The sequence below is a fragment of the Ipomoea nil genome, unplaced genomic scaffold (genome assembly GCF_001879475.1).
Source record: "Ipomoea nil cultivar Tokyo-kokei standard unplaced genomic scaffold, Asagao_1.1 scaffold2694, whole genome shotgun sequence".
Classification (NCBI taxonomy): domain Eukaryota; kingdom Viridiplantae; phylum Streptophyta; class Magnoliopsida; order Solanales; family Convolvulaceae; genus Ipomoea; species Ipomoea nil.
The window spans coordinates 2,535,312-2,607,400 of record NW_017619122.1 but is presented as its reverse complement, the minus strand read 5'-3'; the positions used below and the strand labels follow the sequence as shown (position 1 = coordinate 2,607,400).

At 41.9% G+C, this 72,089-nt stretch overlaps 3 protein-coding genes across 3 annotated transcripts; 2 read left to right on the top strand and 1 right to left on the bottom strand.

The window, feature by feature from the left end:
* The first annotated feature begins 25,155 nt into the window (after positions 1–25,155).
* LOC109155201 lies at positions 25,156–39,548 on the top strand. The gene is made up of 5 exons (XM_019302918.1): positions 25,156–25,287; positions 28,599–28,755; positions 38,603–38,649; positions 38,764–38,846; positions 39,457–39,548. The coding sequence occupies exons 1-5, from the start codon at positions 25,156–25,158 to the stop codon at positions 39,527–39,529; spliced, it is 492 nt and encodes a 163-aa protein (XP_019158463.1). The 3' UTR covers positions 39,530–39,548.
* A 2,835-nt stretch (positions 39,549–42,383) lies between these two features.
* LOC109155200 lies at positions 42,384–43,580 on the top strand. The gene has a single exon (XM_019302917.1). It carries the CDS (start codon positions 42,384–42,386, stop codon positions 43,578–43,580), a length of 1,197 nt encoding a protein of 398 aa, XP_019158462.1.
* Positions 43,581–62,714: 19,134 nt separating this feature from the next.
* Positions 62,715–63,563, bottom strand: LOC109155199. Its single transcript, XM_019302915.1, has one exon. It carries the CDS (start codon positions 63,561–63,563, stop codon positions 62,715–62,717), a length of 849 nt encoding a protein of 282 aa, XP_019158460.1.
* Between the last annotated feature and the right edge of the window lie 8,526 nt (positions 63,564–72,089).

Below are 72,089 nucleotides of genomic sequence, written 5' to 3'. Positions count from 1 at the left end.
ACCATAAGATATCCAAAAATCCCTTCCTGATTCATCTTTTAGCTTGTGGAATTACCCCTTTGCCCTCAACCAATCATTTTGAATCATCCTAGGGTTTTGAACCCTTATAAATATAATAGTGTTGGCCTCATTTTCTCCTGATCTCTTCCTTGGCTGCCAACACCATAGTAGTAAGCTTCTTCTCCATTCATTTCCTCCTTCTCTAAGTTTCTCTGCATATCATCTCTTCTTAAGGTTTAAAACTTAGGCCTTGTGTGGTTGTTTGAGATGTTTAGGTGGTGAAAGAAGTAGAGATCCTTGAGTGAAGTGGGGCTGAGATCCAAACAAGAAGATTAGACTACAAGAGGTATAACCCCATGGATTCCTCTTTAAAATATGGCTCTGTGAAGCCTCTATATTGAGTAGAAATGAGTAGAAACTATGAGATTTTGTTGTGTTATGCTTAGAAGTGATATAGTATTTGTTTGTGAGTTATTGAGATTGTTTTGGACTTGTTTGGTTGAGTTTTGCAGATGAGAAAACCTTTCTGGTGCACACATAGAGTGCACCAGATCAGACTCACGGCCCATCAGAGGGCCGCCGGCTAGAGCGGTAGAAGCACGGGACTAGGGCATGACCCTAGAGGAGGGCCGCCGCCTAGTCCCGGTGGAGTAGCGGGGTACATGGGGCGGACCATGAGGAGTCCCGCCCCAGGTCCCTAACTTTGATTGTGAGGAGAATCTGTGCAGTGGCCGGGCCCTTGTGGCTCAGCTACGTGTTGTTTCGGGCCGAGTGTTACGGGTCCTTGTGGCTCGGCTCTTCGGGACCGTCTCGACACACTTTTGACTTTGGTTTCGTTGAATTTGGATTAAAAACGAGTATGTTATGAAGGGATTAGTGAAGATTTGCTACACAGAGTATATATTTGCTAAGCTTACTGTGTATGAAGAATTATTTGACTATGTGATCTGATGATGTTCTTATTGAGTTTAGAAGCATGATCATTTGAGAATATGATTTATTATGAAAGCATGATTTAATTGTGTTATTTGATCAATGAGAATAGAAGCATAATTGTAGAATGAAATGTGTAGAAATTGCTATGTTGCAAACCAAGCATGATATTATATTCTTGAGTACTTCATGTTATTTTATACATGATTTAGAAGCACGTTATAGAGAATTTTGACATTTCACATGTGTCATATTTCAAAAATGCATAAGGGGCCAACGTGAGCCCAAGAATACTTTCAAAAACCACAAGCATGTGTTATATCATTCTTTGATGCATTGAGGAGTAGTAGAATTGTTACATGCATGAGATTGATGCATGAGAGATATATTTATGTATTATCTATATTGGTGAGGTTTTGGAGGATACCGTTTGGACTATGTCCTCTCGGGAGATATTTATGGACATTACGGTCCTAGTATATGTAACACGGCGTATTCCCAAGTTACGAGGTGGGAAACTTCCCGCCAAGCTTGGAATCCTAGTTAGGGGGTGTGCACGCTAATAGTTGGATACCTGATTCCACAGAGTTTGAACCACGAGATTGGTTCCGTAGACGGTAGGAGATATTTGGTCGAAATTATGTCGTTCCTGATGGGGTAATTCACACTTATGTGAAACCCTAAGCCGTCTACGAGTATAAGATAAAGAAAGAGAGTCAACAGAGACTCAAGAAAGAGAGTCAATAAAGACTCGAGAGAAAGAAAGAGAGTCAATAGAGACTCGAGAAAGTAACAAAGAGACCTCCACAGAAAGTACTCTAATTTATAAAAAAGTTTATGAGTATATTATTGCATGAGATTGCATATGAGTATGAGTATATTATTGCATGAGATTGCATATGAGTATGAGTATATTATTGCACTAGATTGCATATGAGTATGAGTATATTACGTACTGCATGAGATTGCATACGAGTATGAGTATATTATTGCACTAGATTGTATATGAGTATGAGTATATTATTGCATGAGATTGTATATGAGTATGAGTATATTATTGCACTAGATTGCATATGAGTATGAGAATATAATCGCACGAGATTGCATATGAGTATGAATATATTATTGCACTAGATTGCATAAGAAGTATGATCATAATGTTATACGTGATTGTATGCGAATAGAGCATCGTAAGAGATTGTATTACGAGAAGTTTGACTTAAGATATTCTTTTGAGCATGATTATCTTGTTGTATTAGAAGCTCTACTTATCAAGTTAGGTGATAAGAATGTGAAAGCATGTGAACACCTGTTTTAAGGTCTTTTAGCATGAACTTATCTATAAGCATGAATTGCTTGATGAGCTATTTGAGAAGTCTATATGTTGATGAATCTTCGTAATCAGTCTTATACATATATGAGCATGCCAGCTGATATTATAGGGTGCAAACATCTAGAAAGAATGTGATAAATCGAAAGATGATTTGAGATTAGCTTATTGCTATAAAGAAATCAAATGTTTTCAAAGTATATGCTAGAATGCTTTACAGGCTTGAGTGTGGTTATACTTAGCTTCGTGCTAACGGGTGTTTTCCTATTTGTCTATGTGTTGCTTGCAAAACCCCTTTCAGGTGGGCCCAGCAGTGTGAAGAAGTCGAGTTAGATTAGTCTCGTAGATAGAGATATCTAAACTCTAGTTTGACTGATGTTATGTATGGATTTTAGACTTTTGACTTTAAGTTTGAGGATGATGTAGAGTTATGGGGTGACGTATTTCCCCTCATGTTTTTAGTTTTATGATGGATGCCAGACTTTTACTTTATTTCTAGTTTTACCCCCTTTAGCCCGTGCAATCACCACGGAGCGGTGGTTGTGGCGGTGACACTCCCACTATTTATCTTTTAGTTTTCCGCTGCTTTGTGATGTTAATGACTGTTTAGAGTTGTAATTAAGAGTTAGAAAAGTGGGGTGTGTTTATTTGATAATCTTGATGTTGTGTTTGATTATATGTGTGATCTTGTATTTAATTATGTCTAGAGCTTGTCCCTAGGGTTTATATCGTGAATCCCGTGTTGTGATGTTTTTGGTATATTTGGGGTGGGTTTATGCATGATCGGGTGTTGAGTCTAGCCTAGGGCTTGCCTTTAGGACTTTGCATATAGATTTCTTGATGTTCTTAAGGTTCCGGGTGCTCCTGAACAGTTATGTGATTGGTGCCGGGTCTTGACATGTTTAGGAATCGTGTTAGAACTTATTTGGAATGATTGTTGGCTTAGTCTTCATTAATTGAATCCGTGATATTGTTGTTACGTGTTGGAACGTGTTTGGACATGGTTTTGAGTTCCACGGGCAAACCCCAAAAATGGATTTCTACCTTAGTACCAGTGGGGGGTAGATGGGGGGGACGAATCCCCACCACCTATCCGCTGCCCCGTTGCCTTTCCAATCACCACCTCACCAGAGATCCAATCTACCCAAGCAAAGACAACACGTGGAGCCACACTTCCTAACCAGGAGGCCAAAATACGTGACGTCCAGGGGGTGAAAGAATGGACCCACGCACCGGCTTTGGGGACGAAGCCTCTTGTAAGGGGGGAGAGTGTAACACCCCGTGTTACGACCTTTAACCCAAACAAATTATTTAATTACTTACCCTTAAAAGAGAATTAAAATCAATTAATTAACTAAGAAGTGTCCAGCATAGTCTGTAACACCCCATATTTTCGAAACTTTTAAAGCTTATATAATAAATGTAATTTCTCATAAAATCCCAAACAGAGTAATACTAATCACAAGTGTACGGGGTGCTATGCCACATCTGAGCTGGAGAACTCAGATGCACAGGATAAACTAACTAATATCCTCAATACATCATTATGGCACGCAGGCCGAAAGGAAAGACTATCTATCTAATCCACGATCTTCTAGCACGCTCTGGGATCTACTCGTTTGTGCCTGAAAGCCAAATACATCTGTTTAGCGAGAGATGCTGGTAACCCACTCCAACGCGTTGAAATACATTATAGATAGATATATATAGATATAAGAAAAGTCATTTTGAAGCAGGAAGATATATCTAGGAAACTCTAGTTTTAAAACCAGAATAGACCCAACAAATAGGGATAAGCACATTCAACAATTATAACCAAGTATGTAAAGATACTAGCATATATCCTATGAGATAAGCACATTCAATAGTTGTAACCAAACATGTAGAGATACTAGCATATATCCTATAGTCACGGATTCAATTCATCTCATTTATATTATCATTCAACTCATCACACAAGCACACTTTGTTGGCGCCACAGGACCAATCGCATGCCCATACATGAGGGTCAGCGCATATAGCTCTGACACGGCCCCGCAGCACCCTGCCTCGTATCGCAACACGAAGGGGTCGATCGCAACCGACCGATGAACCGCAGCTCATCATAATGTTTGATCGCAACCAAACAGTGGACCGCAGCCCAAGAGTAGTCATCTGACCGCAGCCAGGAATATGAACCGCAGCTCATGTAAAACGTTTGATCGCAACCAAACGGTGGACCGCAGCCCGAGAGCGTAATTCTGACCGCAGCCAGCTTCTGAATCGCAGCTCAGGAATAACCAATTTGATCGCAACCAAATTGGGGTATCATGCACACATAACACATAGCAAGCACATTCAACCCACATTAACACATTTGGAAGGGGGAGAAATCGTATAACGAAACCTATGCGTGGTCATCCACATACTAGGAATAATCCTAAGGGGTTCATGCTTCTTTCACCTAGGCCAACGGGATACCAATTCCACTAGCATGCAACATATGTATATATATAAGACTCGTTTATCGTACGAATGGTACCCGCAACATCAAACTAGACTTTAGGCACAATAGACGGAGTCCGTTGGGACGCCACGGGGGTCGGAGGAACATCAAACGGGGTAGCCGGGATCCCGAGGTGGGATAATTTCCAGCGGGTAGCCGGTGGGTGAAGGGTCACCCTCCGGCGACAAATCTCCGGGCAGTCGCCTGCCCGCTGCCAGTGGCGTTTTTTCCGGCCGCGGGTAGGTGGCGGGTCCCCTACCCCCCACTGACTCTTTTTCACAATAAACGCCCCAGGATGCTTTGTGGAACCCGAAACCATGCTTAGACACCTTTAAACGTAATTGATGACAACACGTAGACAATTAACGGATCAAAAGCAAGAATCATACGACACGTATCCTATCATAATTTCTAACCAAAACAACACCCGAGCATGCGAATTCCCACCTAATACAACAAGAATAACACCATACGAATTTCACGATACATCCTAGGGCTCTAATCATATTTAAATTAACAAGAACATAACTCATCTTTTAATATCAAGAAACATCAAGATTCATCAAGAATATCACACCATCATCAAGAATCCCTTATCATCATCAAGATTATCAAGATTACACATAAAATCATAACACCAATTATCAAGATCACATCATCAATATCATAAACGATTCATCAAGACACAAGAATATAGAGGGAGGCCTAAGAGGGAGATCATAGCTAAGAAAATAGGTTTTGTTGAGACATGGGTTACCTCTTAGCCTTAATTAGATCCCTTAGCTATTAAGGCTCTTTTCTCTACGATCTCTTTTTCTTGATTTCTCCTACGTTTGGTAGTGGGGAATTCTTGGGAATTCTTGTGTGGTGCTATTTATTATGGTGTGGGTTCCAATTGCTTTCTAATCCCCTATTTATAGAATCAGGAATCCTAATCATACTCTGAATAATAAAGGCCTACTTTTTTTTTATTCCTAATAGGTATATAGTTCTAGGATTCCTAATTAGAATCTGATTAGTAAAAGGTTTACCCTCTTTATTCCTAATAGGCTTAAAACTCTAGTTTAGGCAAGGGTCCAAAGCCCATGGTGGACCACATTAATTAATTAAAGGGAATCCTAACCAAATTAAATCCTTTTTATTTATTATTAACGTAATTAATTAAATAATTAATTCGGGATTGAAGGCCGTAACACGGGGTGTTACACCCTCCCCCCCTTACGAGAAGCTTCATCCCCGAAGCTTAGAAATCGTCACGGGGATAACGAGTCAACATTAGTACGGTGGTCATAAAGAGAAGGTATTTTACGGGGGAGACTATATGATTGTATATCTATGTGTATCGGGTTTTTGGGAATGATTGGGTTAAAAGGGTAAAGAGAGCGGACGGTTCGGGCTTCAAGCTCGAGGACAAAGTGAATTTAGGAATGAGGATCAAAGTTTTCAAAGTTGCAACTTAGGAAGTGGGGTTGCTACCTTGTATGGAATCGTTTAGAATGGGGAATCAAGAATGAGGTTCGGAGGGTAGCAAGGGTTTTGCAATAAGACGGGGTTCGATTGTCAAAGAGAAGGAAATGAATTCGTCTAGGATGGGTTAAGGGTTCTCGATCTCAAGTGACTACTCTGATTTGATGCTTTGATCACGACGTATTGACGAACCGATGATTCTTTTTCTTTGGTGTTGGCACTGTTTGACTTTAAGATCTTTTCAGACTTGCTTCCCCGGCTAAAGTCTCATCCTTCTTTTCTATCTTTGAGGGAATCTCTCGTGATGATTCAACACTAAGTTCTCTAATGCACCCAAGGTCTTGGCTAAGTTTGGTCAACGAAGTCAATCTTTTAGGGCGCACCTTCCAAATCCTTCCCAAAGTTTCTTGGGAGTCAATTAAACTTCGGGTTAACTTTCTCTTCCTATTGAATCTCATTTCTTCTTTGGTGAATGAAATCCCTAGTAAGGCTTCATGTCTTTCCTGGATTTTGGCTTGCTGTGCCTTTTGTGTTACCTGTTTAGTGATGAAGGTGCCTTTGCATGCTCCTCTTCTTCTTGAGGTGCAGTTGGTTACCTGATCTTGTCGCTGAATGGCTTGGTGATTTTACGAGTTATCCTATTTCCTTGTTGGTCCTTAAAAACCCTTGAGGTCTTGGCGCCTATGTGCTCGTTACCCCTTTTCCTTAGCACCACGAGCGACGTCACTCTTGATTTTACATAATTTGTAAGGAGCCATCTGATTTTACTCGTACGATGTCCATGGATTGAAGGAGTCATGGTCCATCCTTAGCGTTTTGACTTTGAGGCCCTTGTGAGTCCTTAGCACAAGTCCCCAACTCGATTCCTTGGTTCGCATAATCCTTCTTGCCAATCATCCTTCGTTGGTTGCATTGTAGAGTCCAACTACAACTTCATGTGTAATGCAATTGGTTGCGTTCTTCTGAAGGTGTCTCGCGGGTCAAGGTCTTTTACCGAGGTCATCATGTTTAGGCAACCCATGATTCCTTACTCAAGACTCGCATTCATCAATCGAGGTACGCAAGTGCGTCATGAATCAATAAAACGAAGAGTTAGGAAATCAACACATTGCACCAGTGGGCACAAGGTGGGAGGTCGTCCGCCTGCCAAGCTCCTGTCAGGGTCCCGTCAAGGTCCCGTTAGGGTCCCATCAAGGTCACGTTGGGGACCCGCGGGAAGGTGACTAGGAAGGGGAAATTTCTTCGCGAAAAACCCCGAGAATGCACAGGTTCAAGTCTCGGCAAGCCCTATGTCCGTGTGATCAACAAAAGGGATTTGAATACATAGAGTGACTCATCGTACTGTGTCATTGATCCTTGAGTACGAGTTCTAGATGAGTTAGGGGTTCTCGTATGTCCTTCCTGCTCCGTAGTTCGGTCCGGTTTCTAATTAGCAACCCCGTCACCTTCACAGGTAGTTGGTTATAAGCCAACTTTGCCTTTTCTTGTCTTGATTAATGGCAAGCCTTTTCGGCTTTTCTTGAAGTTTGATTTGTCGTCCGGTCCCTGTTTAATCCTTTAGTGACCAAATGATTAGTGATGCCTTTCTCTTCCTTGGAATGCATTTGATTGGATGCTATTGATGTCGCCTAGCGTTTGGCGATTTTGCGTGTTTCATGTACTTCTTACGGTGCCTTAAAACCATCAAGTTCCTCATTGCAGGGTGAGATATTTATTGCAGGGAAGCCTTAGTTGTACGACACTCTTCATGCGTCTGTTGCTTCTTCCTGTGATGCCGAGTCATTTTCGACAATTTGCACCAAAGATTAAGAAAATACTACTTCATTTCCTTGCATCTAATTGGTGACCTAGTTTTCCTTACAGGTAGTTTCCCAATCCCGTTACTCCTTCTTCCGGGTCTTGTTCCTGAATTCCCCATTGTAGAAGTTGGATTCGGTGAAGACCAACGGTGCTAGTGTAAGCCGTTACGGTTTAAGTCTTTCGAGTTTCGAAGTCGAGACCACTGTAGTTATCCATGATTTAGGTGGAGGGATTCCGCGTACATGGTTGTCCTTTCATGTGCGGGGTAGAGACGTCCCTGTGACCAAGCCTTCAGGGTTTCCCAGTTGAATCCCGGTTCTCGCCTATAGGTAGGTCCTTCATGGATCTACCAAGGATCGGCCTCATGTCTGAAGTAGAATGAGGCTATCTCTATGCGGCGTTCCCCGGGGCATTCCACTAACCCGAGGATTTTGTTGAAGGTTCGGATTTATTCTTCGAGGATCGCGGGGTACTCCTCCCCTGAGAAGGTGGGTGGCCGATGATTTGAAATTGTCGAGTGAAATCTGAGTTCCCGCTTGGTGGTGGTGGTCGGTTGTTGTTACGGATGATTGCGTTGCTTTGGTGCTTGGGCGGCCTGAGTTTAGTCGTTGTAGATTCTGAGATAGAGATTTGTGAGAAGAGGGATCAGGGGTCCTTGACTGACTTCTTGTTGGCGCCATGCTGATGGTTTTCCGGGCCAATGTTTATAGTAATGACGAGTTAGAGTGTTGTACCCTTACCTTGATGCGGTAAGCGAAGGGGAGAGTTCTTTAAATTAAATGAAGGATAGAGTGAGGGGAAGTTATGTGGTGATAGGTAGGCCCACAATCTCACCGCGCGTCCTAAGATTCCTGAATCCTATGTTCCTAAATACCTAGAGTTCAAGCCTAATTGTAACACCCCGTGTTACGGCCCCTAAAACCAATTAGTTAATAAATCAATAGCCCAAGAGAAAGAATAAATTATAATGATTAATTAGGGAAAAAGGTCCACCATAGTCCGTGGGCCCTCATATCTAAACCCAACCCCTAATCCCAATAGGATTAGACTCTAAATAAGATCCCTAGATCTATAAATAGGGAACTTAGGAGGCACCTAGAATCCCCACCACAATAATCTCTCACCACCCAAAGAGCTCCAAGAATTCCCCTAGGAGAAATCAAGAAATCAAGAAAGCTTAAAGAAAGATCCTTCATAGCCAAGGAATTAATTAAGGCTAAGAGGTAACCCATGTCTCAACAAAACCTATTTTCATAGCTATGATTCTCCCTTAGGGTTTCCCCCATATTATTGTGATTGGCGAGATATGATGATGATTATTGATGTTTGATGTGATGATCCCATGAGGGATCTTGATAATCTTGATATTGGGAGATTCTTGATAATTATGGAGTTCTTGATGATTATATGGAGTTCTTGATGATTATGTGTTGTTCTTGATAATTGTGTGATGCTCTTGATGGTTATGTGTTATTCTTACCGAATCTTGCAATTAGAAGACGAATCGTATCCTTGCTGATATAAAAGTGATTAGAACCCTAGGTTGTATCGTATGTTATGATTCTTGGATTGTGGGGTGGGGAAATCGCATGTTTGGGTGTTGATTATGTCTAGAAAAGCATGATAGTTTATGTGCCGTTCGTTTCTCGTATTTGATCCGTTAATTGTCTACGTGTTGTCGTTAATTGCGTTTAAAGGTGTCTAAGCATGGTCCCCACTGACTCTTTTTCACAATAAACGCCACTGGATCCTTTGTGGAACCCGAAACCATGCTTAGACACCTTTAAACGTAATTGATGACAACACGTAGACAATTAATGGATCAAAAGCAAGAATCATACGGCACGTATCCTATCATAATTTCTAACCAAAAAAACACCCGAGCATGCGAATTCACACCCAATACAACAAGAATAACACCATACGAATTTCACGATACATCCTAGGGCTCTAATCATATTTAAATTAACAAGAACATAACTCATCTTTTAATATCAAGAAATATCAAGATTCATCAAGAATATCACACCATCATCAAGAATCCCTTATCATCATCAAGATTATCAAGATTACACATAAAATCATAACACCAATTATCAAGATCACATCATCAATATCATAAACGATTCATCAAGACACGAGAATATAGAGGGAGGCCTAAGAGGGAGATCATAGCTAAGAAAATAGGTTTTGTTGAGACATGGGTTGCCTCTTAGCCTTAATTAGATCCCTTGGCTATTAAGGCTCTTTTCTCTACGATCTCTTTTTCTTGATTTCTCCTACGTTTGGTGGTGGGGAATTCTTGGGAATTCTTGTGTGGTGCTATTTATTATGGTGTGGGTTCCAATTGCTTTCGAATCCTCTATTTAGAGAATCAGGAATCCTAATTATACTCTGAATAATAAAGGCCTATTTTTTTTTTTTATTCCTAATAGGTATATAGTTCTAGGATTCCTAATTAGAATCTGATTAGTAAAAGGTTTACCCTCTTTATTCCTAATAGGCTTAAAACTCTAGTTTAGGCAAGGGTCCACAGCCCATGGTGGACCACATTAATTAATTAAAGGGAATCCTAACCAAATTAAATCATTTTTATTTATTATTAACGTAATTAATTAAATAATTAATTCGGGATTGAAGGCCGTAACACGGGGTGTTACATAGTCCATGGACCCTTATCCCTAAAACCAACCCATTAGTCCTGTAAGGAATAGAATTAGCAAGCCCATACCATTTAGACCCTAATTGGGACTCTGAGATATATAAATAGGGGCATAGGAGGCACCTAGAATCCACACCACAATAACTTTCACCACACAAGAATTCCCATAAGAGAAATCAAGAAAGAAGAGATCTTAAAGAAAGACCCTTCATAGCCAAGGAATTTAATTAAGGCCAAGAGGTAACCCATTTCTCAACAAAACCTATTTTCCTTGCTATAATCTTCTTCTTTGGCTCCTTCTATATGCTTGTGTCTTGATGAAATCTCCTATGATAATTATGATATGATCTTGATGATTGATGGGATGATTTTATGTGTGATCTTGATGATCTTGATGATTGTGTGATGTTCTTGATAAATCTTGATGTTTCTTGATGTTAAAGATGAACTATGATCTTGATGATTTAAATATGATTAGAGCCCTAGGTTAAATTGGGAATTTCATATTGTGATGTTCTTGGTGTATATTTGAGTGGGCATTCATGTTCGGGTGTTGATTATGTTTTGAAGTCATGATAGGATGTTCCTATGTGATTCTTGCTTTCGATCAGTTAATTGTCTACGTGGTGTCGTCATTTGCGTTTAAAAGTGTCTAAGCATGGTTTCGGGTTCCACGGAGGATCCTGGGACTTATATTTTGGAAAAGAGTCAGTGGGGGGTAGGTGGGGGTAGGGGGACCCGCCACCTACCCGCTGCCCGAAGTACGCCGCCGGCAGCGGGTTGCCGGCGGGTAAACGACTACCCGCCGGGCACCCGCTGCCCGGAGGTTCATCGCCGGCGGGCACCCGTTGGAATTTTCCCACTTTGGGACTTCGGCTTCCCCGTTTGATGTTCCCCAATTCCCCGTGAGGTCCCAACGGACTCCGTTTGTCGTGCATAAGTCTAGTTTGATGTTTCGGGTATCGTTCGTAGGATAAAAGAGTCTTGTATATAGCATGCTAGTTGAATCGGTAACCCGTTGGCCTAGGAGGAAGATGTATGATCCCCTTAGCATAAGTTTATTTATATGCTTTCTGTAACACCCTGTGTTACGACCCCTAAAACCAATTAATCATTTAATCATAAGCCCAAAAGAAAGAATTAAATTCCAGTAATTAATTAGGAAAAGACCTACTAAAGTCCATGGACCCTTATCCCTAAAACCAATCCCCTAGTCCTATAGGGAATAGAATTAGCAAGCCCATAGTATTTGGACCCTAATTGGGACTCTTAGGTATATAAATAGGGGGCATAGGGGGGGGGGGGGCACCTAGAACCCACACCACAATAATCTCTCACCACACAAGAAGTTCCAAGAATTCCCCTAGGAGAAATCAAGAAAGGAGGAATCTTAAATAAAGACCCTTCGTAGCCAAGGAAATTAATTAAGGCTAAGAGGTAACCCATGTCTCAACAAAACCTATTTTCTTCGCTATAATCTCCTTCCTTGGCCTCTTCTATATGCGTGTGTCTTGTTTAAATTCCTCTATGTTAATTGTGACATATTCTTGATGTTTGATAAGATGATTTGTGTGTATTTTTGATAATCTTGATGATCTTGATGATGAAAAGAGGTTCTTGATGTTGATGTAATGATTCTTGACAAATCTGGATATTTCTTGATGTTAAAGATAAATTGTGATTTTGATGATTTGGGAGGGATTAGAACCCTAGGATGAATTGGAATTTGTGTTGTAATGTTCTTGATTTATATTTGGGTGGGAATTCACATGTTCGGGTGTTGTTTATATTTAGAAGGCGTGATAGGACGAGTTATATGTGATTCTTGCTTTTGATCCGTTAATTGACTACGTGGTGTCGTTAATTGTGTTTAAAAGTGTCTAAGCGTGGTTTCGGGTTCCACGAAAGATCCCGGGGTGAAATATTGATGAATAAGTCAGTGGGGGGGTAGGTGGGGGTAGGGGTACCCGCCATCTACCCGCTGCCCGAAGATTACCGCCGGGCAACGGGCAGGAGCCGGGCATGCGTCCGCCCTCCGGCAACCCGCTGCCGGGCAGTGATCTCCGGCGGGCAGCCGGTGGGTGAGGGAGCCGCTGGTTCATGACCCCTCCCGGGTCCTCGGCTTCCCCGTTTGATGTCCCCCATTCCCCGTGGCGTCCCAACGGACCTCGTTTGTCGTTCCTAAGTCTAGTTTGATGTTTCGGGCACCATTCGTAGGATAGATGAATCTTAGGAATTGCATGCTAGTTGAATTGGTAGCCCGTTGACCTAGGTGGATGTCGTATGAACCCTTTAGGACGATTCTTAGTATGTGAATGATCACACGTAAGTTTAATTATATGCCTCCCCTTCCCAATGTGCTATTATGTGCTATAACGTGTTATGTGATGCATGATTCCCCAATTTGGTTGCGATCAAATTGGCTATACGGGCAATTGGATGGGTTGAGAACCATACCAACTGTTAACCAGGCCGGTTGCGATCGGTCAGGTATATAAATATTATATAGGGCTGCGGTCCACTGTTTGGCTACTTATGAGCAGCGGTTCATTTTCCTAGCTGCGGTAAGCGATTCACTTCTTGGGCTGCGGTCCACATGGGCCTTGGTGCTATGACCCACCGGACCTGAACGCGCCAGGACGGTGTGTAGGGCCAATAAGCCGAGGAAGGCTGTAGTCCACCGATCCGAATAATCGGGGCGGTGTGTAGGGCTACGGCTGGCTGCGACCCACCGAGTGATGGGATGACGGTGTGTAGGGCTATAGTCTCCGAGGATCTTCGCCCACCGACTGAGTATAGCTCTGCGGTGTGTCGGGCTTGATCCGCTATGGTCCACCGGCGTACCCATCGGCGGTGTGTAGGGTCGTAAGTCCCCGGGATCGCGATCCACCAACTGGGTGCATCAGCGGTGTGTAGGATCGTGGTCCGACGTTGAGTTCGTCAGCGGTTCTCAAAGGGTTGGTTGCGATCAACTCCCCTCATACCGCAGTACTGAGGTAGGGTGCTGCGGGGCCGGGTTAATGCTATCAGCATTAACCCTCATGTTCGGGGCATGCAATTGGTCCCGTGGCGCCATCAACGATTATGTGATATGAATGGTGATTGAATGATGATGTGTTTTGGGATTGAAAAGTGATCTGTGACCTTAGATGCGTATTCCTTACGATGTTATCTCTACTTAACCGTTTATTATTGTTTGATGTGCTTATCCCTATCTGCTGAGTCTATTCTTGGTTTTAAAACTAGAGTCTCTTAAGTATATATATCTTCCTGCTTCGAAATGATTTTCGTATATCTATATATATCTATCTATAATGTATTTCAATGCGTTGGAGTGGGTTACCAGCATCTCTCGCTGAACCGATATATTTGGCCTTTAGACACAGATGAGTAGACACTGGAGCGCGCTAGAGATTTGGAGCGTAGAGTAGATAGTTTCCCTTTCGGCCTGCATGCCATGCTTATGTATTGACATTATTAAGGATTTTAGTTAGTTAGCCTGTGCACCCGAGTTCTCTAGCTCAGGTGTAGCATAGCACCCCATACTCTTATGCTATATTTTTTGGATTTAATGAGAATTTACCTTTATTATAAAAGTCTTAAAAGTTGATAAATTTCGGGGTGTTACAGTTGGTATCAGAGCCTAAGTTTGACCCTAGAATAAGACTCTTAAGACCAAGACCTTAGGACATTAGGCTTAAAACACTAGGAGTTCAGAAAAGATAGGATTTAGGCATCTAAGAACACTGGAATTAGGAATATTAGGACACGCGGTGAGATTGTGAGCCTGCCCATCATCACGTAACCTCCACCTCATCCCTCATTAATTTAAAGAACTCCCATTCGCTTATCACACCAAGGTAAGGGTACGACACTCTAACTCAAACGTTGCTATAAACATTGGCTCTATAGATCCACATCATGGCACCAACCAGAAGACAATCAAGGACCCCGGAACTCGCTGCACAAGACCCCCTGGCTCAAACCCTACAACAACTAACTCAAGTCGCCCAAACATTAAGCGACATAGCCCTCCGCAACAACCGACCACCACCAAACACAAACTCAGAAGTCGCCCGACAAGTCTCGAACCATAGGTCACCCACTTTCTCGGGAGAAGAAGATCCCGCCATCCTCGAGGAATGGATAGGGACCTTCGACAAAATCCTGGGATTGGTAGAATGCCCAAAAGAGCGTCGTGTAGAGATAGCCTCGTTCTACTTCGGACACGAAGCAGACCTTTGGTGGATCCACGAAAGACCCACTTACAGGCAAGAACCAGGATTCAACTGGGAAAGTCTGAAAACACGTCTGCGAGAACGATTCTACCCAACACACATAAAAGCTTCTATGCACGAAGAGTTCCTCCACCTAAAACAAGGAACGGCTACCATCACAGAATACCATAAACTATTCCTTGAACTGGCACGATTCGCACCAGAGTTAGTCTCCACAGAATCAACTAAAATAGAAAGGTTTGTATCGAGCCTCAACTTCGAAGCCCGGAAAGCACTAGTAGTAAGCGGGCCGCGAACCCTCAACGAGGCTTACTCCAGTGCTGCCAACCTCTACCGAATCCAACTACTACAACGTGGGGTTCAAGATCAGATTCGAAAAAGTAACACAGGAGGAGGAGCGCCACCAGTGAAGAGGACGAGAATTGACACCAACACAAGGCCAAACAACCCAACTGGACAAAGACCACACCCAAGAAACAACGAAGCCAATACAGGAGGCTTCCCTTGCCCAAAATGCAACCAAAGCCATAGAGGCAGGGATTGCGTGGGGAACCCCTTGCGGTGCTTCAACTGTGGAAAAGATGGACACAAGGCCTTCCAGTGTTTACAACCCTCGAGCTCACGTCCCATGAACATGGGCCAGCACAGAGGCACAAGCAACCAAGGGAATCATGGTGCCCCCGGAAAAGTATTCATCATGAGCCGCACACAAGCCGAACTTGGGGATGAGGACAACCTCAACGAAGAAAACATGACCCTGGAAGACGAGGAGCACACGAATCCACCAGAGGAAAACCAAGAAGGTGAATTCTGTTTAGGATAAACCAAGAAACCCCTTGTAACCACCCTTGTAGTAAAAGTACTTGTTTAGCTTAGCCACTTCGGAATCATTTTTAAATAAAAATCGAAATATTCTAGCGTAAGTAGAGGAAACTAGACAACAACAAACCACAAGGAGGACTAATCAAATTCCCCACCACTAGAAGACAAAAGAAGGAAAAATACAAGTAACACACAACAAGTAAGACTAGTTTTGCCAATGAAAATGGAACCTTGGACCTCCGACTTACAAATCAAGGCCTTAACGACTAAGCTATAAATATTTCTTGAAACCTCAAGGGAACACTCCCTTCTTAAGCCCCCACAAACCCCTAAAAACCCCAAAACCCCCAAATCAAAAACCCTTCTTCTTCCTCACACCCCCTCTCTCTCACCCTCACTCTCTCTCTTCCTCCGCACCCCCTACCCCAAAACCGACAACACCCCCACGAACCCGCCGGCCACACGCCGTCGCCACCCGCCGGTCGCCGCCCGTCAACCCCCACACCGTCGACGACCACCCAGCCAACACCGCCCCGAGACACCGCCGTCGACACCCGGAGGTCGCCCACGTCGTGCCCGGCTGCGACCCGCTGCCAAGCAACATCAACAACGCAATCGACCGCCACCACAGTGCGCCACCCTCCCCTTCGCCGTCCGAACCCAACAGAAACACCGCACCACCACCGGACTCATCGCCGGAGTCTCGCCGGAACCCCGCCGGAAATTCGCCGGAAAACCGTCGCCACCAAGGAAACTTCGCAATGCCAAAGAAGCCCCTCGGAGTCCGCACCCCGGAATGGAGCAACGCCGACTACACCGTGAGCGAAGGTAAAGCCCTCGAACCCGATCAATTCTCTCCGGAATTGGTCGATATGCTTAATCACCAAGGGCTTTTGGATACATATCTCACCATTAAAGGGGATACGTACCGCGAATTGGTGAAGGAATTCTATCAACATTTGGTAGCCATCAAACGAGGTGATAAACTAGAAATCACCACTAAGGTCTGAGGCAAAGAAATCATACTTTCCGAAGGCCGCTTGGCCAAACTCTTGAAATTGACCACCACGGGTGTGTCAAACTATGACCGGAAAGGGTGGATTGATACCCAAAATACGGGGTACAAGGGCTACCTTGGGTACCTACTCGGAAAAGAGGAATGTTTCCCCTCGGCTACATGGCCAAATAGGAAGTGGCTAACCGTGGAGCAAAAGATATTGGTTATGATTGTGACTGAAAGCCTTTTGCCCACAAATAATAAAAGCAAGGACGTGGGGAGTTTAGAGTGCACTTTCGCCTATCTCTTGAAACACAAAATCAAGTTCAACCTACCGGCCCTCATGTTGAAACACATGGAATTTTGCAAAACTAGCAACCGGCATAGCCTACCCTACGGGATGATCCTAACTTGGATCATGGAGAAAAAGGGGGTGGATCTGAGCCACACTTAGAACAAGACCGCAAATGGCATGGTTTTTAATGCCCAGAACCTCCGTCGCAATGATATCTACTACACCGAAGGGGGACAGTACATCACCCTCGAAGAGATTTGCCTTAAACCCGAGGAGGAGCGAAGAGAATTGGTTGACCGATTGGACATCTCAAACAAAAAGCTTAAACGGGCAATGCAAGATTGTGGGGGACTAGAGGGAAGTGAGGAACAGGAAGAGGATAGCGAGCCTAACCCACCGGCACCCGCACGAACAGGAAGAAACCCAAGGGGACAAAATGAAGAATCTGTCGATGAGCGCATCCTCGCACAACTCACCCGACAAAACCAAATCATGGACGAAGGGTTCTCGTCCTTAATCCACGCGACGCGCGCTTTAGACCAGAGGGTGGTAGCGATCGAGACCATCCTGGGCACTCGCGGGGCATCCAGTTCAGGAGCAGGAAACCAAGGTAGACCCGAACTTTCCAATCACCACGTCACCAGAAATCTAGTCTACCCCAGCAAGGAAAACGTGTGGGCCGCGTTCCTAACCAGGAGGCCAAAATACGAGATGTCCAGGGGTGAAAGAATGGATTAACACACCGGCTTCGGGGACAAAGCCTCCTGTAAGGGGGGTAGAGTGTAACACACTGTGTTACGACCCCTAAAACCAATAAATCATTTAATCATTCGCCCAAAAGAAAGAATTAAATTCCAGTAATTAATTAGGAAAAGGCCCACCATAGTCCATGGACCCTTATCCCTAAAACCAATCCCCTAGTCCTATAGGGAATATTAGCAAGCCCATAGTATTTGGACCCTAATTGGGACTCTTAGGTATATAAATAGGGGGCATAGGGGGGGGGGGGGGGCGCACCTAGAACCCACACCACAATAATCTCTCACCACACAAGAAGTTCCATGAATTCCCCTAGGAGAAATCAAGAAAGGAGGAATCTTAAAAAAAGACCCTTCATAGCCAAGTAAATTAATTAAGGCTAAGAGGTAACCCTTGTCTCAACAAAACCTATTTTCTTCACTATAATCTCCTTCCTTGGCCTCTTCTATATGCGTGTGTCTTGTTTAAATTCCTCTATGTTAATTGTGACATATTCTTGATGTTTGATAAGATGATTTGTGTGTATTCTTGATAATCTTGATGATCTTGATGATGAAAAGTGGTTCTTGATGTCGATGTAATGATTCTTGACAAATCTGGATATTTCTTGAGGTTAAAGATAAATTGTGATTTTGATGATTTGGGAGGGATTAGAGCCCTAGGATGAATTGGGAATTTGTGTTGTAATGTTCTTGATTTATATTTGGGTGGGAATTCACATATTCGAGTGTTGTTTATATTTAGAATTCGTGATAGGACGAGTTATATGTGATTCTTGCTTTTGATCCGTTAATTTACTACGTGGAGTTGTTAATTGTGTTTAAAAGTGTCTAAGCATGGTTTCGGGTTCCACATAGGATCCCGGGGCAAAATATTGTTGAATGAGTCAGTGGGGGGTAGGGGTACCCGCCACCTACCTGCTGCACGAAGATCACCGCCGGGCAGCGGGCAGGCGCCGGGCAGGCGTCCGCCCGCCGGCAACCCGCTGCCAGGCAGTGATCTCCGACGGGCAGCCGGCGGGTGATCCCTCACCCACCAGCTACCCGCTGGTTCGTGACCCCTCCCGGGTCCTCGGCTTCCCCGTTTGATGTCCCCCATTTCCCGTGGCGTCCCAACGGACCCCGATTGTCGTACCTAAGCCTAGTTTGATGTTTCGGGCACCATTCGTAGGATAGGTGAATCTTAGGAATTGCATGCTAGTTGAATTGGTAGCTCGTTGACCTAGGTGGAAGTCGTATGAACCCCTTAGGACGATTCTTAGTATGTGAATGATCACACGTAAGTTTAATTATAGGCCTCCCCTTCCCAGTGTGCTCTTATGTGCTATAACGTGTTATGTGATGCATGATTCCCCAATTTGGTTGCGATCAAATTGGCTATACGGTTAGTTGGATGGGTTGAGAACCATACCAACTGTTAAACAGGCCGGTTGTGATCGGTCAGGTATATAAATATTATATAGGGTTGCGGTCCACTGTTTGGCTACTTATGAGCTGCGGTTCATTCTCCTGGCTGCGGTCAGTGATTCACTTCTTGGGCTGCGGTCCACATGAGCCTCGGTGCTATGACCCATGGGACCTGAACGCGCTAGGACGTTGTGTAGGGCCAATAAGCCGAGGAAGGCTGTAGTCTACCGATCCGAGTAATCGGGGCGGTGTGTAGGGCTACGGCTGGCTGCGACCCACCGAGTGATGGGACAACGGTGTGTAGGGCCATAGTCTCTGAGGATCTTCGCCCACCGACTGAGTATAGCTCCGCGGTGTGTTGGGCTTGATCCGCTATGGTCCACCGGCTTACCCATCGACGGTGTGTAGCGTCGTAAGTGTGGTGTGGGTTCTAGGTGCCCCCCCCCCCTATGCCCCCTATTTATATACCTAAGAGTCCCAATTAGGGTCCAAATACTAAGGACTTTCTAATTCTATTCCCTATAGGACTAGGGGATTGGTTTTAGGGATAAGGGTCCATGGACTATGGTGGGCCTTTTCCTAATTAATTACTGGAATTTAATTCTTTCTTTTGGGCGAATGATTAAATGATTAATTGGTTTTAGGGGTCGTAACACGGGGTGTTACAAACCTCTTCCTCATCCTCTGTTTATTCCAATTTAACCTCCTCTTCCTCGGGTTCTTGACTCGTGCTCGCAATGTCTGCATGCATCCTCTTCTTTGCACGCTCTTTGTACCTCGGCGTGATTCCTATAATTTCTCAAATAAAGAATATATTTTTCCATAATTGCACACATAAAACAAAGTGGTATACTATATTCTCAAACAAAGCTCATGCAACCACATATCCCACAAAATTATATTTTACTATGTATTTCGAATTTTCAAAGAATTTTTAAAATTTTGGAATGGTTTCCCCTATATTTTTGAACAATTCCCTCCAAAAATCTTGACAAATTAGACCAACATTATAACAAATTCATCAAATCAACACAATGCAAGTTCTAGCCTAAAACTCAACTTCATCTTCTTCAACTCAACAATCGAGGTTCAACATGTGGGTGTGTGCAATATCGTGACACAAGAGTGGCATACAAAGAATTTCATCATAAAACATCATGTAGCACAAGTAACATTGCAATTCCATCATCAATTTTGCATTATCAAAGAGAAGTTAACAAACCCATTCAAAAATTCCCAAATTGAAAACTAGGGTTCATGCAAGAAATTCATACTCTCAAATCAATGCTTTAATCCACAAATTTCCACAAACATAATGTTCTCTCATGCTAATCTAGTCATTATTCATCAATTTCAAGCATCAATATGTATAGAACAATGTAGCCTAGACTTCAACATTTAGGAGAGAGAAAGCTTGAAAAACACATTCATGGAGTATTGTAGTTTGGAGTGTTTACCTCTTTGAGGATGAGTCTCGGAAGAGATTTTGATGTTGGAAGCTCTCAACTATAGAAGAAATAGCAAGATAGAGTGTACCTTTGGTCTCGTTGATATCAAATGAGTATAAAATGCCACCTTAAAGACCCAAAAAGATGTGTGTCTTTGGCACTTCTCAGTCCACTCATCTCAGCAAGAGTGTTCCTTGAATGGTTTGGAGTGCTCGTGCTTCTAGATTGGTCCTGATGTTTGTGGACCATTGGATGAGGGCATTCAGCTTTGAAGTGTCCTGGTTTCCGAGAATTATAGCACAACATTTACGTCTCCTCTGTTTCACGCCTTTTGGGGCCATTTGATCTTTCAGAATGCCTTTAGTTTGATGGGCTCGGTGTGGATGGCGAGTCTTGAAAGTTATTCTTTCTCATGAACCTTTTAAATTTCCAAACAAACAAAGGAAACTGCTCGTCAGTTAAAAAATCTGAGGGGTTAGAGTTTGGCCTTGTAGATGTGGATGGCTGCTGGCCAGCAACGAGAGCCACATGCTTCGGCTTGGGTTCCTCATCTCGCTTCGGCTCATACTTGAACTCGTAAGCTTTCAAGTCATTGAAGATCTATGAGTTTAGAACCGTCTTAAGGTGTCGGTGATCTCGCATCGTTATCACCTTCATGTCCCATGCCTTGGGCAGTCCTCAGAGTATCTTTAGATTGATCTCCTTCTGGCTCGGCTCCTTACCGAGATCAATGATCTCGCTGAGAAGCTTCATGAAACGAGTTTCTATCTTGCTGATGGTCTCGTTGGCGCCCCTTTGGAAGTCCTCTAACTTTTTCAGGGCAACTGTGAGCTTGTTCTCCTTCTCTTGCTCATATGTTCTCCTATGAGAATCAATGTATCCCAAATATCTTTGGCGGTCTGACACTTCCTCACTCATGGGAACAATGACTCGTCTAGAGTCTTATACAGAATGTCTCGTGCAATATTATCCAGATTGCTACAAGTGTGTTCCTCTGGGGCATAGGAAGTTTTTGGCTTGGGAATCATCTCGGCTAAATTTGGTCCTTCAGCAGCTCTATTTGTATTTACCATCATGATTTGTATGGGTCCGTTAGTGTGACACCTTAAAATATTTTCCTTCAAATTCCTTTTTATAAAGTTTCAAAATAGAATTTATTTTATTATAACGATGATTTAGCCAAAATGTGTATAAATAAAATATTTTAAACACTTATTTCAAAATGATTTCCTAGAACTATTTATATAATTATTATTAGTTATGGTTTTAGAAATCCTATTTAAAGGATATTTTTATTTCCTAAAATCTCAACCCAAAAGTCTATTTGAGACAAACTTGAGAAGCCATTTTATTTGTACCAATTCCCTTAACCCAAATGATTTTTAATTCCTAATCTAAATGATTTTATTTGAAATAAAAAATATTTATGACCCAATTTCCTAACCCAATCTTTGGCCAAATTACACATTTTACATAATCCCCAAATATGATTTGTGTGACCTAAAACCCTAGCTATAAATAGAACATTTTGCTAATGTTCATTCCTTCCCTAGTATCCATTCATCAAATCTCTCTCTCTCTCTTCCTCTCTATGAATCTCGTCTCCCTCCCTCACGGCTACAGATCGACAGCAACACCCACCACCGTCCTCAACCTTTGTCTCTCTTTTGGTCGATTGCGGAGGCGAGTCAGCGGCGATGCTCTGTCCGACGAGTGCCGCCTTCTTCTCCTCCGGTGACCCTTGTTCTTTCCCGGCGAACGTCAGAAGCATGGTAGCAGCAGCTGTAACACCCCGAAATCCAAATTCGACTAAGGGATTAATTAAGTAATTAATCCTATTTCAATTGGTAATTTAATTCCTAAAATCCTGAAAATTCAATAGTCGGGGACTAGTAATTGACTAGTCAACCCCAAAGTCAAGGTTGTGCGTTAAGCTTTTTAAGGATTTCCCTTGTTTCTTACACCTCTTCATGTTAGTAAGGGTATTCATGACTTTTCACCTTTTGTTAGTATTGTAAGCTAACCTATTAGAACACCCTCATTTCTCTCCTTACACTTTCCAAATTCTAACTCCACCTTCTCTCTAAAAAGGTAGATAGCTTTTCTTCCAAGCCAAGTTGAAGCTTTGTCAAATCTTCAAGAGTTGTCTCCAAGATTCTACCTTTCATACATTTGGGCATCTAGGAGGGTAAGATCTATATTCATCTTGTGTTTTTAGTGTTTTCTAAGGTGTTTTTTCTTAAAGATAGAATCTTTATGATCTTTTGGTGTGTTCTTGAAGTGGGTTTGGAAGGTGAGCTTTGTTAGGAGCTTGGTGAGGTGTTAAGAGAAGTTTTTTGTCTTCAAGAGGTAACCCATGCTCTACAAAATCTATTTTGCTTACCTATATGATGATTTCTTGGATTCTACATGATTTTGCTATGAAATGTGAGTGTTTATGCATTGTCTTGTGAAAATGCATATCTAGAGCTTGTGTTTAAGGTTCTTTTATGCCATTGCTTGGCTATTCCTTTGATTCAAGTCATTTTGTTGTATTTGGTGAGATTTGGCATGTTTTGGACTTGAATTTGAGCTTGGAGTTGAAAATCCCCGAAGGGATTAATTTTGGTACAGGTGTGCACCCGCGGGCGGAACGACGGGTAAGGGTCCACCCGTCGCCCACTCGCGGGGTACAAGAGCCTCGAGGGTATGCACCCACGGGCTAAACCGCGGGTAGGGGCCTACCCGTGGGTCCACCCGCGGGGTACAATGTATGGTTGTGTGGGGATTTGTTCCCCGTGATTCTTTTGACTCGGTATTTGGTCTTTTGACTTCCCGATGTTCTTTCGTGGAACTATTTGAGTGTCTTCTTGATGTTTCGTATGTATAGAACTATATGTTAGGAATCCATGTAGGTTTTGGTGTATTGAATCGTGTTAAGTGTTCAACATTGTGTTTCGTTGAATCGTGATGAGTCTTGTTTGTTCTTCGGAACTACGTTTGGTTTACCCGTTTGATAAGCATGCTAGTTCGATGTTTAAATGCTAGCATGTGTGTTGTTTGTACCTTCCTATTGGTTGATGATGACTTGTGTTATTCATCGTAGTTGTTGGACTGTGATCCATTCCTTGATTGAGTATGGTTTCATATCTTCTTTGTGATCCGTTGATTGATTCCTGTTGAGGTGTGATGTGTGTGTGGCTTTACCTGGATTGCACGATTAGTGGTATGGGACACTAGTCACCAAGGTATTGCTGTGGTCCTCGTGGTGGCCATGACGTGATTATGGAGTTGTGACATTTGTGTAAGATTCACGTATTTCTTGGGTGGCATGTGTTGCCGTGTGTGTGATCGGTACCCTCGTGTACTATGAAATCGGTGGTTCTTTTGGAGATCTGTTGGAGAGGGAGCGACGGTCCTCAGAGGAAAAAGGTTGGACTTGGTGTACAGGGGTCCTGGCGGTAAAGGTTGGAACTTGACATAAGGTTGGGGGTAGCCATAAGGTTGGAACCGGGCATAAGGAAGGCATATCAACTCGTGATGGGTGATGTCACGAGGGCTTGTGTAGCCGTTGTTGTGAGTTCTCTTCTTGTGACGTGTGTAGTCACAAAGGCATGTGTTTCCTTGGCATCTGTTGCCATTGGGTGTATTCTTAATCTCTTGTATCATGCATGTCGGGTGTTAATCTATTGTGTGATGATAGATTATGCCTTGAGACTTCTTGTGAGTCGTTGTTATTCCTTGTAGTCTTAGGATGTGTTCCCGTGTTCTTGTTGAGAGTGTTTGAGTCTTGTGTTGACTATTACTCTTGGTTTTGGACTCATATATATGTATTCCGTTTCGAAAATGGCTTTACAAACTTATATCTTATATATGTATGATATTTCACATGTATTGGTGGGTTACCAACATTATTCGCTGACCAGGCGTCGTCCCATGTTTTATGTGTTTCTTTCAGGTGATGTTTAGACGAGTGCACGGTTTAGTGCCAGCTAGTGTAACTCCTCCCTTATGTTTTATGGCCTGTGAGCCAATTTAGACTTAGTACTTTGTGATGTTGGTTTTTAGATGTTGAACAATGCAGATGTTAGCCTTTGCGTTCACCCCTGGGTGAGTGTGGCATAGCACCCCTTCACTTCCAGTTTATATATTTCCTCTTTCAGTCTTCCGCTGTGTTTGATGTTTTGGTTTAGATATCTGCATGTTTAAGGCTTTAAATAGCATGGAAATTAGGGGGTGTTACAGTTGGTATCAGAGCCTAGGTTTGAGCCTAGGAGGGTTAAGTCTAGACTTTCTAAGTGGTTAAGTATGGTTTGAGACCTTTAAGCGACCTTAAGACTCTAAGTGTTAGGCTTAGGGCTCTAGGTTGCCGGTGAGCTGAGTGTTGCTTTCAGTTATTTGCTTGCTTGTTGTCTTTTTGGTAATCGTGTTGTTGTTGTAGAAGTTTGCGATGCCTCCTCGTCCACGAGCGCGCACCCCGGAGACCCCGACGAATGAGCAGCTTGCTACGAACCTCCAACAGTTGACACAGACGATGCAGACACTTAGCGAGGCTTTGTTGAACAACAACCACCCCGTGCCACCTCCTCAACCTGCTGGGCACATGGATATTGGTCGTTTGGTGTCGGGTCACAGACCGCCGACCTTCACGGGTGAAGAAGACCCGGTGGTTTTGGAAGAATGGATGAGAGTGTTCGACAAGATCTTCGCGGTTGTGGGTTGTCCCGAGGAGAGAAGGGTAGAACTGGCAACGTTCTACTTCAGTCATGAGGCTGATCTGTGGTGGATTCATGAGGGTCCGACCTTCCTTGAGGAACCTGAGTTCGGTTGGTCTACGCTTAAGGATAGGATGTGCGAGAGGTTTTACCCGGCACACGTGCGAGCCGCCATGTACGAGGAGTTCCTCCACCTGCAGCAAGGATCTCTGTCTGTGGTCGATTACCACAAGAAGTTTTTGGAGTTGGCGCGCTTCGCTCGGATGCTCGTGCCCACGGAGCTCGCTAAGGTCGAGAAATTCGTTGCCGGCTTGAATTATGAGGCACGAAAAGCTTTGACTGTGAGCAGGTCGAGTTCTCTTAAGGATGCTTATCTGAGTGCCGCGGATCTGTACCGTGTTGAGCAGCTTCAGCGGGGATCTTTTGAGCTAGCAAGGAAGAGGACCGAGGGCGGAGGTTCTACCACCTTCAAGAAGCCACGACCGAGTTTTCAAGCTAAGAATGTGTCATCTTCGACCCAAGGACCCAATCGGATGGAGCAAGGGAATCAAGCCTAGACATCTCCTTGTCATAGATGTGGGAAGGTGCATGCTGGTCAGAACTGCAACGGCTTCGCGTTGCGATGCTATCGTTGTGGTGATAGAGGTCACAAGGTCGCTGAGTGTCCCCAGCAAGACAACCAAAGGGCGTTGCCACCACCCCCAAGAGCCGGAGGAGCAGCGGGAGGTAGCTCGAGCCGTGGAGCAGCTGGAGCCAGACCATCAGGGAGAGTCTTCGTGATGGGGCGTTCGCAAGCAGAGTCCGAGGGTTTGGTGGAGGAGGAGCTAGCAGGTAATCCTTTCCTAGCCTACCCTTGTCTTTCCTAGCAGCTGGAGCCAGGCCATCAGGGAGAGTCTTCGTGATGGGGCGTTCGCAAGCAGAGTCCGAGGGTTTGGTGGAGGAGGAGCTAGCAGGTAATCCTTTCCTAGCCTACCTTTGTCTTTTGTGCGCAGCTTGTTCCTTGTTGCCTTGAGTGTTGTCTTGTGTTTCTTCATTGTCTACTTGAGTTACTTGGCTATCCTTGTCATGTTTTTCTTTGATAACGATTCTTTTGGAGTTAAATGTAAGCTCTTGTCGATAGATGACTTCCTTAGTTTTTGCGGGTAAGTTTCGTTGTGAAGTTAGTTATTTGACTTCGGAATGAGTCATGTTTGGGTTAATTCTATAATCTTTTCACTTGGATATTCTTGCAACCCTTCCTTTTGAGAACCATCTAAATTTCCCAAGTATTCCTTGAAATTGAGAATAGAAAACCCATGTACAAATCCTATCTTGTCTAGCCAAAAAGTCAAGCAAAAGGTTTATTTGCAATCTCTAAGTTTGAAACCCAAGCATATTCTTTACCAACCTAACTCCTAAACCATTTGAGCTAATTCTCTATCTTAAAACTTACTCAATTTTAATTTCATCTAAACCATAAATTTCCACTTTACCCAAATCCCCAAATTAAATCATCTTTTCCCCAAATGTTACCCCAAAAATCCCTAAATTCCCAAATCTTCTTCTCTCTTCTTCCTTACCCATGAGCAGCTGAGATACACACCCCACCCGTCGCTTCACCTGCAACCCGCCACCACCGCCGATCCGCCGACGCACCGTCGCTGACCGCCGCTGTCGACACACCGCCGGAGCCTCCCCGCCGAGCTGCCCTGTTCGCCGGAAGCCCAGAGAGAAGCAGCGAGAGCGAGAGAGAGAGTCGTCGAGAGAGAGTAGTAGAAGGAAAAGTTATGGGCTTCGTTTGTTGAGCTTTGGGTCATCTCCTACCATGCCTAGAAGGTCAAGCTTGGCTAGGAAAGTGGAATGGGTGGATGCCCACTACCATGTTCTTGAAGGTAAAGCCTTTGAACCTCAATCTTTTCCTAATTTCTTGTTGGATATGCTTAGATTCCAAGGTTTGTTGGATGGGTTTCTCGCCATAAGGGCCGAAGACTTACCCGAGTTTGGTTAAGGAATTTTATCGTCACATGGTTGTGACAAAAGATGGTGATAAGCTTGAGATCACTTCTAAAGTGAGAGGTGTGAAGGTAGTTCTGTCTGAAAAGAGGCTGGCTCAGCTTTTGAGTTTGTCTGCTTCGGGAGTTGCTCAGTATAGCGGTAACTCATGGATTAGTACGGATACCATGGGGTACCGGGACTATTTGAGTTATTTTTTGGGTCGCACGAGTGGTTTCAATCAAGCTTCAAGGCCGGAGCAAAAGTGGTTGTCTGCAGAACAGAGGATCTTGGTTATGTTGATATCGGATTGTTTGTTACCCAATAACAACAAAATAAGTTGTTGGGAAAGTTGGAGTGCACCTTTGCCTTTTGCCTCAAGAATATGGTCAAGTTCAACCTGCCAGCTTTGATGTTGCAACATATGGTTTTCGGTTGTGATCATAACCGGAAAAGCCTAACGTATGGGATGGTGTTAAGCTGGATCTTGGTTAGGAAATGTGTAAGTGTTGATGGTTGTCTACCGAAGGCCGTGGGAAAGTTGGTGTTGGATGCCACCAATCTTCGAAGTTGCTAATTGTTTCAGTTGGATGATGGTGATTACATCACTCTTGAAGAAGTTGCAAGGAAAGCCCCTGAAGAAAGAGCTGAGTTGGCAGCCGAGCTTGGGATTCATTCCGGGAAGTTGAACCTCGCTGTTCAGAGTTTGGGAGGCGATGGGATGTGTTCCCGTGTTCTTGTTGAGAGTGTTTGAGTCTTGTGTTGACTATTACTCTTGGTTTTGGACTCATATATATGTATTCCATTTCGAAAATGGCTTTACAAACTTATATCTTATCTATGTATGATATTTCACATGTATTGGTGGGTTACCAGCATTATTCGCTGACCGGGCGTCGTCCCATGTTTTATGTGTTTCCTACAGGTGATGTTTAGACGAGTGCGCGGTTTAGTGCCAGCTAGTGTAGCTCCTCCCTTATGTTTTGTGGCCTGTGAGCCAATTTAGACTTAGTACTTTGTGATGTTGGTTTTTTTATGTTGAACAATGCAAATGTTAGCCTGTGCGTTCACCCCTGGGTGAGCGTGGCATAGCACCCCTTCACTTCCAGTTTATATATTTCCTCTTTCAGTCTTCCGCTGTGTTCGATGTTTTGGTTTAGATATTTGCATGTTTAAGGCTTTAAATAGCATGGAAATTAGGGGGTGTTACAGCAGCCCGGTTTCTCTCATCTCTTCTTCTCGTTGACGGCAACAGCAGCGGCCAGACCTCAGCGATGCTTTGATGCAGTAGATCAGCGATGAGCTTAGTTTTTTTCCCTCTCCTCTGTATTTTTGGCGTAGCAACAGTGGGCAGAGGTGGATCTCTGGCGATGATGTAGATCTGGCAATAGCTTCGCAAATCTGGCACGGTTGGAGCAGTTTTCGGCGGTGGTTGGTCCCCTCCTGCGACGACTGTAACACCCCAGATTTTCGAAACTTTTAAAACTTATATAATAAAGGTAAATTCTCATTAAATCCCATACAGAGAAGTACTAAACATAAGAATACGGGGTGTTATACCACATCTGAGCTGGAGAACTCAGATGCACAGGCTAAACTATCTAATTATCCTTAAACAACATCATTACATCATTATGGCACGCAGGCCGAATATGAAACTATCTATCTAAGCCTTGGGTCCTCTAGCGCGCTCCGGAGCTTATCGTCTGTGCTTGAAATCCAAATATATCTGTTCAGCGAATAATGCTGGTAACCCACTCTAACACGTTGAAATACCGTATAAGTATATATATATATATATATATACATATATATATATATATATATATGTATATATATATATATATATATGTACATATATATATATATATACATATATATGTACATATACATATATATATACATATACATATATATATACATATATATATACATATATATATATATATATATATATATATATATATATATATATATATATATATATATATAAGAAAAATCATTTTGAAGCAAGAAGATATATCCTAGGAAACTCTAGTTTCAAAACCGGAATAGACTCGACAAATTGGGATAAGCACATTCAACAGTTATAACCAAATATGTAAAGATACTAGCATATATACTATGGGATAAGCATATTCAACAGTTGTAACCAAGCATGTAAAGATACTAGCATATATCCTATGGTCACGGATTCACTTCATCTTATTTATATCATCATTCAACTCTTCACACAAGCACACTTTGTTGGCGCCACAGGACCAATCGCATGCCCATACATGAGGATCAGCGCATATAGCTCTGACACGATCCCGCAGCACCCTGCCTCGTATCGCAACACGAAGGGGTCGATCGCAACCGACCGATGAACCGCAACTCATCATAATGTTTGATCGCAGCCAAACAGTGGACCGCAGCCCAAGAGTAATCATCTGACCGCAGCCAGGAATATGAACCGCAGCTCATGTAAAACGTTTGATCGCAACCAAACGGTGGACCGCAGCCCGAGAGTGTAATTCTGACCACAGCCAGCTTCTGAACCGCAGCTCAGGAACAACCAATTTGATCGCAACCAAATTTGGGTATCATGCACACATAACACATAGCAAGCACATGCAACTCATATTAACACATTGGGAAAGGGGAGAAAACGTATAAAGAAACTTATGCGTGGTCATCCACAAACTAGGAATAGTCCTAAGGGGTTCATACTTCTTTCACCTAGGCCAACGGGATACCAATTCAACTAGCATGCGATACATAAGACTCATTTATCCTACGAACGGTACCCGAAACATCAAACTAGACCTAGGCACGATAAACGAGGTCCGTTGGGACACCACGAGGTTCGGGGAAACATCAAATGGGGAAGCCGGAGTCCCGAGTTGGACAATTTCCAGCGGGTAGCCGGTGGGTGGAGGACCACCCGCCGGCGACCCGTCTCCGGGCAGCGGGTGACTGACGGGCAGTCGCCTGCCCGCCGACGATGCCCTTTTCGGGCAGCGGGTAGGTGGCGGGTCCCCCTACCCCCACCTACCCCCCACTGACTTTTTACCAAAATAAACGTCCCGGGATCCGTTGTGGAAACCGAAACCATGCTTAGACACTTTTGAACGCAATTGTTGACACCACGTAGACAATAAATAGATCAAAAGCAAGAATCACATAGCACATATCCTATCATGACTTCTGAACATAATCAACGCCCGAACATGCGAAATCCCACCCAATTATATCAAGAATAACACAATACGAAATTCCCCAATTTTAACCTAGGGCTCTAATCATATTCAAATCAATAAAATCATAGTTCTTCTTTTAATCATCAAAACATCAAGATTCATCAAGAACATCACATAATCATCAAGAACCTCTTATCATCATCAAGATCATCAAGATCACACATAAAGTCATCCCACAATCATCAAGAACATATCATCAATATCATAAACGATTCATCAAGACACAAGTATAGAGAGGAGGCCAAAGAAGATAATTATAGCAAGGAAAATAGGTTTTGTTGAGACATGGGTTACCTCTTAGCCTTAATTATTCATTCCTTGGCTATTAAGGTTCTTCCCTAAGATTTCCATCCGTTTTGATCTCCCTAGGCTTGGTGGTGGGGAGTCCCTTGGGAATTCTTGTGTGGTGATATCTATTATGGTGTGACTTCTAGGTGCCTCCTATGTCCTTATATATATATATATATATATATATATATATATATATATATATATATATATATATATATATATATATATATTTTAGGAGTCCTAATTAGGGTCTGAATTGTATGAGTTTACTAATTCTATTCCTTATGGGACTAAGGACTTGTTTTAGGGATAAGGGTTCATGATCTGTGGTGGACCACTTTAATTAATTAAAGGGATTTCTAATCAAATTAAATCCCTTTTAATTATTATTAATGAAATTAATTAAATAATTAATTTGGGATTAAAGGCCGTAACACGGGGTGTTACACTCTCCCCTCCTTACAAGAAGCTTCGTCCCCGAAGCTTGGTAATTATTTTGGGGTAAAGAGCCCGAATTAGTATAGTAGTTTATAAGGACAGCATTATATGGGAAGTATGTACACACAATATGTAAGTTTTACAGGTGACTAATACATAACATAGAAGTTTTACACATGGTCATGATTTTTATTCAATTATTTTATAATGATTTAACATATAGGGTCACAAGTTGTACCGATCGTATAATTATTTATGTACCTAAATGAGAGGCAAACACCATGCGGGTGCAGGTTCGGATAGCCACATAATTATTATAAAGTATATATGCACATATATCAACATAGGCGAACCTCATTTACGAGTGAATGCAGACGTTTAATTATGTAGTGTGGTGTGTTGTGAGCTAAGATGCCATATATGTAGGATCTATGGCTAATCTTTGTGCTTAGCAGATTATACCAAATATTCACAGTTACGAAGCATCAAGCCTAACATGTATGATAGTTAACTATTTATGTTATATGCGAAACCTGCAAGTTGGCATGATTATATGTGTTCAATCGTAATTATGCTAAACATGCAATTTCTTAAGTCTATGGGCATAGAGTGTGAAGGCATGTGGCCCTATTTTAAGTCTTAAATAATAACTAGTCCTGTGGAAATCATAAAGCACACATATGTATTATTTCACATGTTAGTCTAGTGTATGATTAACAATTAAATTCACGTACCTAATATCGTGGCATAACCAAACTTTTGTCATGTAAATTCAGGAAGGTCATAAATCATATGATAATTAGTCAAATAGCGAAAATTAGATTCGGAGGAAAAGATTGTAAGTAATTAGGAGGAAAGGCTCTTGCTTCTTATGGGGTAAATAAATTCTGGGGAGACAATAGAATTAGAATCTTTATTTTGTATTCCATGGATAACGGCGGGTGATCACATAACAAGTATTGGCACTTATATGCAGATTGCTTGTAATTAATAATATTGTACATATGCATAGTGGGATGCCTTATAACATACCGTTTTTGTCTAGCATGCGTGTATATGTATATGTGTGTGTGTTTTGACATATACATGCGAGCTATGTGATTTGTCATGCAACACATATGAAAAATATAAGTTTCCACCTATAATTTGCATCTAAATATTCTTTAATAAGTACGAGTAAGATAGCCTAGGTTCACGAGTACTAAAGGTTTTATCTTGACAGAATGTAATCACACAAGCACTTAGGAAAATTAGTTTTCTCTCGGTGGTAATTAGGTTTTCGGTAGGCGTAATTTTTACCTCTAGAAGCCTAGAATATCTGAACAACTTTAGAGTTGAAGACCTTTGATTGCTAATTCCTAAATTAATTGATGACCTGATGATGAGGCTAAAGTTTAAAATTATTTAGGGAAGGTAAGAGTGGTAACAGGGAGGCCATGCGAGGGGGAAAAGTAGAATTTATGGTTATCTCAGGACACGTGTATGTATGTATATATATATATATATATATATATATATATATATATATATATATATATATATATATATATATATATATATATATATATATATATATATATATATATAAGAGTGATGTAATTTGTATGAAATGGTATTTCAGGGTTAGGATATGCTAAGGGCAAACCCATAGATGCATATAAGATTATCGTAGCTAGGGTACATGTGTGTGGTTTTGGGCTAGGGATATTGTTGTATGACGTATGAATAAGGGAGGATGTTCTATAAGCTCATAAGTTTACTTATATATATATATATATATATATATATATATATATATATATATATGCATATAGGGACGTACTGTATACGGCGCAGCTATGGAAGGTTTAAGATTAAGCAAGGTGATTAGGGTTAAGGTGTAATAATAATAATAATAATAATAATAATAATAATAATAATAATAATAATTTTGGTGTAAGTGTAGCATATGACTGTAAATGGGGATTTACTACATACTTTTAGGAATGTATACATATATATATATATATATATATATATATATATATATATATATATATATATATATATATATATATAATAGAAGTTTTAGGGGAATATATTTAGAATAGTAGTAGTATACCTATTTATGTATAAATGTTTGTGTAGTGGGTCCTTATCTTAGTGGTAAAAGGGTTCTAAACAATGTATTGGAAGCTTGTGGTCTATTATGCAACATGGACCAAAGTCTAGAGGGATAGTTTTAAGATAGTTTGGGGATGAAATATATTTTTCCAAGGATAATTTCGAGATGACCACTTGTTTTAGGTTTCTACCGGTCTCACTCATGTTGACTTTCGGGTCGAAAACTTAATACGCAAAGGTATCCGAGGTTTTAGATTTCTAGAAATAGAATTGGTCCCTATAATTTCTATGTAACATATAAACAAATTAATTAGGAAGGTAATTCGACTTTCATGTTCAAGCATTAGATTGTCATCTATATGTTAAACACATAGGAAGTATCAAGGGAGACACACAAATTAAAGGCATAATGGATCAATAAAAATAGGAAGTCGTGAAAACATACCGGACCAGTGGGCGCGAGGTGGGCGGTCGACTGCCTGTCAAGTCCCCACTGGGATGTGGCAGTGGGCACGTGGTGGGTGGTCGACCTCCTGCCAAGGCCCCACTGGAACGTGACTGTGAAGGAGGAATCACTTCGGGAAAAGCCCCGAGAATGCACAATTTTAAGTTCAAGGAATTCAATACTTATGTGAACAACGAAAGGGGGTTGAATACATGGAAAAGCTCAAGGGATCGCGTTATTAATAAGGAGTATGGGAGGCTTCAATTAAATATCATAAGGATCCCGCGCCCCATTCTTTCCCTTCTTAATTAAAGCTATGTTCCCCAAAATTTCCCTATGTAAGTGATAAGTGCTTATTTCTCTATATTTTAGCTCCTTTCACTAAGCCATTTTGTTTATAGATCATTCCAAATTTCATTAGATTAGGACTAATTTGTGTTATTTTGCAAGGAATTTGGTTTGAAAAGCTTTGGAAGCAAAAATGAATATTCTCATGCATTTTGAAGGACATTGGAGTCAAGTGGAGCTTTATGGATATATTTAGGGTTCATGGGAGCCAAGGAGAAGCTAAGATGATGGACAAAACACTTCCAAGGAAGCCTAAGAGTGGTGTATTCAATGGTCTTAGTCATGTGGGCAAACCAAAGCAAAAGAGAAGCAAGCGACCATGCAATTGCAATTCCCGACCTGCACGTCGACGTCATGGTTTTTGGACCATATCTCAAGATAAAAACATCCAAATTACATGATTCTTGTTCCATTGTAAAGAAGACTTAAAGGGCTACAACTCATATTCAGATATCAAAGCCTAAAAATGAAGCCACAGTGGTCAAAATCATCTTTGAAGTTAAAGTTCCGAACTTACAGATTTCACCCGAAACTGACCACTGTTTGGTAATTTGATCATATCTCGGTCTAGGATTGTCCAAATTAAGTGATTCTTGTGCCATTTGAAAGAAGACTCGAAGGGCTACAACTTTCATGAAGACATCGAAGCGTAATTATGAAGACAAAATGGTCAAAATCAGCCTACAAAACGGAGTTCTGTTGCAGAGTAGAGCTCGACGCGTCGAGAAATTTCTCGACGCGTCGAGATTGGGCAGAATGTCGCGATTTTCTTACTGTAAATGTTCGACGCGTCGAGAAATTTCTCGACGCGTCGAAACCCCCCGTCTCTACTCTATTTTAGCTGAGTTTTCACTCATTTGTACTTGGTTTTGAACCCCATTCGAACCCTAACTATTTTCTACTCTTTCTTTTCATACTTTAGTGTTAGATTAGGTGTAGATTTAGGTTCTTTATCATATTTCAAGCTTGTATTCAAGGATTCAACACTTGGATTCCAAGATTTACCATCCTTTTCTTAGTGAAGTTTTCTTCTCCCTTTTATCTCTTTATCTTGCAATGTTTATGCTTTACACTTATGCTTTTGTGTTCTTTGTGCTATTTAATCATGAGTAGTTAGTTTATGGGCTTGAGTTAGGGTTGTATTATATATCTTGATGCTTGATTTGTGATTATTGCATAAAGGGGATTTTGCCTACCTAGGGTTCTTGAGTTTATGAAGGATTTGTGTTTGTATATTGTTAATGCTTGGTGTACAACATTCATTGACATGTTTTGGAGGATTCTTGGCCTCAATGAGAGTTGGGTCAAGATTCCAAGCCACTCCTTGCATAAACCCGATTTTTCCTATGAAAATGGGGGAAGTTGGGGGCTTTTGATGCTTTGTGTGCTTGATGGACCCCTGAGGACGATATAACACCCGAGCTCACATCTTATTTTTGCTACAATCAGTAAGTACTTAGCGGGCTATTTAGTGAGTAAACTATATTGGTCAATTATGATTAGGACAAGTGAGCCCTTATAAGTTGAATAAAATTACTAATTGCAAGTCCCAAAATACTTTATCAAGTAACAGATATCCGAATAACGCATGTTTGGTCAAATAGTTAAGCAATAATATGCAGTTCCTAACATGGTCTAAAATCAATTTGGAACATATATGCTTAAGCAAATAAACAAGTATGATAATCAAAGAGTGATAAGCAACAAAGCAGGTAAAAGCATGCAAGGACATAACAAATTCCTAGGGCCAGTATGTGGAATGAAGAGTCAGTGTGTTGTACGCTTACCTTGATGTGATAAGCGAAGGGGAAATTCTTTGAATTAATGTGGGGTAAAGTGAGGGGTGGTTTATGTGATGTAGGTAGGTTCACAATCTCACCGCGCGTCCTAAGATTCCTGAATCCTATGTTCCTAAATACCTAGAGTTCAAGCCTAATGTCCTAAAGTCTGGTCTTAAGAGTCTTATCCTAGGGTCAAACTTAGGCTCTAATACCAACTGTAACACCCCAGATTTTCGAAACTTTTAAAACTTATATAATAAAGGTAAATTCTCATTAAATCCCAAACAGAGCAGTACTAAACATAAGAATACGGGGTGTTATGCCACATCTGAGCTGGAGATCTCAGATGCACAGGCTAAACTATCTAATTATCCATAAACAACATCATTACATCATTATGGCACGCAGGCCGAATATGAAACTATTTATCTAAGCCTTAGGTCCTCTAGCACGCTCCGGAGCTAATCGTCTGTGCCTGAAAGCCAAATATATCTGTTCAGCGAATAATGCTGGTAACCCACTCTAACGCGATGAAATACCGTATAAGTATATATATATATATATATATATATATATATATATATATAGATATAAGAAAAATCATTTTGAAGCAAGAAGATATATCCTAGGAAATTCTAGTTTCAAAACCGGAATAGACTCGACAAATAGGGATAAGCACATTCAACAGTTATAACCAAACATGTAAAGATACTAGCATATATCCTATGGGATAAGCACATTCAACAGTTGTAACCAAGCATGTAAAGATACTAGCATATATCCTATGGTCACGGATTCACTTCGTCTTATTTATATCATCATTCAACTCTTCACACAAGCACACTTTGTTGGCGCCACAGGACCAATCACATGCACATACATGAGGGTCAGCGCATATAGCTCTGACACGGCCCCGCAGCACCCTGCCTCGTATCGCAACACGAAGGGGTCGATCGCAACCGACCGATGAACAGCAGCTCATCATAATGTTTGATCGCAACCCAAACGGTGGACCGCAGCCCAAGAGTGATCATCTGACCGCAGCCAGGAATATGAACCGCAGCTCATGTAAAACGTTTGATCGCAACCAAATGGTGGACCGCAGCCCGAGAGTGTAATTCTGACCGCAGCCAGCTTTTGAACCGCAGCTCAGGAATAACCAATTTGATCGCAACCAAATTGGGGTATCATGCACACATAACACATAGCAAGCACATGCAACTCATATTAACACATTGGGAAAGGGGAAAAAACGTATAAAGAAACCTATGCGTGGTCATCCACAAACTAGGAATAGTCCTAAGGGGTTCATCCTTCTTTCACCTAGGCCAACGGGATACCAATTCAACTAGCATGCGATACATAAGACTCATTTATCCTACGAACGGTACCCGAAACATCAAACTAAACCTAGGCACGATAAACGGGGTCCGTTGGGACACCACGAGGGTCGGGGAAACATCAAGGCGGAGTCCCGAGGTGGACAATTTCCAGCGGGTATCCGGTGGGTGGAGGATCACCCGCCGGCGACCAGTCTCCGGGCAGCGGTGCCCGACGGGCAGTCGCTTGCCCGCCGGCTGCCCGCTGTCGGCGACGCCCTTTTCGGGCAGCAGGTAGGTGGCGGGTCCCCCTACCCCCACCTTCCCCCCACTGACTTTTTACCAAAATAAACATCCCGGGATCCGTTGTGGAACCCGAAACCATGCTTAGACACTTTTAAACGCAATTGTTGACACCACGTAGACAATTAATGGATCAAAAGCAAGAATCTCATAGCACATATCCTATCATGACTTCTAAACATAATCAACGCCCGAACATGCGAAATCCCACCCAATTATATCAAGAATAACACAATACGAAATTCCCAATTTTAACCTAGGTCTCTAATCATATTCAAATCAATAAAATCATAGTTCTTCTTTTAATCATCAAAACATCAAGATTCATCAAGAACATCAAATAATCATCAAGAACCTCTTATCATCATCAAGATCATCAAGATCACACATAAAGTCATCCCACAATCATCAATAACATATCATCAATATCATAAACGATTCATCAAGACACAAGTATAGAGAGGAGGCCAAAGGAGATAATTATAGCAAGGAAAATAGGTTTTGTTGAGACATGGGTTACCTCTTAGCCTTAATTAATCATTCCTTAGCTATTAAGGTTCTTCCCTAAGATTTCCATCCGTTTTGATCTCCCTAGGCTTGGTGGTGGGGAGTCCCTTGGGAATTCTTGTGTGGTGATATCTATTATGGTGTGACTTCTAGGTGCCTCCTATGTCCTTTTATATATATATATATATATATATATATATATATATATATATATATATATATACCTTATATATATATATATATATATATATATATATATATATATATATATATATATATATATATATATATATATATATATAGGAGTCCTAATTAGGGTCTGAATGGTATGGGTTACTAATTTTATTATTTTTTATAGGACTAAGGACTTGTTTTAGGGATAAGGGTCTATGATCCGTGGTGGACCACATTAATTAATTAAAGGGATTTCTAATCAAATTTAATCCCTTTTTATTATTATTAATGAAATTAATTAAATAATTAATTTGGGATTAAAGGCCGTAACACGAGGTGTTACAACGACAGTCCGGTGGTCCCTCTCACCGGCAGTGGAGCTTGGAGTGAGGTGAGATGTTGTTGTTGTTGGTTGTAGATTATTGAGGATGATGACTTTATGAAGAAGTATATATTTATGTTGTTGTTGTTGAAAATAAAGATGGTGAGATTTGTGTTATTGAAGGTGACGAAATGGCAATGTGGTGGTGGTTTGGACAGAAACAGAGAAACTACAGAATTGGAATGGATTAACAATGAATTACTAAGGTAATTAAGACTAATGATTGTTATTAGAGTTTAATTATAATAATTAGTGGTTAATGTTGTTGGATTATAGATTAACTGATGATTAGTGAGGTTGGGTTTGAGCTAATGATGATTAAAGTTTAATGATGAGGATTATTGGATAATAATGATTAGCATAATTATTGAATAATAATAATTTTGATGATTAGGCAATGATGATTGATAAAGTGGTGATTAGCTAATGATTATGTGCTAAGGATGAATTAATGGCGATCAAGTATTAATGATAAAGCGGTTTATGTTTGACAGTTTGAGATTAAAGCTAATGGTTGGTGATTAAGGTTTAATGACAATATTTAGTATTAATGAAGAGATGATGATTTAATGACAAGGCAAATAATGATGAGATTATAATGATCTACTTAGGAATCTATTCTATTATGAATATTAAAGGTGAAAAATTATGAAAATGTTATGGATTGATCAATGGCTTAATGATGGTGATTATGAGTGAAGTAAAGAAGGGATCATGGATTTAATGATGAGGTCATAATTATTAATGATGGGTTGATTATGGATTAATACTATTATTAATGTTAATAGTATTGGTAAATGAATAAAGGGTTCTCAGGTTCCCTATTGATGTGATTAGCCTAAGAGTGAGCTTAGGATTGGATGCGTTTAGCTTTTGGAGCTTAGCTTGAGGTAAGTTTCTATGTCCGTTTAAATTACTTTGCCATACTAAATGTTCTACTTATATGATTTGTGTATTTAAATTATTTTGAGAATGGGTTCTAGTTCTAAAATGTGATAAATAGCAAAATATGGTTATGTTGGTGTTTGACTTGTGATCTATATGAGTTGAAACTATATTTTTGAAAGGTGTATAAGCTATGGTGTGCCTAAATGTTTTACGTGTTGAAAACCTATTATAATTGGAATTGATTTGAGTATTAGAAAACTTATAATTTTGTGATACACATATATATTTATACTTTGAGAAATTGTGGTTGAAAACCTAAGTATATTGAAATGAGTGAAACTATGTTTATATTGGAGGATATGAAATTATATTTACTTTTGAAGGACGATTGTTTTTGGAGGAAATGTGTAAATTACAGAAAATATATTATTTTGCATATTATTATATTCTTTTTGGAGGATAATAACTATTATGGAAAGTATGGATATTGATGGGTTATAATGCGTTGTATTATTTGAAAACTATAATTTGGATAGCCTACGGGCAAATGAGAATATTCATGAAAACCTTTCTTGGAAAACTAATATTACTTTTGGAGGATATTGTATCTATTTTGATAACTATTCTTGTTTTTGGAGGATATATAAAGATGTATCTATTTTTGGAGGATATGTAGATATGATGGATGGTTGTGGAATGGTGGACTTCAGTCCTATGTGGGTTCTGGTCCTATTTTTGATGAGATTGTATCTGGTAGAAAACATCCTGGATACCTATTATGTGGAGTAGCCTGGTAGAAAACATCCTGGGCTACTTGGACTAGTTACTACTTTTTTGGGTGGGGGAATCCCATTAGAGGGCGTGCACACTTAAGGTTTTAGTCCTTTATCCCACGAAAGGGACAAACTTGTGGAGTGGCCGGTAGAGTGGTTTACCGTGTCACTAGGGCTTAGTTGATCTAAGACCCTTCGTCCCTTTCACCTTATATATATGAGAGTATATGGATATGTGAAATCTCGTGAGTGATGGTTATGATATTCCTCCATATGTATATGTGATGTGACACCCCGAAATCCAAATTCAATTAAGTAATTAATCTTATTTCAATTCGTAATTTAATTCCTTAAATTCCTGAAATTTAATAGTTGGGGACTAGTAATTGACTAGTCAACCCCAAAGTCAAACATGTACCTTGAGCTTTGAAAGGAGTTCCCTTGTTCCTTACACTTCCTTATGTTAGTAAGGGTATTCTTGACCTTTCACTTGTTGTTAGTATTGTAACCTAACCTAGTAGACCACCTTCATTCTTTCCTTATACTTTCTAAAAATCTAGCACCACCTTCTCTCTAAAAATGTGAGTAGCTTTTCTTCCAAGCCAAGTTGGAGCCTTGCCAAAACTTCAAGTGTTGCTTCCAAGATTCAACCTTTCATATATTTGGGCATCTAGGAGGGTAAGATCTAAGTTCATCTTGTGTTTTTGGTTTTATCTAAGGTGTCTTTTCTTAAAGATAGGATCTTTATGATCTTTTGGTATATTCTTGAAGTGGGTTTTGAAGGTGAGCCTAGTGAGGAGCTTGTTGAGGTGTAAAGTGAAGTCTTTAGTCTACAAGAGGTAACCCATGCTCTACAAAATCTATTTTGCTTACCTATGTGAATATTTCTTGGATTCTACATGTGTTTTGCTATGAAATGTGAGTGTTTATGCATTGTCTTGTGAAAATGCATATCTAGAGCTTGTGTTTAGGGTTCTTGTGTGCCATTGCTTGGCATTTCCTTTGATTCAAGTTATTTTGTTGTATTTGGTGATATTTGGCATGTTTTGGATTTGAATTTGAGTTTGGAGATGAAAATCCGCGAAGGGATTTATTGTGGTACAGGGGTACCCGCGGGCGGAACGGCGGGTAGGGGTCCAACCCGCCGCCTACCCGCGGGGTACACAGGTTGGGCAGCCTGTACCCGCGGGCGGAACCGCGGGTAGAGGCCTACCCGTGGGCCCACCCGCGGGGTACGTGTTGCGGATGTTGGGGGATTTGTTGCTAGTGATTCTTTTGACTCGGTATTTGGTCTTTCGACTCCCGTTGTTCTTTTGTGGAACTATTTGAGTGTCTTCTTGATGTTTCATATGTCTAGAACTATATGGTAGGAATCCATGTAGGTTTTGGTGTCTTGAATCGTGCTAAGTGTTCAACATTATGTTTTGTTGAACCGTGATGAATCTTGTGTGTTCTTCGGAACTACATTTTGTTTACCCGTTTGTTAAGCATGCTAGTTCGGTGTTTAAATGCTAGCGTGTGTGTTGTTTGTACCTTCCTAGTGGTTGATGATAACTTGTGTTATTCATCGTTGTTGTTGTTGGACTGTGATCCATTCCTTGATTGAGTATGGTTTCATATCTTCGTTGTGATCCGTTGATTGATTCCTGTTGAGGTGTGATGTGTGTGTGGCTTTACCTGGATTGCACGATTAGTGGTATGGGACACTAGTCACCAAGGTATTGCAGCGGTCCTCGTGGTGGTCGTGACGTGATTATGGAGTTTGTGACCTTTGTGTAAGGTTCACGTGATTCTTGGGTGGCTTGTGTTGCCGTGTGTGTGATCGGTTGCATGTTTAAGGCTTTTAAAATAGCATGTTTTTAGGGGGTGTTACAGTTGGTATCAGAGCCTAGGTTTGAGCCTAGGAAGGAGTTAAGTCTAGACTTTCTAAGTGGCTAAGTGTGGTTTGTGACCTTTAAGCGACCTTAAGAATCTAAGTGTTAAGCTTAGGACTATAGGTTGAGCGGTGATCTGAGTGTTGCTTTCTGTTCTTTGCTTGTTTGCTATCTTTTGGTAATCATGTTGTTGTTGTAGAAGTTTGCGATGTCTTCTCACCGGCGTATCGTTCTGCTTGAAGAAGTGTGTGATGTCGCCAAGAGACCCAGGACAACAGGAGTTTGTGACACTCCTAGGGTGGTCGAGCAATGGATTCGAAGTGGTACGTCCACTCGAGTGAGTCCCAGCGCAGCTATCTTGCCATCGATCTGTAGTCCAAGAAGAAGTGGAAAGTTGGGAGTACAGAGTTTGCCAGAGGAGTTAACCCAGGAGAAAACCCTCATCCTAAGTGAGGTTCGGACCGTAGACAGTGATGTGGTGATCGGGACGTTTTTGGTGCAAGCTGTTCCAGAAATTGTTTTGTTTGATTCTGGGGCGTCCAACTCGTTCGTATCCCCGGAGCTTGTAAGGAAGTTAGGCCTAACCGAAGGTGTTGGAGTGAATTTAAACGTCAAGGTGGCATTGGGAGAAGTTAAGGCTTGTGATTGCCTCTTCAAAGACGTCAAGATAAGCATCGATGGGGAAGAGTTCTCTAGTGATTTGATACAGTTTGGTCTGGACGGGGTCGATGTGGTCCTGGGTATGGACTGGCTAGGACGGTTCAGAGCCCAGATCTTGTGTGGTGAACAGAAGGTGGTCTTGAGAGGGCCAAATGGGAAGAGGGTGTCGTACCGAGGGTCAACAGGAGAACCAGGGATCAAGTTAGTGTCCATGTTGAAGATGAAAAAGTACGTGGAGAAGGGCCATGAAATCTTCTTATGTTCAGTTGAAAACCTGGAGGCCAAAAGAGATATAGCTCAGACCATACCTGTTGTATGTGAATTCCTCGATGTCTTTCCAGAAGAAATCCCGGGAATGCCTCCTCCAAGAGAAGTTGAATTCTCAGTGGACCTCGTACCTGGTACAGGGCCCATATCCAAGGCCCGTTATCGTTTAGCACCCAAGGAGATGCAGGAGTTGAAGACTCAGTTGCAAGAGCGTCTGGATAAAGGTTACATCCGGCCAAGTACATCACCGTGGGGTGCGCCTGTGTTGTTTGTAAAGAAGAAAGATGGAAGTATGAGGTTGTGTATCGATTACCGCGAGCTGAATCAAGTTACAATAAAAAACAAGTATCCCCTGCCGCGGATAGACGATTTGTTTGATCAACTCCGAGGTGACGGGCTGTTCTCCAAGAATGATTTGAGATCAGGTTACCACCAGCTGAAAGTGGCAGATCAAGATATACCTAAGACGGCGTTCTGAACGCGCTATGGTCACTACGAGTTCACGGTGATGCCATTCGGTTTAACCAACGCGCCAGCAGTGTTCATGGATCTCATGAATCGTGTGTTCAAGGCTCATCTTGATGACTTTGTGATCGTGTTTATCGACGATATCCTTGTTTATTCTCGGGATAAAGAAAAGCATGTGGGTCATCTTCGGACAGTGTTACAGATTCTGAGAGAAAAACAGTTGTACACCAAGCTTTCTAAGTGTGAGTTTTGGAAAGATAGTGTTGCATTCTTGGGTCATGTGATAGACAGCAGGGGCATATCAGTGGATCTGGATAAGATTCGGGCAGTGAAAAAATGGACAGTGCCGACAACCGTGGCGGAAGTAAGAAGCTTCTTGGGTCTAGCAGGTTACTATCGAAGGTTTGTGTTGGACTTTGCTAAGGTGGCTCAACCGTTGACAAACTGTTGAGGAAGGATGTGCCCTTTCATTGGAATCAAGCTTGCGATTTGGCGTTCCGAGACTTGAAAGAGAGGCTCACGACCGCACCCGTGTTAATTCTACCATCCGGGACGGAGGGGTTTGAGGTATACAATGATGCATCTAAGAAAGGACTAGGCTGCGTGTTGATGCAGAATGGGAGAGTTATAGCTTATGCATCGCGACAGCTTAAAATACACGAAGAGAATTATCCCACGCATGATTTAGAGCTGGCAGCCGTAGTTTTCGCTTTGAATATTTGGAGGCATTATCTGTATGGTGTGCGTTACAAGATCTTTACGGACCATAAGAGTCTTAATGTGCGTCAGAGGCGGTGGTTGGAACTCATTAAAGACTATGAGTTGGAAATCCAATATCACGAGGGAAAGGCAAATGTTGTGGCAGACGCTCTGAGCAGGAAGACCAAGCATGCTGTCAGTTCCATTTGGGTAGTGGCTGACGAGCTTTGCAAAGAATTTCAAAGGATGAATCTAGAAATGGTGGAACAAGGTGAAGTCGAGTTAGAGACCCATCTCTTCAACCTAAGAGCTATACCTACACTTTTGGAGGAAATCAAAGTGATGCAATGGAAGGATGCTAGCTTGTTGAAGGCAAGAGAGGACCTAAGAAAAGGAAAGGAGGGACCGTTTGAGTTGTCCACGGATGGGGAGTTGAGATACGAGGGCCGCCTATGTGTACCTACATCGTGTGATCGGTTGAAGCGGCAGATTTTGGAAGAAGGCCATAATTGTAACACCCCGAAATTTTTCAACTTTTAAGACTTGTATAATAAAGATAAATTCTCATTAAATCCCAAAAATATAACATAAGAGTACGGGGTGCTATGCCACACCTGAACTAGAGAACTCAGGTGTACTGGCTAACTAACTAAAATCCTCAATAATGTCAATACATAAGCATGGCACGTAGGCCGAAAGGGAAACTATCTATTCTACGCTCCAAATCTCTTAGCGCGCTCCAGTGTCTACTCATCTGTGCCTGAAAGCCAAATATATCTGTTCAGCGAGAGATGCTGGTAACCCACTCCAACGCGTTGAAATATATTATAGATAGATATATATAGATATACGAAAATCATTTCGAAGCAGGAAGATATATACTTAAGAGACACTAGTTTTAAAACCAGAAATAGACTCAGCAATTAGGGATAAGCTCATCAATCAACAATAAACAGTTAAGTAGAGATAATCGTCATAAGGAATACGCATCTAAGGTCACAGAACATTTGCATATTTCCAAATCACATCATCACTCAATCACCTTCATATCACATAAACGTTGATGGCGCTACGGGACCAATCGCATGCCCCGAACATGAGGGTTAATGCTTATAGCATTAACATGGCCCCGCAGCACCCTACCTCAGTATCACGGTATGAAGGGAGTTGATCGCAACCAACCCTTTGAGAATCGCTAACGAACTCAACGTCGGACCACGATCCTACACACCGCTGACGCACCCAGTCGATGGATCGCGATCCCCTTTTCAAGGGGGGACTTACGACCCTACACACCGCCGATGGGTATGCCGGTGGAACATAGCGGATCAAGCCCGACAAACCGCGAAGCTATACTCACTTGGTGGGCGAAGATCCTCAGAGACTATGGCCCTACACACCGTCGTCCCATCACTCGTTGGGTCGCAGCCAGCCGTAGCCCTACACACTGCCCTGATTACTCGGATCGGTGGACTACAGCCTTCCTCGGCTTATTGGCCCTACACACCGTCCTAGCGCATTCAGGTCCGGTGGGTCATAGCACCGAGGCCCATGTGGACCGCAGCCCAAGAAGTGAATCACTGACCGCAGCCAGGAGAATGAACCGCAGCTCATCAGTAGCCAAACAGTGGACCGCAGCCCTATATAATATTTATATACCTGACCGATCGCAACCGGCCTGGTTAACAGTTGGTATGGTTCTCAACCCATCCAACTACCTGTATAGCCAATTTGATCGCAGCCAAATTGGGGAATCATGCATCACATAACACGTTATAGCACATAATAGCACATTGGGAAGGGGGAGGCATATAATTAAACTTATGTGTGATCATTCACATACTAAGAATCGTCCTAAGGGGTTCATACGTCTTCCACCTAGGTCAACGGTCTACCAATTCAACTAGCATGCAATCCCTAAGAATCATCTAGCCTACGAATGGAACCCGAAACATCAAACTAGACTCAAGCATGACAAACAGGGTCTATTGGGACACCACAGGGAATGGGGAACATCAAACGGGGAAGCCGGGGACCCGGGGTGGGGTACGGACCAGCGGGTAGCCGGTGGGTGGGGGTCACCCGCCGGCTGCCCGCCGGAGGGCACTGTTCCGGGCAGCAGGTTGCCGGCGGGCGGTCGGTTTCCCGCTGCCGGGCAGTGCCCCTTTGGGCAGCGGGTAGGTGGTGGGTCCTCCAACCCCCACCTACCCCCCACTGACTCTTTTCTCATATATTCGTCCCGGGAACCTTTGTGGAACCCGAAACCATGCTTAGACACTTTTAAACGCAAATAACGACACCACGTAAGTAATTAACGGATCAAAAGCAAGAATCATGTAGGACTTCTAAATATAAACAACACCCGAACATGCGAATTCCCACCCAAATATAAATCATGAACATCACAATACAAATTCCCAATCCGACCTAGGGCTCTAATCCCACCCAAATCATCAAGAACATATTTTATCTTTAACATCAAGAAAATATCAAGATTCGTCAAGAATCATCACATCATAATCAAGAACTTCTTTTTAACATCTAGATCATCAAGATCATTAAGAAAGCATATAAATCATCTTATCAATCATCAAGAACATAAAATAATTATCATAGAAGAATTCAATCAAGACACAAGAATATAGAGGGAGGCCAAGGAAGGAGATTATAGAAAAGAAAATAGGTTTTGTTGAGACATGGGTTACCTCTTAGCCTTAATTAATTTCCTTGGCTATGAAGGGTCTTTCTTTAAGACTCCTCTTTTCTTGATTTCTCCTAGGGGAATTCTTGGAACTTCTTGTGTGAGAGATTATTGTGGTGTGGGTTCTAGGTGCCCCCCCCCCCCCCCCTATGCCCCCTATTTATATACCTAAGGTCCCAATTAGGGTCCAAATACTATGGGCTTGCTAATTCTATTCCTTATAGGACTAGCGGATTGGTCTTAGGGATAAGGGGCCCATGGACTATGGTGGGCCTTTTCCTAATCAGTTACTGGGATTTAATTCTTTCTTTGGGGTAAATGATTAAATGATTAATTGATTTTAGGGGTCGTAACACGGAGTGTTACACTCTCCCCCCCCCCCCCCCCCTTACAGGAGGCTTCGTCCCCGAAGCCGATGCGTTAATCCATTCTTTCACCCCTGGACACTTCGTACTTTGGCCTCCTGGTTAGGAATGTGGCCCCACGCGTTGTCCTGGCTGGGGTAGACTGGATTTCTGGTGACGTGGTGATTGGAAAGTTCGGGTCTACCTTGGTTTCCTGTTCCTGAACTGGATGCCCCGCGAGTACCTAGCATGCCCTCGATAGTTGCCACCCTTTGATCCAAAGCGCGTGTTGCGCGGATTAGGGACGAGAATCCCTCGTCTATGATCTGGTTCTGTCGGGTGAGCTGCGTGAGGATGCGTTCGTTGATGGATTCTTCGTTTTGGCCCCTTGGGTTTCTTCTTGCTTGTGCAGGCGCCGACGGATTAGGCTCACTATCCTCTTCTTGTTCCTCACTTTCCCCCGGTTCCCCACATTTTTGCATTGCTCACTTGAATTTCATGTTGGAGATATCCAACTGATCCACTAATTCCCTTCGTTCCCCCTCAGGTTTGAGGCAAATCTCTTTCGAGGGTGATGTACTGTCCCCCTTCGGTGTAGTAGATATCATTGCGACGGAGGTTCTGGGCATTAAAAACCATGCCATTTGCGGTCTTGATCTCAGTGTGGCTTAGATCCACCCCCTTTTTCTCCATGATCCAACTTAGGATCATCCCGTAGGGTAGGCTAAGCCGGTTGCTAGTTTTGCAAAATTCCATGTGTTTCAACATAAGGGCCGGTAGATTGAACTTGATTTTGTGCTTTAAGAGGTAGGCAAAAGTACATTCAAAACTTCCCACATCCTTGCTTTTATTATTTGTGGGCAACAGGTTATCAGTTACAATCATGACCAATATCTTTTGCTCCGCGGTTAGCCATTTCCTGTGAGGTGAAACCTTCCTCCTTTCCGAGTAGGTACCCGAGGTAGTCCTTGTACCCCATGTTTTGGGTACCAATCCACCCCTTCCAGTCATAGTCTGACACACCCGTGGTGGTCAATCTCAAGAGCTTGGCCAAGCGGCCTTCGGAAAGTATGATTTCCTTGCCTCGGACCTTAGTAGTGATTTCTAGTTTATCACCTCGTTTGACGGCCACCAAATGTTGATAGAACTCCTTCACCAATTCGGGGTACGTATCCCCTTTAATGCTGAGATACGTATCCAGAAGCCCTTGGTGGTTGAGCATGTCGACCAATTCCGGGGAGAATTGATCGGGTTCGAGGGCTTTACTTCCGATCACGGTGTAGTCGGCGTTGCTCCATTCCGGGGTGCGGATTCCGAGGGGCTTTTTCGTCATTTTTTTTAATTTCGTCCTAGGTAACGTGCTCCGGCGGATTTCCGGCGAGCTCCGGCGAGATTCCGCGAGGGTTCCGGCGGTACGGCTTCTCTGGCGACGACGAGGCGGTGCGATCTGTCGATCGGAGTTGATGGCGAGGGTATGGTGGCCTGGCGAAGCAGTTGGCAGCGGGAGGAGGCCGGGCGGCGTCCGGGTGGCTCTTGGCAGCGGGCGGCCGATGGGGTGGTGGCGTGATGGCGGGCGTGTGACGGTGGTCATCTGGTGACTGGGCCGGCGGCGGGAAAGCGGCGGTCAATGCTTGGTCTTCATCGACGGCGGGGTATGGGGTCGTGGTGGTGGCTTTGTTTGTGGGGGTGGGGCGCCGGTGATTTGGAGGGGAAGAGGGAGAGAGAGTGTGGGTGGGAGGAAGAAGAAGGAGAAGGGTTTTTTTGATTTCGGGGTTTTGGGGGGTTTTTAGGGAATTATAGGGGTTTAAGAAGGAAGTGTTCCCTTAAGGTTTCAAGAAACACCCATGGCTTGGTGGTTAAGTGCTTGGGCTTACAAATGGGAGGTTTAGAGTTCAATTCCCCTTGATGACATTAGTTCTTCATTATTGTGTGATCTTTGTCTTTTGTCTTCTAGTGGTGGGGAATTTGATTGGTCCCCCCTTGTGGTTTGTTGTTGTCTAGTTTCCTCTACTTACGCTAGAATATTTCGATTTTATTTAAAAATGATTCCGAAATGGCTAAGCTAAACAAGTAGTTTTTACTACAAGGGTGGTTACAAGGGGTTTCTTGGTTCATCCTAAACAGAATTCACCTTCTTGGTTTTCTTCTAGTGGATTCGTGTGCTCTTCGTCTTCCGGGGTCATGTTTTCTTCGTTGAGTTTGTCCTCGTCCCCAAGTTCTGCTTGTGTGCGGCTCATGATGAATACTTTTCCGGGGGCACCATGATTCCCTTGGTTGCTTGTGCCTCTGTGCTGGCCCATGTTCATGGGACGTGAGCTCGAGGGTTGTAAACACCGGAAGGCCTTGTGTCCATCTTTTCCACAGTTGAAGCACCGCAAGGGGTTCCCCATGCAATCCCTGCCTCTATGGCTTTGGTTGCATTTTGGGCAAGGGAAGCCTCCCGTATTGGCTTCGTTGTTTCTGGGGGGTGCACCGTCTTTGTCCAGTTGGGTTGTTTGGCCTTGTGTTGGTGTCAATTCTCGTCCTCTTCATTGGTGGCGCTCCTCCTCTTGTGTTCCTTTTTCGAATCTGATCTTGAACCCCACGTTGTAGTAGTTGGATTCGGTAGAGATTTGCAGCACTGGAGTAAGCCTCGTTGAGGGTCCGGGGCCCGCTTACTACTAGTGCTTTCCGGGCTCGAAGTTGAGGCCTGATACAAACCTATCTATTTTAGTTGATTCTGTGGGGACTAACTCTGGTGCGAAGCGTGCCAGTTCGAGGAATCGTTTATGGTATTCTGTGATGGTAGCTGTTCCTTGTTTTAGGTGGAGGAACTCTTCGTGCATAGAGGCTTTTATGTGTGTTGGGTAGAATCGTTCTCGCAGGCGTATTTTCAGATTTTCCCAGTTGAATCCTGGTTCTTGCCTGTAAGGTGGATCCACCAAAGGTCTGCTTCGTGTACGAAGTAGAACGAGGCTATTTCTACACGACGCTCTTCTGGGCATTCTACCAATCCCAGGATTTTTTCGAAGGTCTGTATCCATTCCTCGAGGATGGCGGGATCTTCTTCTCTCGAGAAAGTGGGTGGCCTATGGTTCGAGACTTGTCGGGCGACTTCTGAGTTTGTGTTTGGTGGTGGTCGGTTGTTGCGGAGGGCTACGTCGCTCAACGTTTGGGCGACCTGGGTTAGTTGTTCTAGGGTTTGAGCCAGGGGGTCTTGTGCAGCGGGTTCCGGGGTCCTTGATTGTCTTCTGGTTGGTGCCATGATGTTGATCTATAGAGTCAATGTTTATAACAATGTTTGAGTTAGAGTGTTGTACCCTTACCTTGGTGTGAGAAGCGAAGGGGAGTTCTTTAGATTAATGAGGGATGAGGGGGAGGTTACATGATAATGGGCAGGCTCACAATCTCACCGCGTGTCATAATACTCCTAATTCCAGTGCTCTTAGACGCCTAAATCCTATCTTTACTGAACTCCGAGCGTTTTAAGCCTAATGTCCTAAGGTTTTGGTCTTAAGAGTCTTATCCTAGGGTCAAACTTAGGCTCCTATACCAACTGTAACACCCCAAAATTTTTCAACTTTTAAGACTTATATAATAAAGGTAAATTTTCATTAAATCCCAAAAATATAACATAAGAGTACAGGGTGCTATGCCACACTTGAGCTAGAGAACTCAGGTGTACAGGCTAACTAACTAAAATCCTCAATAATGTCAATACATAAGCATGGCACGTAGGCCGAAAGGGAAACTATCTATTCTACGCTCCAAATCTCTTAGCACGCTCCAGTGTCTACTCATCTGTGCCTGAAAGCCAAATATATCTATTCAGCGAGAGATGATGGTAACCCACTCCAACGCGTTGAAATATATTATAGATATATATATATAGATATACAAAAATCATTTCGAAGCAGGAAGATATATACTAAAGAGACTAGTTTTAATACCACAAATAGACTCATCAATTAGGGATAAGCTCATCAATCAACAATAAACAGTTAAGTAGAGATAATCATCATAAGGAATACGCATCTAAGGTCACAGAACATTTTCCATATTTTCAAATCACATCATCACTCAATCACCATTCAAATCACATAAACGTTGATGGCGTCACGGGACCAATCGCATGCCCCGAACATGAGGGATAATGCTTATAACATTATCACGGCCCCGCAGCACCCTATCTCAGTACCGCGGTATGAGGGGATTTGATCGCAACCAACCTTTTGAGAACCGCTGACGAACTCAACGTCGGACCACGATCCTACACACCGCTGACGCACCCAGTCGGTGGATCGCGATCCCCTTTTTAAGGGGGACTTACGACCCTACACACCGCCGATGGGTACACCGGTGGACCATAGTGGATCACGCCCGACACACCGCGGAGCTATACTCAGTCGGTAGGCAAAGATCCTCGGAGACTATGGCCCTACACACCGTCGTCCCATCACTCGGTGGGTCGCAGCCAGCCGTAGCCCTACACACCGCCCCTATTACTCGGATCGGTGGACTACAGCCTTCCTCGGATTATTGGCCCTGCACATCGTCATGGCGCGTTCAGATCCGGTGGGTCATAGCACCGCGGCCCAAGAAGTGAATCACTGACCGCAGCCAGGAGAATGAACCGCAGCTCATCAGTAGCCAAACAGTGAACCGCAGCCCTATATAATATTTATATACCTGACCGATCGCAACCGGCCTGGTTAACAGTTGGTATGGTTCTCAACCCATCCAACTACCTGTATAGCCAATTTGATCGCAACCAAATTGGGGAATCATGCATCACATAACACGTTATAGCACATAATAGCACATTGGGAATGGGGAGGCATATAATTAAACTTACGTGTGATCATTCACACACTAAGAATCGTCCTAAGGGGTTCATACGTCTTCCTCCTAGGTCAACGGGCTACCAATTCAACTAGCATGCAATCCCTAAGACTCATCTAGCCTACGAATGGAACCCGAAACATCAAACTAGACTCAAGCACGACAAACGGGGTCCGTTGGGACACCACGGGGAATGGGGAACATCAAACGGGGAAGCCGGGGACCTGGGGTGGGGTATGGACCAGCGGGTAGCCGGTGGGTGGGGGTCACCCGCCGGAGGGCACTGTTCCGGGCAGCGGGTTGCCGGCGGGCAGTCGGCTGCCCGGTGGCTGCCCGCTGCCGGGCAATGCCCCTTTGGGCAGCGGGTAGGTGGTGGGTCCTCCTACCCCCACCTACCCCCACTGACTCTTTTCTCATATATTCGTCCCGGGAACCTTTGTGGAACCTGAAACCATGCTTAGACACTTTTAAACGCAAATAACGACACCACGTAAGTAATTAACGGATCAAAAGCAAGAATCATGTAGGACTTGTCCTATTACGACTTCTAAATATAAACAACACCCGAACATGCGAATTCCCACCCAAATATAAATAAAGAACATCACAATACAAATTCCCAATCTGACCTAGGGCTCTAATCCCACCCAAATCATCAAGAACATATTTAATCTTTAACATCAAGGAAATATCAAGATTCGTCAAGAATCATCACATCATAATCAAGAACTTCTTTTTAACATCAAGATCATCAAGAAAGCATATAATGTTGGGTAATATGGTTGAAAAATCCCAAAAATAATAATCCTACTTAAAGATTAATATTATATTGGAAAACAGAAAATCTGGGAAGGAAAAGGTGGAGTGTTTAGATATAGGTTTAGCACGAGTTCGAACACAAAGTTCTTTTCCTTAAAACCTTATTTGCTACCTCCCACAGGTGCTAGGAGCGTTGTAGCCTAGGTTTCCCAGGATAAAACGTGCTACGATTCTTTGTTTAAGCACCTAAACAAAGAACTCGGCAAACAAAGCAAAGCAGTGAACACTAGTTGGTAAAGAAGAGAGTAGAAGCAGAGTTTTGAGAAGCTGAAAGCTACTGGAATTCCTTTCGTTTCTGTACTGTGTAGAAATGCTACTGCTCTACCTCTCTTTATATAGGGATGTTGGAGTGCTAGCATTCAACATGGCCATTAAATTGGTATTAAAACCAATTGTGTAACACCTGTAACAGCCACCCACTAAGTAGGATTAAACTCAGAATTTAAAATTGGAAATAAAACAGTATTAATTCTGTAACAGTTGAGTTTAATCTGTACAACAGGTTGAACTTTCGCGTTTCAGACCATTGAGGTGCAGGTGCACACGAGAGCATAAGGACCAGTAACACGAGAGTACATCTCTCGTGCGTGCTGTGGTGCAACCCGAGAGTGCACCTCTCGTGGTCACAGATGCACGAGAGTTTTGCTTTCGGTGCACCACAACCTTTCCTCTCGTGCTCTTTGTAGCACGAGAGTAGGCCCTCTCGGTTCGGTTTCGGCCGAACCAAGTGACTATATCAGATGGAAAATGATACCGAAGTTTGGCATAACTTAGCCCGCAAGGAGGGCCAATTTCCGGACGACATTCGTGCCCGCAGGTGCCGGCGCACGCGAGCTCGGGCTTGAATCAAGCCTTTTCGATCTCCTCTAATTGGATTTTGATTTGCACCCCCCCCCCCCTTCCCCCCGCGTGAAAGAGCCTCTATGCTATACAATTCTACAAGCTTCAAAAGAGCTCATGTATATAAGGGGGGCAAATCTTGTTTTCAAACCAATGTGGGACAAAGTCCACTATTTTCCCTTCATTTCCCAACTCAAATGGGTTTACTTTGAGAATCAATATCTCATTCACCCATTATCCGTTTTGAGCGTAAAATATATCAATCTCTTCGTCTTACTACGAAGAATCCGAATCCACTTTGACCAGACCCAAATCGGAAGTGTACCCCACTGATAATTGTACCACAAAATAGCCACTTAATATGCCATTTTATGCCATTTTAAGCTAATTTTTCCAACAATCCCCCACATGAATGAAAATTGATTTTCGAGGTAGTTTTAAAAACGGAAACAACTATGTTCAATGGTCGATCCCTGCATAGGATAGGTAGGGTCACACCCTTTGAACCTTCCCTCGTGAAGATATATTTACTCTACTGGCTGTATGGTAGAACGCGATGTCTTTGAACCGACTGCCGTTTGTGTAGATGGTGACATATCTCACACAGGAACCTCCCAACCATGCTTTGTTCTCATGATTGTGCCCATTTTGGTCGTAGGCCACCATTCCTGGTTCTGCAAGAGTTTGTGAAGAATTGTGCCCGTCAATTCTCCTTTGAAGCGACCCTCACTTCTCTCTCACATAGGTGATTCTTTCCCGAGTATCCCGCATACTCACATATGTCAACTGACATTCGAATCACTAAAGCATTTAACATGCTAACCTTGTGCGGGAGCCACTATTTCTAACGAGTAGTGGTAGGGAATCCGAGACCCCCACAGTGACACGCTCCGTTCCATAATTTAGTTGTCCCATTGAACCTAGGTGCTAGCTAGGTTGGGTGCCCACTATAGAACTTTATACCAAGGGCTTTAGACCCATTCCTCGTCTCAACTTCTCCACAGCTACTCTACATAACCCTTTGGTTAGCGGATCCGCTATATTGTCTATTGACTTTACGTAGTCAATCGAGACAACACCAGTTCTAAGAAGTTGTCTAATGGTATTATGTCTACGACGCACATGTCTAGACTTACCATTATACATATGATTCTGTACTCTTCCAATTGCGGCTTGACTATCACAGTGCACACACATTGGAGGTACATGTCTTTCCCAATTAGGAATATCCTCTAAAAAATGGCGTAGCTATTCAGCCTCTTCGCAACATTTGTCCAAGGCTATCAGCTCAGATTCCATCGTGGATCTAGCTATCACGGTCTGTTTAGAGGATTTCCATGCAACGGCTGCACCGGCTAGTGTAAACACGTAGCGACTCGTGGACTTGGACTCCTTAATATTAGATATCCAGCTAGCATCACTATACCCTTCAAGTACAGCAGGATATCTCCCATAGTGCAGTCCAAGGTCTCGAGTATACCTTATGTATCTCAGAACCTTCACTATTGCCGTTCAGTGCATGGCACCGGGATTACTTGTATATCTACTGAGTTTACTAACTGCAAAGGCAATATCCGGCCTAGTACAGCTCATTAGATACATCAAACTACCAATAACCCGAGCATATTCTACTTGAGAAATACACTCCCCGTGGTTCTTGGTTAGATGAACGCTTCGATCTAATGGCGTCCTAGTCCCTTGATGATTATCCTTGTTAAATTTTTCAAGGATTTTGTCAATATAATGTGATTGGCTTAACACCAGACCATCAGGTCTTCTAATGATTCTAATCCCGAGGATTAAATCAGCCAAACCCATATCCTTCATGTCAAATCTCGCATTTAACATGTTTTTGGTAGACTTGATTACCCGATCGTTACTACCAACGATGAGCATATCATCTACGTATAAACAAAGAATGACATAACCGTCTATCGTTTCTTTAACGTAGACACATTTGTCACTTTCGTTTATTTTAAACCCATTAGTCAACATCGCATGGTCAAACTTCTCATGCCATTGCTTAGGCGCTTGTTTTAAACCATATAGCGATTTAACCAACTTACACACTCTCCTTTCTTGGCCCGGAACCACAAACCCTTCGGGTTGTTCCATATAGATTTCCTCATCTAATTCGCCATTTAGGAAAGCGGTTTTAACGTCCATTTGATGAACTTCCAGATTCCGCAACGCGGCTATGGTAAGTATCATCCAAATGGAGTTTATTCTCGTCACAGGAGAATATGTGTTGAAGTAATCAAGGCCCTCGTGTTGCCTGTAACCCTTGATTACAAGCCTAGCCTTATACTTCTCGATGGAACCATCGGGTTTCATCTTCCTTTTAAAGACCCACTTGGATCCTAAGGGTTTACTGCCCGGAGGAAGATCAACAAGTTCCTAAGTGTGGTTCTGTAAGATAGAATCCACTTCACTTTTAATAGCCTCTTTCCACATTGGTTCTTCGGTAGAAGTCACGGCTTCTACATACGTTCGAGACTCGTTTTCTATCAAACAAGATAGAAAATCGGGTTCATTTTCTAATAAACAAGTTAGAGTACTCGAATCGTACTCCAACAAGTTAGAAAATCAGGACCAAATGATTTTCCAACTCTCGCCCGCTTACTGCGTCTCGGCTCGAGCTCAGGTTCTCTCTCGGATTCCCCACTATCATTGTCCATAGCTTCGTCAAATGTCCGTTTTGACGTACTTGGTCCCTCGTTGGACCTACAAGGAAATACATTTTCAAAGAAAGATGCATTCCTTGATTCTATTATCGTGTTCTCGTGTACGTCCGGATTATGGGACTCGTGTACTAAGAACCGATAAGCACTACTATTATGCGCATAGCCAATAAAGATATAGTCCACCGTCTTGGGACCTATCTTTACTTTCTTAGGTGTTGGCACCAAAACTTTGGCAAGACACCCCCACACTTTCAGGTACTGGTAGGAAGGTTTCCTACCGTTCCACAGCTTATAAGGAGTCTTATCGAGCTTCTTTTGAGGTACCTTATTTAAAAGGTAATTACTTGTCAAAATAGCCTCACCCCACGCTTCTTGAGGTAGGCCCGAACTTATAAGCATCGCGTTCATCATATCTTTCAATGTACGATTCTTTCGTTCGGCAACACCGTTCGATTGAGGTGAGTAAGGTGCAGTACGCTCGTGTATTATACCTACACTCGCACAGAAGTCACCAATAGGTGCTTCGTACTCACCACCTCTATCACTTCTAACTTTCTTAATCTTACGATTAAGTTGGTTCTCAACTTCATTCTTATAAAGAATGAATTTTTCCAAGGCTTCGTCTTTGCTTTTAAGCAAATACACATAGCAATAACGTGTGCTATCGTCGATAAAGGTGATAAAATATTTATTACCACCTCTCGTTTGTATCGATCTAAAATCACACAAATCACTATGGATTAATTCTAGTAGTTCAGTTTCCCTTTCAACCGATTTGAAAGGTACTTTCGTTAATTTTGCCTCAACAAAAATTTCACATTTGTTATTTGTGTTAATTTGAAAATTAGGAATATGGTCCTTGTTAATTAATCTACGTATAGAGTTATAATTAACGTGACCTAGTCTACCATGCCACAAATTGGAAGACTCAAGCAAGTAAACGGAAGTAACTTTGCTCTTATTCATGATAATAGGCATTACATTGAGCTTAATGAGCCCATCAGTTACATAACCTTTGCCAACATTCCTAACTTAGACAAAACAACCTTGTCTGACTCGAACACCATGCGAAAGCCATGCTTGTTCAACAGTGAGCCAGACACCAGATTCTTCCTCAGCTCTGGAACATACAGCATGTTGTTCAATGTCAGTTCCTTCCCGAAAGTCATATTCAGAACCACCTTGCCCACGCCTTCCACAGCAGACTGAGCAGAGTTTCCCATCCAAACCTTCTCGCCCTCAACGGTCTCAAAGGTGTTGAACATTTCTCGGTTGCAACACAAGTGCCTTGTTGCACCAGTTTCGATGAACCACTCTCGTGGGTTAGAGTCCACGAGGTTCACCTCGGTCACCATAGCCGAAAGGCTAATCTCGACCTCCTTCTGATTTCTTTCCTAAACCATGTTGGCTTCAGAACTCTTGTTCTTCTTCTTTGGAACTTTGCACTCAGAGGACTTGTGGCCAGTCTTGCCACAATTGAAGCATTTTCCATGAAATTTCTTCTTGGTAATGCCTCCTTTCGGACCTTGCTTCTGCTTGTCCTTCTTGTTCTTCTTGGAACCTTTAGCATGTTCTACAACATTGGCTTTAGCGCCAACAGTGACAGAATTTCTCCCATCATTCGTCTTGTTCCCCTCCTCAATTTGGAGTCGCTGGATCAGGTCCTCCAGGTTCATTTCCTTTCGCTTATGCTTAAGGTAATTCTTGAAGTCCTTCCACCCTAGAGGCAGCAAGTGGATAACAGATCCCACTAGGAAGTCTTCACTCAACGTCATGCCTTCGTCACGGATTTCATCAAATATTAGTTGTAAATCTTCAACCTGACTTAGCACGATTTTGGAATCAACCATTTTGAAGTCAAGGAATCGGCCAAACACAAATTTCTTTTGCCCGGCATCCTCACTTCGGTATTTATGATCCAAGGCTTCCCACAGCGCTTTCGCTGTGCCAATCTTGCGATATACATCGTATAACGCATCATATAATCCATTTAGGATGTAGTTTCGGCATAGGAAGTCCAAATCCTTCCAATAGCCAACTGCCATCACGGATTGGGCATCCTGTTCCCTTAATTCGGGAACCTTCTCGGTCAAGAATCTCGCCAAGCCGAGAGTTGCAAGGTAGAACAACATCTTTTGCTGCCACCTCTTGAAGTTTGTAGTCCACCGAATGAGTGATCAAGCGGTGGGTAGGGCTACGGTTGGCTGCGATATACCGAGTGATGGGCCAGCGGTGTGTTGGGTCGTAGTCTCCGAAGATCATCGCCCACCGAATGAGTCCCTCAGGCGGTGTGTAGGGCTTGATCTGCTACGACCCACTGACTGAGTTCATCAAGCAGTGTGTAGGGTCAGTCCCCCCTTGTAGAGAGGATCACAGTCCACCGACTGAGCGCGTCAGCGGTGTGTAGGGCTGTGATTCGCCGTTGAGTTCGTTAACGGTCTATGCGGTTGGTTGCGATTAACCCCCTTCATGCTGCGGTATGAGGTAGGGTGATGCGGGGCCGTGTTAGTACTATATGTACTAACCCTCATGTTCGGGGCATGCGATTAGTCCCGTGGCGCCACCAAAGTATGCTTGTGTGACTTGAATGATGATTGATTGATTATGTGAACGATTTGGAAGTGAACTGTGACCTTAGATATATGTTCTTTATGATATTGTCTCTATATAACTGTCTATCATCGCTTAATGTGCTTATCCCTATCTATCGATTCTATCCCTGGTTTTAAAGCTAGAGTCTCCTAAGTATATATCTTCTTGCTTCAAAATGGTTTTCATATATCTATATATAGATTAGATAAATGTTTGATAATAATATTCAGCACAAGAACAGGAAAACAATATAAAGTGAAATAACTACTAACGTAAGAGACTCCTATCTAAGAGGGATGACTAAGGACTTATTCTCCTGTTACAATATTGACTAAACATATATAATAACACTAATGAATAATATATCACTAACACTCCCTCTCAAGCACAAGGTCGGTGAGTCACCACATTGAGCTTGTCACGTAGAGCAGCAAAACGTGGACCAGCCAAGGGTTTGGTGAAGATATCTGCAATCTGATCCTTTGTTGAGACGAAATTCACAACTAAGTCCCCTGAGGCAACTTTGTCTCGCACAAAATGGAAATCAATTTCCACGTGTTTGGTTCTGGCGTGGAACACGGGATTAGCACAGAGATAGGTGGCCCCTAGATTATCACACCACAGAGTAGTCGGCTCGCCAGTATGTAGACCCAACTCGCGAAGCAACGAAACAATCCAAGTGACCTCAGCGGACACATCTGCTAGAGCCTTGTATTCAGCCTCAGTGGAGGAGCGTGCTACAGTGCGCTGTTTTTGAGACAACCAGGAGACGAGATTAGTCCCCAAGAATACAGCATAGCCACTCGTGCTCTTCCTATCTAACGGACAGCCGGCCCAATCGGAGTCAGGGAAGGCATGAATAGCAGAGGAAGCAGAGACTGTAATAGGTAAACCATACTCAAGAGTACCCTTGACATATCGAACAACACGCTTCAAGAGACCTCAGTGATCAACGGACGGTGAGTGCATGAATTGACAGAGTCGATTGACAGCATAAGAGAGGTCTGGTCTGGTAATGGTGAGATATTGTAGGGCACCTACAATGCGCCTATACTGTGTCGGATTATCATGAAGCTGGTCCGACGGTGTAACAGACTGTGTAACAGCAGCCGGGGTTGCTAAAGGTTTGCAGTCAGACATACCAGCGCGGTTTAGAATATCTTTCATGTAGCGCCGCTGGGAAAGCATGATTCCCCCTTCAACTTGTAACATTTCAATCCCAAGAAAGAACCCAGGGGTGCCTAGATCGCGAATTTTGAATGCAGTAGATAACCGGTGCAACAATGTAGTAATAAGAGGTGGATCATTCCCCATCATGATTATATCGTCAACATACATAAGTAGATATACTCTGGATGAGCCAGTAGAGTAGTGAAAAAGAGAAACGTGGGTTTTAGATGGCACAAAACCTGCAGATATCAAGAAATCGTGTAGCCTTTTGAACCAGGCTCGTGGGGCCTGTTTAAGACCATATAAGGACCGCTGTAGATGGCATACATGATCAGGATGAACTGGATCCTCATAGCCAGGTGGTTGCTTCATGTATACTGTTTCAGCTAGATGCCCATTCAGAAATGCATTATGAACATCTAACTGCCGCATGGTCCAGCTATGGGACACTGCTAGGGAGAAGAGTAGCCGGACTATAGTCGGTTTGACTACAGGGCTAAACGTGTCAAAGAAATCTTCCCCAGCAACCTAGTTGAACCCCTTCGCAACGAGGCGTGCTTTATAATGCTCAATAGAGCCATCAGCCTGTCGTTTGGTGCGGAACACCCACTTATAACCAATCACATTCATGTGTGGCTTAGCAGGCACCAGAACCCATGTGCTATTATGTAGGAGTGCATTGAACTCCTGATCCATGGCTTCACGCCACTCTGGGTGCCCAACTGCATGTGAGTAGCAGGTTGGATCAGTAACTGCACTAAGAGCCTGAAATTGCTCATTCGTGCCTCGTGTCATGCGTCGTAGCCTCATAGCATGATCCTGTACCTGTGGTGCTGTTCGAGTGGCACGTTTCCGTGCGACCCGTTTTGGCCCCTCCAAAGCCAAAGGTGGTGTGTCCCGAGCCAAGGGCGTCGGACTCCCTGATGGTATGGGGTCCGATGGTGGAATAGTGGGTGCCACAGTTGGCTCAACATGTGAACATTCGGTTAATACCGGGCTGGTGGCCCAAGGTAGATTGAGAGGCACTTGTGTTGTAGTTGATTGACCACCTGTGTCTGAAAAGGGATAATCAGTTTCATCAAAACGTACGTGACGACAGATGTAGATTTTCTCATTAGTTAGATTCATGCATCTGTATCCCCTAAAGGATGACGGGTAACCTAAGAAGACACAGGGTGCCGACCGGAACTCGATCTTGTGGCGATTATAAGGCCTCAGATACGGGTAACAGCGACCCCGAAGACACGCAGAAAAGTGTATGGGGGTGAGTGTTTATGTAGACGACTGTATGGGCTATCATACTGTAATGTAGGTGTTGGTAAATAATTGATTAGACACGTAGCCGTTTCGAAAGCATAGTCCCAATATTGAAGCGGGACGGAGCCTTCGGCTAGTAGTGCCAATCCGGTTTCAACTATATGCCTATTTTTGCGTTCAACGCGCCCGTTTTGTTCATGTGTGTAGGCACAGGATTGGCGGTGAATAATGCCAAGTTTGCTAAAAGTATAGTGCAGCTTGCGATATTCACCGCCGAGATCGGACTGGACGGGCTTGATAGAACGCGAAAATTGGCGTTCTACCATGACATGGAACAACTCAAAACATTTATATATATCAGATTTTACCCGTAAGGGGTAAAACCAGCAGAAGCGCGAGTAATCATCTACAAATAGCAGAAAATACCTATAACCACTACTAGAGATTACAAGAGACGGGCCCCATATATCGGTATAAATTAAATCCAATACATTTTGACTAGAATGAAAGACCCTATCTATTGGAAATCTGGATGATTTGCCAAGCTGACAAGGCGTACACGACCCCGCTTTATTGGTTTTGTCTGGCGCAACTGGACAAGACTGCAGAATTTTATTTTGGACGTGTGCATGCGGGTGGCCCAATCTACGGTGCCAAACCACAGGAGTTGCCCGGGAAGTCAAAAATGCAAATGGAGATTGCGGAACAGAAAGCTTGTAAAGACCACCAGATGTTGGACCTTTAAGCAGAACCTCCCGAGTTATGGAATCCTTCACAACAAAGTAATTTTTATGAAACTCAAAAAAAACGTTATTGTCGTTAGTGAAGCGATTAACAGACAATAAAGGCGCAGAGAAATCCAGAACACATAATACATTAGACAAACGTAACAATTGTGACTTAGATGGGATCGATGCATGACCAACGTGAGAAATATCCAAACATGCGCCGTTACCAACACGAAGCACATCCCCGCCGGTATACTCATCCGCCTGAGACATCATGGACACGTCAGGAGTTGCATGTGCCGACGCGCCTGTATCCGGAAACCAACCCGACGCCGACGAAGGAGGCGCTGAGTCATCCGCGGCAGTCACCATATTGGCTTGGGCAGGAGGCTGTGTATTATATCTCTTAAAGCAGTAAATTGCAGTATGGCCCTGGGCTTTACAAATCTGACACCGAGGAGCATTGTTCCAGCCTCCACGGCCTCTGTTCTAGCCGCCTCTACCGCCACTGCCGCGATTCTGGCCTTGTCTGCCACCATCGTTGCCGCCTCGTCCACCATTGTTTCGGCCTCCACGACCGACATACAAGGCAGAAGGGGCCGCCGTGTATCCGCCGTCTGATCCGGCCAGGTAGTCATCGGCGTGTATGAAGTCTTGGGCTTGCAAATAATCAGATATTTGCGGAATCGTCACCGGAATCCCTGCTGCCGTGAGCGATGACGCCATGGCGCGATACTCCGGTCGGAGACCATGGAAGACGAACAGGTTCTGTTCTTCAAGGGAGACGGGCCTGCCGGCGAGCGCAAACTGTTCCACTAGCAGCTGCGCACGGCCGAGATACTCCACCGCACTGCCACTGCCTTGCCAGAGAGAGTGGAATTGCCTGAGGAGGCTGAGACACCTGGCTCGGGTGGTGCTGCCTAACGCCGCCATGATTGACTCCCAGACCTCTCTGGATGTAGCCTTGCCGACGGCGAGGTGCATCACCTCATCCGAGAGGGATGAAATGATCAGAGATAAGATCAATTGATCTTGCTTAATCCATGCTTTGTATGTGGGATTGGGAATCAGACCAGTAGTGGTAGCTGCGGAATTTGAACCGCCGAAAACGGGTGGTGATTCGACTGTGGGTGGTGGACACGGCGTATCCCCATCAACGAACCCCAACAGCTCTTGGCCGCGAAGAAAAGGGATTATTTGAGTTCTCCAGAAGAGAAAGTTACGGTGGGTGAGTTTGATAGACACATGGTGGTTCGCACCGGAGAGGGGATTGGAGGCAGTCGCCGGTGGGTTTGAGGCGCCGGCAGTGACTGTTCTTTCAGAGGAGTTCGTGGACATGGTGGGGGATTGAGTGATTGCCGGCGATAAAGATTGACAAAGGAGGTGAGAGAGAGAACCCGGTCTATCTGATACCAGATTAGATAAATGTTTGATAATAATATTCAGCACAAGAACAGGAAAACAATATAAAGGGAAATAACAACTAACATAAGAGACTCCTATCTAAGAGGGATGACTAAGGACTTATTCTCCTGTTACAATATTGACTAAACATATATATTAAGACTAATGAATAATATATGACTAACAATATATATCTACCTATATTGTATTTCAACGCGTTGGAGTGGGTTACCAGCATCACTCGCTGAACAGATATATTTGGCTTTCAGGCACAGATGAGTAGACACCGGAGCGCGCTAGAGATCTGTAGCGTAGAGTAGTTAGTTTCCCTTTCGGCCTGCGTGCCATGATTATGTATTGACATTGCTTTGAGGTCATTTAGTTAGTTTAGTCTGTGCATCTGAGTTCTCCAGCTCAGATGTGGCATAGCACCCCGCACTCTTATGTTTGATTTTGGGATTTAATGAGAATTCACCTTTATTATATAAGTTTTAAAAGTTTCAAAATTTCGGGGTATTACAGTTAATCCCGTTGAACCCGAATTTGATGATGATTTTGTGAGTCTACCAGTGCCAGAAACACGACGAGAATGTATTAGTCGACCAGTGCAAAAATGTATTTGTGGGAAACACCATACAGGCGAAAGCTATTCCACCGCACAGCCCTATTCTGGCAGGAGATTTAGTTTATGACACTCATCCTATCGTATGTTTGGTTTTCATGACATGCCTTAATCCCATATGACTGTAATGGTATGAAATGTATTAGTCCCATATGACTGTAAGTTTGGTTTTGTTGACATTGTATTAGTCCTATATTACAATAAGTATCTTGACAACTATTTCATTATTTTGTTTTTTTTTTTATTATATATTTTTAAGGTGAATGAAATAGGAAGTTTAATACTTATACATGGGTCTGGAATATGGCATAGTTGTAAACTCAGTGTTGTTATGTGTGTGTATTTAACTCTATAGCTTTTACTTGGTTGTGCATTAGTGTACATTGCTTTGTAGGTATAGTAAAAATAGTTTTCTTATATTTTCGATATCAATTAAATAGAGTTGCATATTATTAGTTGTGCGTTTATGCTTCATCCTAGATAATGCAGTTATATACTATGGTGTTTGGTAGTGTTATTGTTACCAATTTATGGGGTGTTTGTGACAGTGTGCATCTATAGATTTAGCATGGGGATTTGTTGGTTTACAATTAAACTAGATTGTGTAATGAATTTTCTGTGTTTTTTTCTTGCCGGTATTTTGTTCCGTGGAGAAACGTTTGTAACACAACCTTAGATAGACTCAGGATGTCCTACATGGATAAATAACCAAAAACAAAAAAGTAAGATGGATGAAGTTGTCACCATACCCTACCAAATCAACGATTACAACCACAACTAATATGCATAAAAAGACGCATGAAAAAAAAAACAGACGGCGTGTATATAAAATATAAATGGCAGTACACTAGTGCACAAATAATGTCAACAACAATACACAAAACTGTATCAAAAAGTTTAAAATAAAATAAACAAACTAGATATGAGAATTTAACACACAAAATTCTATCCAAATAAAATAAACAAACTAGATATGAGAATTTAACACACAAAATTCTACCATCGTCAAGCACATTGTGCTCAGATGGCACCTCTGTGACTCCCCTTGAGAGAACACTACTGGAAATTCTGAAATTTCCGACCACCTGAAAGTGATCTTAAATCAAGTTGAAAGTCTTGTTCCGACCACTTTTGGTATCCGGAAAAATCTTTGTTGCTATTTCCGACCACTTTTTGAACTTTTTAGTATCAACTTAATTTAAGATTATTTTCAGGTGGTCGGAAATTTCAGAATTTCCAGTAGTGGAAGGTCACATGATCGAACCCCGGTGATAGGGTATTGACTCTTTGCAATAGTTAGAGAAAGTATAGAAGAGATACTACCTTGTAATAGAGCCAATAGTAGTCAAAAAAAATTCTACCATCACCCATGAAACCATCAACTGAAACCATCAACTACAAACACTGCTAACATGAAAAATAAATAAATAAATAAATAAATAGCCCTCATGTAGATCAAATATAAATGTCAATATACTAATGCACAAATATCGAAAACAACACTGAAAAAAAAAACCACATCAAAAAATACAAAACAAAATGAACAAACTAGATAAACAAATTTAACACAAAATTCTAGCACCATCCACAACCAAACCACCAACAACAAGCACGGCTAACATAATAAAATAAAATAAAATAAAATAAAATAAAATAAAATAAACGCATCAACAAAAAACAGATGTAAAAAACAGACCTTATGTAAAGAAAAAAACGACAGTGCATCAATGCACAAATACAGAGAATGACATGCACAAAAATGGGAAAAAAAAAACAAAAACAAAAACAGGTGTAAAAAATAGACCGTATGTAAGGAATAAAACGATAGTGCATCGATGCACAAATACAGAGAATAACAATGCACAAATACAGAGAATAAAAATGCACAAAAACGAAAAAAAAAAAAAAAAAAAAAAAAAAAAAAAACTAACCTAAACAGTAGCCAAAGACGGATTAATCTTGTACCACCGGGCCGAAAAAATAATGATGCCAAAAGAGAAGATTGAGAATCAAATATCCATAACAGGAATTCTACCTTACCTTAATAAATCATACTAAAAATATGCATAAATCTATGATTAATCTTGGTCTTTAAAAAAGTATATTATCCAAAAATAATTATACCCATGTAGGGAAAATATAAGGGAAAATGACACTTTTTCCCCCTGAGTTATATACTTATAGCACTTTTTCTCCCTCAATTATTTAGGTAAGCACATTAGTCCCTTCAATTATTCTAAAAGTGGTGGTTTTTCCCCCTAATATATTAAATTGACATTTATACCCTTAAAATAAACATTTTATTTATTTTACTTCTCCAACAAATTATTGCGTATACGTAGGGATGACCACGATTCGGTTCGAACTGAATCGGACACTATAGCAATCGAATTAAAAGTTTTCGGTTATGATTCAGATCTAGAACCCAATATTTGGATTTCAATTTATTAAAATTATGAATCAAAGAAATTGGATCCTGAACCGTGAACCAGCGGTTCCGGACCCGATTCGCGATTTTGAACCGTTTTTATTTTAAAATTTTATTTTTATTTTAAAAATAATCTAAATTCAACAATAAATGTATTTTATTTTTTCAGTTCGGAACATGAACCGTCCATTCCGGGATTTTAATAAACTCTAAATATCGATTTTCGATTCTAAATTGTAATTGGAATATTTCGGTTTGGTTGCTATAGTGTTTATTTGGTTTGAACCAAATTATGGTCATAATTTGTTGGAGAAGAAAAATAAATAAAATATTTATTTTAAGGGTAAATATGTCCATTTAACATTTTAGGGGGAAAAACAACCACTTGAATAATTGAGGGGGGAAAAGTGCTATAAATATATAACTCAGGGGGAAAAAGTGCCATTTTCCCTAAATCAAAAGACCAAAAACACCCTCTATGCCTAATCACGTGAGATTTCATAATAAAAACAAGAACAAATCTCATCCATATATCAACATAAATCAACGTCCAAGATTAATCCACAATCCTCATGTGGGAAAGCATCCTCATTTGATCCTAACACACTCTCTCTCTCTCTTTATATATATATATATATATATATATATATATATATATATATATATATATATATATATATATATATATATATTGTTAGGAATAAATTGTATTAGATTTTGATATGTCATTTTGTAAATCGTAGAACCTCAATTATATTTTGGTTAGACTAGTCGAGTCATAAACCAAGAAAGGGAAAAATAAATTCATTAGTTGAGGAAATGGATGAAGAAGATATAAAGCCTAAAATCAAGAATTTGCCTAGTGAAAATGGCAAACAAAAGAGGAAGATGTATGCGTATGAATAAGTTATGAAGACTATCATCCTAAGAAGAAATTTGTCAAAGAAAATCAAGAAAAAATCCCTCAAGAAATCCCGAAGAAGAAAGAACGTGACTTGAAGTTTGCATGAAGCTATCTTGAAGATCAAGCATCTATAGAAAGAAAGGAGTACACCAAGTGAAACAAGATGATGACTAAAAGGTTGTACGGACGAGTTGGTAGAAGCCTGATGATAGGCATATTTTACACTCATATTTTAGGTACATCTTTATAATAATTTTGCATTAATTATTTCATATTATTTAATAATTAGTTCTTTTTAGAGTTTAACAATTATGAGCTAAATATAATACCAGATATATATATAATATAATATAATATATAATACATAGTATATATAGTACGTACTGTACTAGCTAGTATATATATATATATATATATATATATATATATATATATATTATAATGTTAACTTTGTGAATTTGTGCAGCAAATGAATTGAATGATTCAATACATGCGATTAAGTCAAGCATGCGGCACCTCCTGCGGAAGTCTTCGGACGTGAGCCACAAATGTAGGAAATTGGATGGTTGAAATTGATTTAGCCTATTTTTAGAATGCTATAAATAGTAGAAGTTTCCATTTGTAAATCGTTCATTCTTTCCCTCTCGATTATTCTTTAAAGTTGTTGTCAATGTCGCTGATGAATTTAATTGTTTTCATACATTCCAAATTGGATTGTGCGTCTAGCAATAAGTCCAAAAGTTTTCACAAGTATTAATTTAGTTTTTGTTCTTATAATTCATAAGTTCATTTCATTGAACGTTTGGTTGTACAACATATTTATGAAAATGTTGTAACAATATTAATGAATTTATTTGAACGAAATCATTTAAATTGTGGTGCACTGCCAATTAATAAATTCTTTAGCGGTTAATAGAGTCTTTAGTTTCTTCAAAATTAATTCTGGGCCATTTGATTTGTAAGGCTCAAAACAATTTTGCAAGACATAAGTAAGACTCGTAATGATTAGTTAATTTCAAGGTGGATCTTAGGATTATTTGGGAAGATATGGTGTATGTTTAAGATTTCAAATTATGGACTTAGACATTTTGGTTTGTTTCTGTGACTTGACTATCTTCTGGCTATCTTAATGAGTGGGAGTGACAGACGTGTCAACTCCAAGCTCTTAGCCGTTAGAGGTAGTGTTTATGTTAACTTATAAAGAAGTCATAGAATATAGTTAGCATTATGCTAACATTAAGGGATCTCTACTTAAGGCATGGTTGTAAGATTTTAAAGATCATACAATGAATTTGGATGGTTTCTTCATTCAGTTGTGCACATAATATGTTTTGAGAAACATCCATTAAGGGACTAAGAATAAACGTAGGGTATGTTCATAAAGAACCTGAGTTAGGGAATTTAAATGCATGTGATCATAGAAGATATTACTCACTTGATCAGTAGATGACGTATTACTATGGTTCATGTGTCTTGTTCTTTAATGGAGGTTGTGCCAGTACTTGCACCAAGTGGGAGAATGTAATTATTTTCGCTAATATAATATATTATAATATATTGTATTAATTAAGTGGTTGTGGTGCAAGTGGAAGATTAAGTCAGTTAGTGGCTTAATCTGTTAGGCAACTCAGGATATTCAGTTAAGCTTTAACTGAATATCTGCCTACGTTGATGGCATGTAGGCTTCTAAGCAAAACAGTCCTCCCACAGCTCTCGCATTCAGAATGCAGGCACCATCAGGTATTCGGGAGAGAAGTGGTAGACAAAACTATTCTGCAGGTTTACCGTCCCATGGCAATAACAACAACTATGGCAAGGGATATTCGGATGATCCTGAAGCTTCCGCTACTACGAGACAGGTTACTCGTTACTACAGTTTATGTTAGTCAATTTATTATCTAACAAATTTTCCTTGTTTCAGCGCATATATCTCGTTCTGTAAGGAGGAAATGCGATGAGGATCGCATTGTGAGAACCTCTTCCTTATAGAATGCTTTGCGCTATGGATGGATGGAGGGGTTTAAAGATCCATGAGCAGATAATAAGATTGCATCTCCTCCATGCTGGATATTGAGAATGTGTTCTCTCTGGTTCTGCCTTCCATCATTTGTTCTTCACCTCCAGGGCTACGCGCATGGAGATGCTCAATGTTCCGTAATTAGCGCTTCTGGTGAGAGGTGGACTAACGAGGACAGTGTTTAGATTCTCATTGCTGTTTATGAATAGAGGATTCTCAATGTCCTCGATGTTGCTACTCCTCTGCAGAACGAAGTTACGATTTGGATTGGATGTTGGAGATACGCGAACGGGAGACTGATTTATCGGAACTGTCGTAGGCGTAACACCCCCCGATTTTCATGCCAATTTAAAGCTTAAATATGCAAGGCAAACTAACCAACATAACATAAACATGGACACAGCGGAAGTCTAAACATAAACCGAGAAAACCAAGGAGTGTTATGCCACGTTCACACCAACGTGAACGCACAGGCAAAATCCAGAATCATCAATCTAATATGTCAACATCAAAGGCACATAGGCCCAAAACACAATCTAAACTGTTCAGGGAGTCTAATCTATCCATGTCTAACGCTCTCGCCATCTACTCAGGACCTGTAAAGCATATAAAGATAGGGGACGACGCCCGGTCAGCGAATATTACTGGTAACCCATCAATACGCGTCAATAGCATATATATAGATTGTTTAATACAAAATCATTTTCGAAATGGAATACAGTATATATCGGTTCAAAACCATAAAGAGAGAAGTCAACTGCAATGACTCTATTTCACTCTCAACAAAGACAACGGGAATCAGCATCCCAAGACAACATCAAGAAAAGAACGACAACAACTCAACACCGCTCAAGATATAATCTACTGATCACAAAGTAGAAAATATCACGGAAAAGACAACGACAACAATAATATCAAGTACAACTCGAGGTGTATTCTACTGATCACAAAGTAGAATACCACTCGACATGCTCAATAGAAGAGGATAAAAAACCACACACATCTGTAACCCGTGCCACCGTGACACTACATGTCACATATTACACAATCCTGCCTTATGCCCGGTTCCAACCTTATGGCTACCCCCGACCTTATAACTAGTTCCAACATTAACCTCCAGGACCCCTGTACTCCAAGTCCAACCTTATGCCTCCGAGGACCGTCTGTACAAATTGGTTAGGAAATTTTGGTTATGAAAATTGGAGTGTTACAAATTTGTAACACCCCAATTTTCATAACCAGAATTTCCTTACAATTATTCTTTCTTAGTTGAAAATTTTACTAATAACATAGCGAAAGCATTAACTAACCAAAAGAAAATGGGTGTTACCGCCACACTTAGGCAACCAAAAACCTAAGTGCTAAGGCTAAAATTACAACATCGAATAATATCTCAAGTACCACTTAATACATAAAATTTCAAATTACTATACAACAATATTTTTCTCAAGAATATCAAATCTTCCATGCTGTCTATTCTTAAATAGACTAAACTCGTTCTCAACTTGAATCCATATTCATGTTCACCTGTAATAATCATTTCACGCAGAAATGGAATATAGACAAAATTAGCATAAGCTAAGTAAGTTCCATTTCACCCCGTAAAATAATAGGCTTAGATTTTATATAATTTTCAAAATAAAATACTTATATATATATTCTTATACTTTCGCAAACCATATATATATATATATATATATATATATATATATATATATATATATATATATATGAATATATGTATACTTTTTTACAATTAACATAGTAGAGTTTGTTAGTGTAGAGTCTTTAAGCTCTCAACTTAACCACCAAGAGGCATCTCATAAGCCAATCATGAAAATAATTTAGAATTTCAATGTGAGTTCTACCGGCTCACTCCGGTTTCCATATCTGAGATAAATTTCAAATTTGTGAGTTCTTCCGGCTCACTCCGGTATAATAAAAATATTTTTGTGAGTTCTCCCGGCTCACTCCGGTAGAATGACCAAATTTTCAATCAGTAGGTTGTGAGTTTTCTGGCTCACACCAGCACCAAATATCACCATCCTCCAAGATTAAAATATGTATGTATATATATTTTCATGTCAAAATATTTCTTTTCCAAACTTTACTTGGTAATAATATGAACATGGAATAATAATAAGATTTCACCGCATACATAAATGGTGTTTTTTTTTTGAAAGGGCATACATAAATGGTGTAGTTTGTCAAATAACACTTAAATTGATCATATTTGATCATTATTTAATATATAAATATATAATAAATATATATAAATACCAAAACTTCCAAGCCAAGCATTTACACAACACACGGGTTCGACACGGCGAAATCCATTCTCGATATTTCGAGAATCACCACACAATAGTACCATTTATCGATAAATGCACTCATGTCCACATTAATAGCATATATCATATAACATCACATATTATATCAATACATACAATAACCGGGAAAAATAATAATTTTAGTGAACATAAAATCTT

Excerpts from the sequence above, each read along its gene's own strand:
- LOC109155201 (XM_019302918.1), top strand. The coding sequence starts at position 25,156 with ATGCAGACACTTAGCGAGGCTTTGTTGAACAACAACCACCCCGTGCCA. Across the intron at positions 28,756-38,602 it reads GTGGTTGGTCCCCTCCTGCG|ACGACAGTCCGGTGGTCCCT; the intron begins ACGACTGTAACA and ends CGAGGTGTTACA. Across the intron at positions 38,847-39,456 it reads ATTAACAATGAATTACTAAG|GTTCCCTATTGATGTGATTA; the intron begins GTAATTAAGACT and ends AAGGGTTCTCAG.
- LOC109155200 (XM_019302917.1), top strand. The coding sequence starts at position 42,384 with ATGTCTTCTCACCGGCGTATCGTTCTGCTTGAAGAAGTGTGTGATGTC.
- LOC109155199 (XM_019302915.1), bottom strand. The coding sequence starts at position 63,563 with ATGTCCACGAACTCCTCTGAAAGAACAGTCACTGCCGGCGCCTCAAAC.